The following is a 71,354-nucleotide window of genomic DNA, read 5'->3' as shown; positions in this document are numbered from 1 at the left end:
CAAATCAATTAAGATTCGGGTGTAATTAAAGGAGAGAACATCATAGCTAAGAGTCTCATCTAGTTTCACATTAAGCTAAATTAAAGTGACATGTTTTCTCACTAATACAGATTTGATTTCCAAAATGTCGGTCTTCCATCCAACTGTAATGGAGCTGAATTAAAGTACGGCTGTGGCCTCCACAACTCACAGCACTGGAAAATTACCTTTGGAAAGTGTTAGAGAGCCAAGCTGGGGGAAGGATCATGAGAATCAGCCAAGAGTGAAAGCTAATGGCTGTAAGGAATGGGCAGCACGGGTCTGTTTTTGAGTTTCTGGGAGTCAAATTCTGCCTCTCTGATGGAAGCTGGTGAAAAATGAGCCTTAGCCTTCAGAAGCCCTGACTGGACTCACGCCGGGTCGGCCGCTCTGCATTATGTTAATGCAGAAATCTCAAGGACAGACCAAAACTCAGAGAATGCAAATATGTCAGCTGTGATACTGTATGGAAAAGGGGGCATTACAGAAAACAAATACTTTTATAGATTTATTTATCAATCTCTACAGATTGATTGATAAATCTGTAGAGATTTATCCTACAGATTCTCAATCCATCACAGGATGGATTGAGAATCCACCACAAAAACATCAAAACAGCAAAACATCAGAGCTGTCTTTAAACTTTGGGTTAGCAGTAAGGAACAAGCATCATGCACCTGTCCTGATTTAAAGATATAAACAGGCCTGGAAATGGATCAAAAACGTAGATATACCCTAAACAGATTTCAACAATTACTGTTGAGAAAGACAAGAACCTCATTTTATTTTACAGTTATTTTTTCAACAAATCACAACTGTATTTTGCAAATTTGCAATTAGTGTGAAATGATTTCGCTCATATTGCGCTTTTCACAGGTGGCCCTAACAAAAAAGGCTACAATATACTGCCATAAATCTATGATTGTATTTTAAATCGAATCGAATCCAGTAAAGAATAATCAAGTTTGGTTTTTGACCAGTTAATACATTTCAAGAACAGATAATTGGACGCAGTTGAATTCAAAAAGCTTAAAATCTGATGCTAACATCAGTGTAATTAGCCAACTTTGCTCATTTTCAAATCTTTCTGATTTCTCACACATTCTGCACATTTTTGTTCTTCTGTTTGGGTTTCTGCTGCTTCTAACATCAGCCCAAGAAAATAAACGCCCACCTGGTTTTGGCATGAATTTAATATTTTTTGGTGTCTGGAAAATGAGCCATTTCAAAAGCCTTCTGAATGTAACATTACAAGTCAGCAGGCATGGTGCCTCACCTAGCAACAGACAAGGGTTTTGTCTTTTCCAGCAGCCATTGCGCTGGAAAAGACGCAATGGCCTTTCCAGCGCAATGGCTGGAAAAGCCATTGCTCTTGAAAATGGCTTTTTCCAGCGCAAAAAGCCATTTTTGCGCTGGAAAAAACTTGTTGCTTTCTTCTTGGCTGCACAGGAGGCTCCACTTCTACTTTTCGAAGATGTATGGTTGTATAGTTGAACATCTGGTTGCAGCCATTCTCATGTGGGAGTGTAAACTGAGGAGTGTGGTCACAAGCAGCTTATTTGGATTTAAAGTGACCAGAGGTCCTAAAACAACTCATTCTGAAAATAGTAAAACTGACCAAATGTTACTGTTTCAGAACAATTTAGTGCAACAAAATGTACTGAACATGTTTTGTATAGCCCAAGCAAAACATCCTAGCCTGTTCTAGGAAGCGTAATAGGTCACCTTTGATATCTTATCTTGAGGGACACGATGTTGCTATTTCAGACTGTGATAGTTTCAAAGTTTCTGCTCACACTTTGTATGTTTCTGATGTTGCACACCCCCTCTTCTCAGCTCTTGACCCCTGCTCTGCCTACATCAGCTTGAACGAACCCTGGAGGAACTCGGACTTCCACGTCAACCGGTCGTCCAGCGTGCCCCTGTGTGACAGCCACATGTCTGGGGAGTGGTACCGCTTCACTGGCATGGCCGGGGATGCAATGCCTACCTTCTGCATCTCTGAGAACCACTGCGGCACCCACGCCCCCGTCTGGCTCAACGGCACCCACCCGCAGCTCCATGAGGGGATTGTGACGCTGCCGGTCTGCGCCAGCTTCAAGGACAACTGCTGCCAGTGGAACGCCAGCATTGATGTGAAGGCCTGTCCTGGAGGATACTTTGTCTACCGCCTGCCCAGGCCTTCTGTCTGCTTCCACGTTTACTGTGGACGTAAGAGAACATCTCAGATGTTGTTCAGATTCCTTAAAGCTACAATGTAACTTTTACAAAAAAATGTTTTTTTTTTTTTTTTTTTTTTTTTTTACATATTTATTAAAACTCTCCTGACAGTGTATGAGACGAATAATCTGGATAAAATTAAGTTTCTCCACCTCCTCCCTGAGCTGCTATTGCTGTCTCAAGAAATGTGTCGCTCCTGGTTAAAAACAAGAGCTAGGAGAAGGGGTTAGCACTGTCAATCATGCTTATGTATACGATGCTCAACGTAATAATGGTGCAGAAACATCTTACAGTTACAGGAGAACTGTTTATCTGCTGTCATCATTAGCATTCATGGCAGACTAGCTATCTGAAGGAGCTGGAGCATAGCAGAGAGCAGAGGAGAAAGTATTAGCAGCGCTACACAAGCATGATTGACAGCGCTAATACCCTCATCCTGGCTCTGATTGGTTGGTTCTGTAGTTAGCACTGGGAGTACTGGGTGGGAGAAGGCAGAGGAGTTTGATTTTTTCACAAATGATTGGTCTCATACTTTCACAACAGAGTCACAGTTTTTTTTCCTGCTTGTTTAGGAGGCATTTTCATTTTGGTTGATGTTATTTTTGTGTGTTTTGTGCAGATTTCTATGATATCTGTGATGAGGTGGACTGCAAAGGTCCCAGATGTGAGTGCCGCTGTGCGCCGGGAACTGTCCTGGGACCAGACGGGCAGACGTGCTTGGGTGAGACAGGCGGGGAGGGGAGAAGAGATAAACTGTGCAGAAGGCAGAGATAAACCAGGGAACACTGAAAACAGATGAGCAGGAAATGTTTGAGGAAAAACAATAACAAGTCAATCAATCATATTGAATTCTGGTTGAGCTCCCGCTTGTTTTGACAAAAACCCTTTTATATTTTTGAACGAGCTGCTGTTTCTCTGTGTTGACTAAACTTAATGGTTATGTCAAATGGTCAATTTCTCTCTTCACTGGAAAAGTGGAGTAAATAGAATAAGATAAATGAGAAAAACAAAAACTGGATTTGAAAAAACATTGGTGAGTCTTTTTTTAATGCATCATTCCTGCAAAAAAAAAACTTGAAACTTGTACTTTTATTCATTTTTAAACTGCTGCTGAAAGATTTAAGTTTTTTTATTTCTTTATTTCACTTTCAGCCCTCAACAGAAATGTTAAGTATAAGTATTACATTCTGAACTACAGTTTCTGGTCAGATGTTCATCATACGAGTGAATGGCATATTGATTTTGAGCTTTAAATGTTTTATTAAAACTGTTTTTTCCCCCACAAAGTAACAACTTTTATGATTCTTAAAAGTAGAAAAGTTTGGGAGCACAGGGAGTTTTCTGTAACACACATGCAATCTAAGTTTAAACATGCAGGCTAATATACTTACACCCCTAATGTCCATTAGTTGGATCATAATGAGGTGTTATTGATGTGTTTTCATGCATTTTCCCTGCAAAACTTCTGCTTATTATTTAAGTAAGTAAAAGTGGGTTCACTGCTGTTCCAGATTATGATTTGCTTGAGGTCATAAAGTATAATTTTGGAATATCTTAAGCACGCTGAGATAAAACTACTAGAACAACTCAAAACAACCCTGCAAAGGTAAAACAATTTGAAACAGCTCAACTAATACTGATAAGAAAATTTGTCAAATGTTGAGCCAGAATTATGGGAGAACCTTAGCTACAAAAGAAGTGTGGTTCCTCTGCAACCAACAAACATATAACCAAATATTAGTGGGGGTGTATGTATTTATTTCACATAATATTTACTTCAAAACCAAATCAAACTTATGCACCTAAAAAAACAACACTTAAGTAAATTATATAACAATTTCATCCTGAAAAAAATACTTGTTTAAATGCATGAAGATTTTCTTTTCATGCCACTTTCATGACGTTTATTTGGACCACAAAATAATTCTGCATTTATACAGTTAGTTTCCATGCCACAAATGTTTTTATTTGCTTTTTATCCATATTAGCAGAGAGTGCTCACATCTTGACAACATTATAATACAAGGAAACATATACCTTCTATTTTCTTACATCCTGTTCCTGTTGTTTTCATTTAGCATAGTAAAAGGACAGGGAATTGACAGGTTTCTAGCTATTTTTTTTATCTGCATTGCCAGAAATGCAAATCAAAATTTTGCATTTTTAAAAGTGCTAAAACCTTGGCAGAACCCAAAATAACAATGTTTAAAAAGTATTTACGTTTTCTATTTCTCTTGGTTGTTCTCAGTGAATAACTGGGATTAAAAGCTATGCCAGTCCAGTCCGTTTACATAATAAAACCTGACAACTTTTCAGAAGCATCCATTTAAAAGTTTGACTAAGGTCAGAGTCTCTATTAAAAATGATGAATGAGCGTAATGTCCTCTGATGTCACGCAGAAGGTTTATGCATCTGTCCAATGTGTGGGAGCCCATAAACCTACAAACTGCCATTATCTCATCAGTCACTCATAAACGCAATCAGGCTTTCTGGAAATGACTTTCTCCATCCTCACTCCGTCCACTCTCCCCCTGCACTCCCACATTACTCTTCACTCTTATTCCATCCGTCATTATTTCCTCACTGGGCTCCTCTCTGCATTATAAGCTCCATTTTAAAGCCCATCTATCATCATCTATGAAAATTGAAAATGTATTGCCCGGAGGTGATAAACTCCACCCATCTGCGGCTCATCTGAGGATAGTATCTGACTATAGACTCGGTATCTTCTGTGTTCAGATGTAAATGAGTGTGATAAAGAGAACGGCGGCTGTGCCGAGGTGTGTGTGAACACCAAGGGTTCGTGGCGCTGTGAGTGTGGACGAGGACGCGTGCTGGACGAGGACGAACGCAACTGCAGAGGTATATGACACTCCAAACTGAGCTAATGAAACAGGAACCAGCTTTGCATTCTCACTACTTTCCTCGTTCCTTGTCCTCTGCAGAGATTGCGGGTTGTCACGTCAACAACGGAGGATGCAGCCACGTCTGCTCCCAGATGCAAAACTCCTATCAGTGCAGCTGTCCCCGAGGGCTGGAGCTGGGAGAAGATAAAAGCACATGCCAGGGTGGGTGCCTGTGTGTGAAGCAGGTAGATGTTTTAGATAAAGAGTAGACACATGCTTTTATTTGTCTCCAGGGGTCTAACAGATAAAAAACATTTCCAATGGCAATAACAGTTACATTCAATCTGTGATTGTTTTTATAATAGCTTGTCTTTAACAACTTTCCCATTTTAAAGAAAATATTACAACAGTCACATTAAGCTTTTTCTTTCTGGACATTTTACTTATTATCACATATGATATTACTTTCCAGAACTTACTAGGAGCTTTCCTGTGACTTACCAGATAATTTCTGGAAAAGTCCCACATTTTAAGCCACTTTATATTATTGTTCAGTATCTAAAAGTACCTAATAAGGTTGAGGAAAGTACCCAATAAGTCCTATGAATACTGTAAAGTATCGTATGTCACGCCATAATCCAGTGCAGCATGTGAAAATACCCAGTAAGTTCCAGGAAGTTAACTAGTTAGTTCTCTAAAAGGTAAAAGAATATACATTGAAAGTTTCATGTAAATTACCAAGAAAGTTCAAAGTAAGAACCATTTAAACTCTGGGAAATGAATGCTTTGAGTACATAAAAAACGTTTGATAAAGTACCTGGTGAGATCTGGGACTTCACTCAGTAGGTTTCAGGTACGTTTGAGCAAAGCTCCTGAGAAGAGTGCCTGCTACGTTTCAGGTAAGTTTCAGAAAGTTACAGAAAATTATCTCTTAGTTTTGGGAAAGTATAGTTTATATTGTGTGTATATTTGCATGATTTTATGTCATTGTGGGGAACAATGAGAGAATATGACTCCTCTCATTCTCACCCAGTGCCAGTCCGGTGTGATCCCAGCTCGATTACGGTGTCAGTTCCTAAAGACCTCGTTGGAGGTCTGGAGCTTTCGCTGTCAAACTCTTCCTGCCGAGGAGTCTCCAATGGCACCCACATCAACCTGAGCTTCAGCCTCAAAACCTGCGGCACAGTGGTGAAGGTCAGCTGCTTTGCTTTACACTCTGAGAGTAAACAGGGTCAAAAGGTGAAAGGTGAAGACTAAAAAAAACGCTTCCTCCCAGGTGACAGAAAACAAGATAGTTGGGACCAACCTGGTGACGGGCCTGCCCCAGAGCATCCCCGGCAGCAGCAGGGACTTAATAGTCCGAACCGGCAAGTTACTGCTCCCGGTGACATGCGAGTTCCCCAGGGAGTACCAGGTGTCGGACGGGTACCAGGCAACTCTGCAGGGCTCGGCCTTGGAGCTGGAGAGCCACAGCGAGGGCGTCTTTGGGTTCAACTTGGAGCTGTTCAAGAACGCAGAGTTCTCTGAGCCCTACCGCAGCCCGCCGCAGCTCCACCTGCACGACTCGCTCTTCTTTGGGGTGGAGCCGAAGGAGAGAGTGGAGGGCCTCTCGGTCCTGGTGGAGAGCTGTTTCGCTACTCCAGGACCCAAAGCCGACCAGGCCCTGAAGTATTACCTCATCAAAGATGGGTGAATATTTGATCTATTTGTTATTTATTTAGCCTGAAACAGCTAAAGACTTAAACTATGCTCTTCATCCGTATATATTTTTCTGTTGTACATGATTTTTTTCCAAAAAAAATTACTTCACAGAAAAAAAAATCTTTATATTCTATATTTATTATTTCACAAGGTTTAGTTAACAACATTATATCAAAGAAACCAAATTTATGTTATTTAACTTGAATTAGTCATACCTCAGATAGTAACTTAAATGCAGATCGAAACTAAAGTTGTTTTAATATTATTGCAAGAAAACAACAAAGGAAAAAAGAATGCATTTCAAAAATGAAACTTTGTAATCTTTCTTAATAAAAAAAAATTCATTTTGAGAGTAATTTATATTGTTTAAGCAAAATTTCAACCTACATTAATTCAGTTCACGATTTTTTTCCGATTTTATTTTCTTCAAATTATTCAAATTATTATATATTTTATTTATTCGGTTTAAAATTGTACAGAAATTAAAAAAAAAAAATCTGACATGATTATCTGAAATAAAATTTGAAAAATAATTTGAAAAAAATAAAATCTGTAAAAACAGGAAATAGAAAATCAGCTGTTTATGAAGGAGAACACTGTGAAAACAGCTGATTTGGGTTCTGATCAGATTTACATTTAGACCTGCAAGAGTCGCAGAATCGGCTGTGGCTTCACCAAAACCTCGCTGGATGCCTGACAGCTGCAGGACCAAAAACCCAAACTTCTTCAAAGCAATGTCAAATGAAAGGCACCCACCGCCACAGACTGGCGAATGTGGAGTGAAAACATGAAAGCTGGAGCTAGAAAAATTTAAAGTCCTGTCACTTTTACCTTTCAGTGTGAATTTTCCATTTGCTGCTGCGCTGGCACCAGCAGGACAACTGCATAATTCAATTAGATTTATGGTTACTTAAAATGCGAATAATTTATTCGTATGTGCAAAAAGCCTAAAAAATATATAGTTCTGTGTGTGTGTGTGTGTGTGTGTGTGTGTGTGCGTGTGTGTGTGTGTGTGTTTTTGGAGCGTCATCGTCTTACACTGGGTTTACAGTTGCAGAAATGCAGCAACGAGCATCTTGGAATTAACAAGTCTCAGTAAAAAAGCGTTTTCTGTTTTCTTAAATGTTGGTTGTTTCCTAAACTCTAATGGGAGTGTAATTGGATCTGTGTGTTTGGGTCATCTGAGAAAAAGATTGAGCTTTTCAGCAACAAACACGCCTGTGTGGGTTTGGAGGGAAGCATATATATGTGTAAAAGTACCGCATGAGGGAGGATCTGTGATTCTGGAGGCTTTTTGTTTTCTTCCAAATGCTATATCTTAAATTATTATAAAAATCTGGTGGCGTCTACCAGAAAGTTAAAATTGGGCCATAGCTGGGTTTTTCAACTGGATAATGAAACATGTCATAAATGTACAATCACAGAAGATCTTAACCAGATTCTGTTAGGATCTCGGGTTGTTTTGACTTGCAGCGGTGGGGGTTTGATTTACTATATTCCATTTATTTCAAGACAAAAAGTAGTCCAAAAAAAGATAAAATAAAATTCTAGTTTGTTATTCTGTGTTCCTTAGTGTCTTTCTTTGATCATCCTTGTGTCTGTTTTAATTTCCCTCGGTCTTTCTTAGTGATTCTAGTTTACCATGTTTAATTCTTTTGTCTAGTCATGTGGTTTTATTAGCTTCATTATGTTTAGTCATTCTTTAGTGCCAGATTTATTTTTCTAGTTCCTCTGTTGTGTACTCTCCCTCGGCCCCTGTGCCATTTTCTCTCTCTCTCTCTCTCCCCTCGCACCTGCAACCTGTTAGTAATCAGCCTGGTTCATTGTTCCAACATTCACACTCCCAGTATTTATTAATTTCTCTCTCATTCCTTTTCACTTGATCCTCTAGTTATTTTCCCCGTTCCTTTCAGGAAATTCTTTGTGTATTTTCTATCTGTAGGTTTCTCTAGATTAGTGCTAATCTAGAGAAACCTAGAGCTGATGCTGACGAACTGCCTTTAAAAACACATATGGATGAGCAGGTGCTGTTGCCAAACATCCACTGCTTTTCTGACCCTGTTTCTCTCACTCAGATGCATCTCAGATGAAACGGTGACACAGTACTCATCAAAGGACCAGCTCTCCAAGCATTACCACGTCCCCGTCTTCAAGTTCATTGGCAAGGACAGCCAAGTAAGTAAATCTAGCATGCTGGGTGCCAGCTGGTGAGTGTGTGAGTTGCTCTGTACTGCAGAAATATACTGCAATGAACCGGTATAAGATGCCGTTTGCCTCAAACAACAATATGGCTTCCTGTTTCTGCAGCAAGTGTTCCTCCACTGTCGGGTGTTGGTGTGCGGGGCAGGAGACACCCACTGCGCCCAGCGCTGCCGTGGACGTGCACGACGGGAGATTTGGATTAGAAACAATCGGCAAAAGCAAACGTTGAACACAGGACCTATTTACATCCTGCCTTAGACGAGCGTCTCTAGAACAACCAGCAGAAAAATATGCCAGCACATAAATTACTCTTGCAAATGAGGTGACCATTTCAGTTTATTTGGTAGTTAATAGCACCAAATAGATGCAGACATACAGTCCATTGCACTGTCCCTTTAAAGTCCTACATACATAAATACACATACACACAGAATACACATATTCTTCCAAGCTTCAGTGTCTCACAGCTGTATTACTGACATTATAATGATTGACAGTCCCATTACAAACCTGATGGCTGGGCCCACAGCACAGCAGATGTTTATCAGGATGTCACCGTTAGGACATTTTCTCTGGATTGATTGCAACTTCGAGACTCGGACTAGTTTAAATTTCATACCATGATTAACTTGGAAAACAACACACGGCCCTTCCGCTGATGCATTTTGACTCATTTGCTGAGCTTAATCAAAGCACTGGGAGCATGTCAGACATTACTGTGGGCCAGCAGAGATGCGCATCGGTAATAATGCACATGGCTCATCACTCTGGAAGCTAATCTATAGGTAATGTTGACATTTAAGTTCAAATTAGATGGAAAGTAATAAAATAACTTACATAAACTACGTGCTGTAGTACGCATTTGACTTGGTCTTGAAGCTCTATGAGAAATTTTAGACGGCAGCGCACACACTCCAGTTATCTTGAAATTTCAACCGGGAGGAAATTAATCCGACCAGCATATTCTTATCTTCATATCAGGTGTTTTGTTTGGAGTCATCAAGTAATTTATGGTAATGGAGTCATAGAAACCCAAATTTGACCTACAATGAGGAGGTAAATATGCATAAGCAATTAATTCAGACGCTAAAGGCCGTCTTCAGACTCACAATATCTGTTTGGACCCTGTATTAATGAATCACTGAATTCCCCATTTACATCTTTTTAATATCCTCATCTCTGAATCTTAAAGGGATAGTTCAGATTTTTCCATGATTCTGTTATAAGCAGTTAATATCTTGCCTGTTTAACTCTCCTTGCTGTGCCTGTGAAAGTCTGGACAGCATTATACTGATGGAAGCATTATTAGTTTAAATTGTTCAGCTAAGATAATAGCACCCTAGCTTGCTAGCCGTTATCATTCCATAGCTCTGAGGATTAATGACACCTTTCAAAAACAGGGAACTATTAAGAGTTTCATCAAATAGCAATAGCTTTGGAGACTGAAATTGTTTTATGAGATTAATTCTTCTGTTTTGGTCATGGCCGTTTTCAGGCTAGCTGTTAGCTTCATCTAATCTGAATTCATGCAAATGAAGACGCTTAAAGCTATTAACTACTCATAGCCTCTCAGTTAAACTCCACTTCATATATTCTGAACTACTCCTTTAAGAGGGCTCTCTTGAGAAGTGTCTTCTCTTGTTGTAATATGTGGAAATGTCCATGACTCTGTTATCTTTTAGATATACAGAGGAGGGGACCACAGTGTTCTGCGTTACAGTTCATCTTTCTCCTCTCCCTCGCAGATACACGATGCCCTCTGGCTGTTCATGTAAGGCCTGCAGCCCAGAGTCCACACTGTGTTGTAGAAGGCGTCTGCCATTGATTCACAAGCTGATGGAAGGAAAATACATGAATGATTTTTTTGTAACTCCTTCCTGGTGGTTATTTTAATAAACAAAACCAAAGGTTTTTTTTTTTTTTTTTGCAAAAATCTCACCTTGCACTTTGGACACAAACCCCAGACTCTTCTTCAGGTCAGAGCAGATGTCATGGAGGCACGAGCGAAACTTGGCATCGCAGTCGTACTTGTTCACACCACAAGTGTCGTAGCACACATCCAGCTGGTTGCAGCACCTTGTCATAGCAGGGATTCCCACGTCAAGCTGGTGTAAAAGAGTTAAATGTCAACTTGGTTCACCAGTGCACAAGGTTCTGTTGTGGTTACAAGAGGTTGTGCGAGAGTTTTTCATTGACTGATGGTGTCAAAAAAATCCTGTCATGTTTATTTTTGCCCCTCAATTTTAAAATGGTTCCATTTCATTTTCATTCTGCTTAATGTTCAATAAACTGAACAGATAATCCACGTTGTGTCATCAAAATGAAAACATTTAACTTTTTCTCCGACAAAGTTTTGAAATATGGTAACATTTCACTTATTGAAGTGATCAGAAGTCGGCAAGACTTGCTGAACGTTGCCTAATCCTGTAAGCATGGGAATAATCCCACAGCAATGCTTCAGCTGCGTCGTCAGCGTCCAGATCATAGGTGATGCTCTGACGGAAATGCTGATTGATTTTAGTGGTATCCGTGATGTTCTCTGTGTGAGAACTTGAAACCGTCTGCACCAAGTGGTCACGTAAAACAATCGTACAAGCTCAACGTACCTGCTCTTAAGTTGTTTACTTATGTGTATTAAATTTCCACCAAAAAAAACTTTGAAATTTTCTAGAAAAATTATGAAAGTTTCTGAGTTTCAAAAGTTTAAAATTTCCAACTTTTGAGACTCAGAAATGTCCATGTTTTTTCTGGAAAATGTCTGATATTAATCTAAAAAGTATTTAGCTTTTTCTCTCCAATTTTTGTCTTCACTCTTCATATTCTCACACACACACACACACACACACATATATATATATATATATATATATATATACACACACACACACACAATAGCCGTAATATGCCATCATATTGATTTAAATAAAATAAGTGACGGAAGGCCACCAGATTTTTCCGTCCCTTTTTACAAAAAAAAAAAACAATTGAAGGTGGAAAATACTCAGATAATTGTTGCTGATGGTGCTATGAGCAGGCCACCTACAGCAGCATTCACCTGGAAGCCCACCAGAGACGAGCTGCAGCCGTTGGGTTCTTGATGCTTGTAGCCGGGCCGAGGAAGTGGGAGTGCTCCTGTGGAAGAATAAGAATGAACACGGCTGTTCTGTGAAGGCCCCAGACGTTTGTTACAGATCTCTGTCAGGTGTCGTGCAACATCTGTTTGAGAACATCTGCAGCTGATCTTGTGTAGAGATGATTCTTGAAGACCTCAGAGATTTGTTAGACGACATTCATAATCAAACACCCCCCCAATCACAGAGCTACTGTAAATCTCTGCTGTCAGATGTGACGCAACTTCTGTGCACTGATTGCATAACAGAAAGGACCCACGCCCTTCAACAAATCCTTCTTAATTCAGGACAAAACATGTTTATGTATGATCAAAGTAAACCACAAGCACAGTTTTTGGGGATTCCTTAAATCTGCAGTGCTTTTGCTAAACATTTTTTGTTCCTCTGACGGCACCAAAGCTTATATGCAGTGAAAGTGCAAGATTCATCTTTACCATATCGGCAGCGATACTGACAGACACCGTTGTGTCCCCCAACCAGCTCCACCAGGGAGTCGAAGTATCCGTGCACTGTCTGGAAACTGTCCCTGATGGAGTTGAGGCTCCAGCTGCTTGCTTCTTCTTGTGCCAGGGGTTTATTGGAGGCCTTGTTTGTCTGGACTGGCCTGATCTCATTGGCCTCCTCTTCAGGTGGAGGTTGGTCCTGAGTAACGGCTTTCTTTGCAAACCCTTCCATAGCAGCAGAGGCTCCATCAGGCTTATCCTTGTCTGTTTCTGGCTCTTGGACTTGGTCTTGAGGTAGGTCTACTCCTGAGTTATCTGCTCCAAATATTTTGTCATCAAAAGCAGAATCTAAAGGGGCAGCTTGAGCGACAACAGTAGCAACTTCCCCGTCCTCTGAGGCTTCAGTCTGGAAGTACCCCAATGTGGCACACATTCCTGTAGACGCACAGAGGAGGAACAGGGCCGCAGTCCGGAGCAACATGTTCGTCAGCTGGCTGTAGTCTTCAGTCAGGTTTCAAACGAAGGAAGAGCTCAGACGGTGAGGGACATCCCAAAGCTTAGTTCTCACTGACTCTGTTAGCCTGAGTGCAGACTTTGACCTTTGATTAGGTTCTTGTCGACAGCAAGGCACTCTGTCATATCAGGGGTAAAAGTCCGAGCATATCAGCACATAGAAAGGTCGCTTAAATTCGGCTAATTCTCTCATTTTTACTCATTCTTAAACACGTCTTTGATCACTTTTACCACAGTTTTTAGTCACGAAGTTTTAAGTAGATTTTTACCATTTGAGTCACATGGAAACTGGAGAAAAATGCTCTTTGTGTTTCTTTTAATATCCCACCCACCCTGCCGTGACCTTTCTCAAGACATCACAAACCTCAAACTATCCTTACTGGTTTTGATAAAGGTCACAGTCTGACAACTCAGCACAGAATGTAAACAGAGGCAAGCATAAAATTATCATTTCCATTGGGAAAACAGGAAGTAGGTTGGTTTTATCTTTTCAAGAGCGGCTTTAAGTGTAACTAATAAAGAAACATAACAGAACTGAAATGAAGCTAGAAACTAATATACAGAACCGGAGCAAAGCCACTGAAAGTATTAGGCGACTGCTCAAATCTGTCCAGTATTGGACTTTTATCACGTTCTTCTGCTGCCCTCTTGTGTTTGTAAAGAAAATTAAACTCCTGCCACAAGGCACATCTGTCACTTGTTCACTCACACATTTCCATGCAGATTATATCGGTGAAAATGCACCAATATTCAGGTTTGTTTACTCCATGTTTTTATTGTGTAATTTGCTGATAACACTGACAAACGTGTCTGCTTCAGCTATTCAAATAACATGGAAAGTGCCAAATGTTTAATACTAAAACTTACGTGAAGAACATCAAAGTAGGACATAAAAGCAAAAACAGCTCTGCAGTCACATCCCTAGGATGTTTCCACATTTTGACATATCTTAAAATAGATTTAATGTATTTTATTCTAATTTCCCATGATGCACCAGCACCAAGAAGTGTGTAATTTTTGGTGCTGGTGCAAAAGATAGGTTTATTGTTTCGTTCTGTTACAGAACGAAAGATGCTGATGACTGAAGCTATTCGCCGTTTGTTTGGAGATCCCTTTCTATCTCTTTCCACAGCATCCTGGGGGGGAACACAAGGAAGAAGATGATCATAAAGAAAAGAAACAAACCAGAAACATGACACACGTATGGAATATGCCACATACCGTCTGACGACCTCTATTGGCTTCTCTCTGTCCAACACCAAAGTGATGTTGTTCTGTAGATCCTTAAAATAAAGGGACATGTCACAGAGTGAAGCATCCTGCTGTATCTAATAATACTTAAATTTATAGTCAGAGAAAAGTAAAATACTAAAAGCTGTCCTGCCTTGCTAAGGGTCCTCAGACGGTCATTTGAAACTATCAGATTTATTGTTTCTGCCTGGAAACACACAACATGCTCAGTTGTGCTAATCAAGAGGTTTTAGAGAAGGACACGGTGGATCTTTTTATCTTTTAGGACCTGTAGAGCTTTGAGTTTTCGTTCAGTGGCCGCAATCGCAACAGCACATGCCATCCTTTCATGGATCTCCTCCTCTAAATGTTGGATCTCCTCCAACACGTTCAGAACCTGAAGTTTCCTGACCTGGACGGTGTTGCTGTCGTCGATGGGCATCCCACTGTCCTCTTTTCTGGACAGGGATGTCTCTGCCCACACACAGAAGGGGCAACATGCGTCAATGCAAAACAGGGAATAATAACAGGTCTGTGCTTGAACACATGCACCACTACAGGTGGTCTGAATGCAGTGCTTTGTCAGTGATACTCTCTCTTTACATGTGTCAATACAATAAAATGAAGGGAAAATTTTTGGCGTGTGAGAATCTGATAAAATGCATGTTGAAAATAACCGTGTGCACTTCCTGCATGCTCTGCAGGAGACTATATAATACAGCATATTTTTACATGTGGTTTACAAATGATGATGCATGCAAATGTTGCTATCAGACTCACTCCTTCTGCTACTGCATTCATCTGGAAAGTTCTTTAGCTCATCTTGAGCTCTGAAAAAAAAAGAAGAGAGAATAGAAAGCGTTAAACTAGAAATTATTTTTCAGGTCTTCTGTTATTAAGTAAATCACTGCAGTACCGTTTATTGTCCCTGAGAGCAATTTTGGCCTCTTCTTCCAGACTGCAAACCCCTTTTTCTGCACCCTCCACTTCCTTATCACTGACTATAAAATAATCGATATCGCTGACAAATGGCTGCAGCGGCTGCAATGCAACAGACACATCGACAAATAAAGCAAGTCAAAGGACAACTGGAAGAAATACAGACCCTTCCATTCATACGCATCCAACTTGTTCAGGTCTGTCACAGGAATACTTTTGCAGGGTATTGTACTTTCATCGAGCAGTTTTTCCATCATCTTAACTTCTTTTCCCTCCATACTTCAGAAATACAAATATATTTTTCATTAACTTTGAAACTGCCTGACCAAGAAAAAAATGTGTTTTGATTTATTTATGTTGTTGTAAAAGAAACATGTGTAGCATGTAATTTTGGACATTTTCTGCGTTTATATTTACCACGTTATCTTGTGAGGAATGGGTCTCCATCATGTGATTGATGTATAAATCATATTCAGTCTGGAAGAAAAAAAACATTTTACTTAATAATCACACTTAATTTGTCCAAATATGATGATTTTGTCAGCTGTAAGCAGAAAATACCAAACAGTTAGATTTACCAAAATTTGTTAAATGCCAGAATATTTGGGAATAATGTTTTTTTTTTATTTATTTTTTTTTATTTATTTATTTTTACATTTTTCTCTAATTCCAAAGTTTGCATATATTTGATCAGTAACTGGGATAACTGCCTTTTAAACTATCTTACAAATTTTCTGGCAATCAAATCAATAAACGCTAAAGCTAAAGTTTATAGCAGAAAACCAACCACTTCTGATAAGAAGAGTCATCTAATATCTAGCTGACCAAATATTAGTGCCTGTGTTTTTATCTGAGCTTGTATTTGTATTTTGACCCTGGCTGGATCGTCGGAGAACGTTTTCATCCAGCTCTTGTCATCCATCCGTCAGCCTTGACACTAAATGAAACAATCGCTTCCATTGGAACAGCAACATTAAAATGCAGAGTTGTGCAACGCTGTCATGTGGAAAAAGAAACTTCCATGAAATGATACGTTTCCATGTGAATGAGCAGCGACTGAGCGGCTGCCCTCAGAAGTCCTGCTCCCTGACACATGAAGACCAGGTTCCGGTGGTTGCTCTACTTGCGCTCGCTACACGGGGGATTCACTCTCTCTTGGCTCGGATACATCTGACAGCACATGCTAAAAATGTGCAAGTGGGTACAGAGGAAATGGAAAAACCTTGATTTCCCTCAGGATGCGTCCAAATACTGGCAAGTCTTCACATACATCATCAAAGACGTCACTGAACACCGCAAGGCGGTCTCTGCTGGGCCAACTCAGTCCTGACAACTTCTTCAACTCCTGAGTAAGACAGGAACACATACACACAAACACACAAAGCTTTAGCAAATAAAAGTGTGTGTCTGCGCCTGGTTTCCTAATGTCATGCTTTTGGTGACTGTTTTCACCTTTCGCAGTTTCCTCTCGTACATTTTAGCATCAACTCCCACCCTGTCGGCAGTGGGAGCCGTCTCTTCCCTTGTGCCTGCATGTGACGAATAATCTCTGGCCTGATCTTGTTGTGACCTCAAGACCTCGGAGTCTACAAAAGCAGCGCCGGAGGTGTTCTCTTTTTTCCTCGCAGAGCCCAGCGACTGTGCCTCTCTTTCCTCTAGACTCTCTTCTTGGCCCGGGGAGTCAGTCAGGATATCTGCTTCCCGAGGAGCCTCAGCAGCAGGCTGCGCTCCTTGGACATCACTCCCCAAATGCTGATCTTTCTGTTCAGAGCTGTTGGACATGGCTGTGAGGGTAAACACATTGTAAAGACACAGAAGTAAAAGCATCTGATGTATAGATTTTACCTGAGGAATACTACATTTTCAGTTGCAGAGAGATTCAGTTGAAACTAACTCCAGTACTAATACTTAAGGGATTCCCAACTTTCATTTAAGAAACTAAATCAAGTTAAATAAGAAGCAACCTAATTGGCTTTTACCATGGAAGAATAAATATCTAAAAAATGTCCTGTAGCAAAAAGTATTTGCATATTTCTTCTGTTTATTTATTTATTTTTTTTGGTGATTTGTAAATATTTCAAATTATCAAACAAATGTCAATACAAAGCTATAATGTGCAGTTTTCAAATGATTATGTAACTTATTCAGGGACAAAAATAATCCAAACCATAATGACGGGGAATTATTTTTCTTCATCACTGAGGAATTTTGTTCACCTCTTCTTTGCAGAATTGCTTTAATTCAGACACATTTGTGAGCTTAAAAAAAAAACAATTATAACCTATCATATTTAAGTATAGATTTTGACAAGACATTTAAAATCTTAATATGGTGTGAAGCTACGCTTTGGATCATATTTTACCTTAAAAATCTGACATGGAAGCTCTTTCTCCCTAATCTCTTTATAATATTTAGACCATAAACATTGAGCTTAACTGAAGCAAGTGTTGTCTGCTTTGTTTTAGATTTTATCATGTGACCTTTGGGATGAGTCGACCGTAGACCCTTGGAACTATTATTTTCAACCGAAAACTCCTGGGAAAGTTCACAACTGTTCCAAGTTTTCTCCATATGTGGATAATGTCTCTCACTGTGGTTCACTGGAGTCCCAAAGCCTTGTTAGAAATTGTTTTGACATTCTTTTCAGCCCAATAGATGTGAACGACGTTGTTTTTAATCTGTATATGAATTTCATGACATAATCCTTTGCTTTTTGAAACCCTTTAGTGAAGTTCATGTTGCAGGGAGACAGGTGTGGGTTTGTCTTGAAAATTTTAATTCAGCAATCCAAAATAAATAAATAGAGTCAATTCAAGATTGGACCCGATGTGCAGCTTCTTTTCAACACAAGTATAGTTTGTTTTTAAGCTAGATAATTTAGTGACTTTTTACATTTGCTTAGATTATCTTTGCTTGATTTTTTTTTTAAATTTGAAACTTTTAAGAGGAAAAAAAGCAGAAGCACATTTTTTTTTCATAGTTATACAAATCACTAAAGAATATGTTCAATATAACACGTTTTCCAGATAAATATAACAACGTGCTTCTCAATAAAGCACAAACAATTCAGTAGAGCATCAAAAAGACTAGAAAATTTCTGAAGAAATTTAAACGGGACCTGCCAAAGTGTGCCCGTCGGTTGGAACCCAGCGTTCTGATGCTACAAATTAGCATCAATGCTAAAGTAAGCTACAATGTACTCAATAGCATGTGGAGAGTCAAAAGTATGTTGAGCAACATGGACTTATGCCATTCAGTATGTTGAAATTAGTGTACAAGTTAAAATGAGCCAAATAGATAACATTAGCCTAAATGCTGTCAGTAACATGTGGGGCATCACTAGCATGTTGCCTTACATTGACTTACTTCATTCAGTATACTAAGCGTGGCTAATAAATAAGAAAAAAATTTTTTAGGGAAAAGACATTAACTGTGACGGAAGAATAATAAATACATATATAAAGAGACATTCTATCAGGTGTAGAACAACAAAGGCAGTCGCTGCCCTTCCTTATGTAATGCTATGGCAGGCCCCAATTAATGTTTTTAAGTAAATAAAAGAACATTTCTAGTTGTACCCTCGTCCAGGAATCGACTGGAAACAAAAAAACTTCAGCTTCAACGCCAGCAGTCTGTGATTTACAACGGTTCCCTTGGCAACCAAAGTACGTCATACCCGCGTTGCGTTCACTGTCTGGATAATCGTCGTACTGGGGAGCTTTTTTAGAAGCTCCGTTTAATTAGTTTTATCCCTCTCCTGAGGATAAAACTACACCTGAAAACTGAAAGATATACTTCATCTACTGAATTTTAGGATGAAATTACATTGTCCCAGTTAAATAACATCCAAACACTCAGTCATCATTCCCAAATGAAGCGGTGTTAACATACTGCACTATGGTTAATAGTATGATTTAAGAAATGTGCAGGCCAACATTGTACACTAATTTAAATCCCAGGTGTTACAGGTTTATAAATTGCTGTGTCTGAGCGTTATTAATTTAGTCATGGGCCAGCAGTAGCGGAGCTGTCTAGACCACCAGAATACCAGATGTATTCTCTATAATCACCTAAACACAGAAGCTGTGAACTTCAACAACTGTCCTCTATTCGTCCTTATTTTTCCTGTTAAATTACATTTCCTCCAAGCAGTTAAAATTCAATATTTACCAGACAAATTGTGTAAACTTATCTTACAGGAAAAAATTTGATTAAAATCTCCCAAATGCATTAAAATACCTTCTTAATTTGGTTATTTACGATAAGTGTATTTTTGTAAGTCTTACGGGTCACATAAAGTGGGGAGAAGGGGATGGAGGAAGAGGAGGAGAAAGAAAAGAGGCCTCAGGGCCTGGAGTGACCAGAATAGGAAAGCAGATGGCAAAGGCTGAACACAAAGAGACAGAGACATGTTCTGCTCCAGTGAAAAGCATCACACAGGGGGTTAGGGTTTTCTGAATCTTTCTATCATCTAATATCTTTTAGTGTATATAAACCATTAAAAAGTAAAGTTAAGATCAAAGACATTTTGCGTTGGAACTGGAAAATCCTGATTAAAAATAACAAATCTTCCTGTAATAAACATGTCATTTCGAATTGTATTTTTGGATTTATTAATAGCTGATTTGGCCTCACAGAGTACTGACACAAAACTATGAGGTCTAATTTAAAACAAAATGTAAAAAAACAAAACAAAGCATTAGATAAACTAAAATGCTGACCTAAGAAACTTGTTGAGCCTGCAGTTGTTCAGGTTTAGCTAACCATAATTAAGACTCTCCTCCCAACCCTCTTCATAACCTTATTGAAACTCTCCACCCTAATTTCACCCCCTTATTCACTCCTCCTTCCAAAACCTCCTTATAACCCTCCCTACAATCCAGACCCTCTTTGTAATCCTCCTTTCAACCATAATTCAGACTCTCCTTGTCCTTGTAACGTGCCTTGCAACCCTAATTCCAATCCTAATTCAGACCCCTTCATACACTAACTCCAACTTTAATTTGAACCCTAATTCACTCATTCCAAGACGTTCTTAGAATCCTCATTATAACCCTCCATACAAGCCTAATTATAACCCTCATTCAGACCTTCTTTCCAACAAAAAGCAGTCCCACAGCATAATGCCACTATGACTCAGATAGGGGTTCATATCTTCCCAGATATGTTCAGTGATGACCTCCTTTTACATATTTGCAAAACTTCCAACGTGTCTTCACACAAGATTTTTTTTTTTTGTGGCTTTCCTTTCACCAGTGTCTTAAGGACCAGATTTATAGAATACAAAAATTAAGACAGTCATGTTTTTATAAGTTTGCAGTTGTGCCTCATGCTTTTCTATTTTCAGATGCTCTTTTGATTGATTAGTAAAGCCTTAAATTGTACTGAAAAAGATTACATAAAACAGAGTGTTGGACCTCTTGAAAATAACGTCAGTTCATCCAGTCACAGCAAACAGAATACAACGAACAACCAAGATTAAATAGTCTTACACATTCTCTTAATTCACTGCTCAGTTATTAAATAAACTGTGCAGTGAGAAGAACATGAAGAGAAAAAAAAAGATCTGCAACAGAGAGACGTTTTTTTTTCCAAAGATGTATTTAATAAAAGTCATTTGGGCTACGGCTCTTACATTTACAGTTGAGACATTCCTCAGTTATTCTGGGTAACAGTAACATGTCTAGACTGTTTAATTTATCTTAATGTTTACTTTGTACAAAACAAAAAAGGCAAACATTATTCTTCTTTGTATAAAAAATATAAGTTAATTTAAATTTAAATCTAATTAAGAAAATAACAATAGTCATATAATAATAATAATAATAATAATAATAATAGTAATAATAATAATAAGGATGATGATAAAGATCATAAGCTAAACATAGTGCAGACAATGGGATATAACTGGTGCTGAAAAGGAGGAGGGACAGTGCAGTGACTTTATAATGTCTGATGGAGATGGAGTGATTAAAGGAGGAAGGCGTTCACACACACACGCACGCATACACACACACACGCAAACCTAGTAAGAAAGTGCACGACTGCCGTTCCATTTAGCACCATCAGAGCTTACATCTCTTCCTAGATTGTACACACTACTCACCTATTTCGGCAAATGAAAAGTCAGTATATATAAATATATATAACTTCAGGTAAGGTGCATGCTAATTGTTGCTCTTGGTTGAAGCTTACTGGAAGCAACTCTGAAAAGTAAGACAGTAGGATGGATCACGTGGAGGAAACTGATGGTGCATACGAACCCACGCAGCGACACCCAGGATCTGCAACCAATGAGGACATTCATCAAAATGATACATTCACCACACTCAGGGGGGGAGAGGGGGGGCTGCAGAACCAGTCGGACAACAACAAAACAAACACAAAAAAAAAAAACAACAAAAAAAAAACATGAAAGATTTGAGCAGACACTTGAGTCTGAAAAATGAATGAGGACAAAACGGTTTGTCTCTTGGAAGATCTTGGAAACTTTTTTAAGAATCCAAACGTATCTTCTAGTTTGATTTAGGAAAATTAGTTATTTCTCTCTACAGCCTGTGTGTCACACAGTGGCAAAAATTCAAACAACACTCATGAGTTACAATCCCAGAGACACAATTTAACTTCGTTGAAATCATAGGAAGCCTTTAATGGTGTTTTGTGATCGTTTGGTGTTATTCCTGCATGTCCATTTAAAAGAATAGAACGGTTGTTTATGTGCTTTCTGAGGTGAAATACAGTTGTGTTCAAAATAACAGCAGTACATTATCCCTTAATGAGATCTCTCCTTGTTTCTGGTAGAAATCATATTTCTACATGGCAAATAAGGCCGTAGTGGATGTAGGAGAGCAACAACATCAACAGACATGCATTGTGTTTGATGACATGTTCAAAATAAAATGAGTGTAAAGAAGTGTGATCACTCAAGAACTTCCAAAAATTAAGAACGACACAGTTTGATGAAAAAGTCAACAGGAGAAGGGAAAACAGAAAGGCACAGAAAATGACAAGCTGTGTGGCTAAAACGTTTTCTCAACTGTTTTAAAATTGAAACCAAAACAAGAAATATGGTTGAAAAAGGGGAAACTACCAGTCCAAGGCATCAAAGAAAAGCCAAAAAAGCCACGATTCATGAGCAAGCCGACTGATCAGCTCCAGTGTGACCTAAAAGGCCGTCCGTTACCCGTGAGAACAACTACAAGATGGCTACTGAGGCCATCTTGAGGCCAGAATTGCAGTCTGCCTGTAGTTGTAGCAATGGCAGCGGAGGAACAAAGTTGTCCAGTCCGTTTTGGTCACGCTTCCAAATATTGAATTAACATTTAAAAGCCGCTTCGTTCGGATCGGCCCTTCTCTCTCGCAGGTAAGAAGATAATTTGCAGGTAATTTCTGGTAAGCTTCATTGCATAGAACCGGCAAACGTTAGCAATTGGGTAAAATTTAAAGACGGATTCCACGCCTCCAGCCAGCTTTTACCAGGCTACTAATCTGCATATTACAAACATTTCAATCTATTGCAAAGACTACATTCAAATGAATAATCTCTATTTAATTTAGTATCTCTTTGACACAAATACCAGAATTTCATTTTTTTTTTTACAATTAGTTTGCAATTTAAATAAATCCAGGAGGTAAAAAGTCAACAAGACAATAACTCCAGAAGCAGTTCTAACTGGGCAGCATTTGGATTTCTAACCAACAGTCCAAAACCCGGGAACTTCATCTGATGGAAAACTCATTGAGTGACATCAAATGTGCAAAACTGAGGAATGCGGCCTGATTGGAGTACCTGCTCACAGGTGGTAGAAGTGGGTCGGCTCCATGCAACATACGCAGATGTGAAGGAGTTTTCAGAAACATTGGAAGCGCAGCTAAGTATCAGAAAAATCTAAACCTTTAAGCGTGTTCAATCTATAAAAGGATAATAGAGAAAATACTTTGTTTTAAAGGTTCTTCTTTCCGTCCGTTTCCGTAGACTGACTCTAAATTTGGTACGTTTTTCTGCATATTTTGATTCTAAATTAAATACACCATGTTCCCAATGAATTTGTATGTATGGAGGGGGAAAAAAGCTATTAAAAGAAATTTAGAGCGTCAGTCTCCTTTTTTTTTTTTTTAAACACACTGCTTTTACTTTGAACACAAGTGTAATTTATAATGCGGTAAAGGAGAAGGGAGTACAAATTACGGATTATGCAGTCTTGGCTTAAAATAAACGAGCAGGGTTTGGATCCTGGTGATCAGAAAGATGTTGGTGCAGCTGGTTCCTAAATGCTGAGGGGTGAGGAGCTGCAGGGACCACCTCACACTTTAAACAATGTGACTCTCTCATGACTGTTCACCAACGTCAACATCACAGTTCATCCATGTTTCTAGGGGGATCTCTGCAATCTCCACATAGAACAGGCTGTGTTTATTCAAGTACTGCAAAGGATATTTGCTAAAAAAGAAAAAAAAAAAAGTAATTGCAAACACATTCTAATGTCCGCCTTCTCAATAAGGTGTCGCTACACCAGACATCTGCTCTACACATTCCTTCTGTCTCTGGGAATAACTTGCTGAAGTAGTGCGCGTGCAATAAACTCAACACAGAAGGCAAACAGTACCATCTCAAAGGAGCCTGAACTGAAAAGCAAAATTCACATATCCTAGCCTGTTGAAGGTCTAGAGTAAGGCCTCTTCAAATACAAGACCATAACAGGAACAAGTTCAAATTAAGGAAAATGACAAGAAAAAGCCAAAAATAATAATAATTAAAACAATAACAAAAACCAAAAATAAAATACAGGAAATGACTCAAAGGCCGTTCTATCAAATAGTTTCCCAAGCTGAGAAGACGCAGGGTGATGGGCTGAGATCCCTCCCCGACCGATGTCTGTCAGTCTCTGGGATCGGTGAAACCGTCAGTGTGGACACCTCCGTCACCCGATGAGGTAACTGTGTGTTTTTCAAAAGTCAAGCCGCTTTCAGCGTGTCAAACTCCTGCAGACGCAGGCCGTGGTGCCTCCCCGTCTCCTCCACCCCGTCCCCGCTCCCCCTCGTGAAATGTCTAGGACCGTGGCGGGATTCACTTCGCATGTTTCTTTGTTGGGTCAGAGACCCCTTTGGTAGTCAGTTGTCCACCCTGACGGGTCCTGATTCACTGGGCCGGCTGGGCAGAACGTCCTCCTCCTCCCCCCGAACTATCTGTTCCCAATGATTCAGGTTCTCCCTGGAAACAAAAAGGGACCAGAGCAGAGAAAACACACTTTAGTCTGCTTTAGAAAACGATTAATACCCCTCCATCCATTTTACACTGTAATTCAATGTATTTTATCTGGATTTTTATGACAGAAACTAGCATATAATTGCAAGAGGATGCAATTTTATATATATAACAAAAATATTTTGGACAATCCTGATCATCCTCTTCATGAGGCTGTCATAGATAAACGGATCAGAGGCTTCTTCAAATTTGCTGTAATACAGGCTGCTACATAAGATCCTTCCTATCCACAGTCAAAATGTATCCAATAGAATACATTAAACTTAGTGGTTGAAAATTGAAAAGTTGTGGAAAAGTTTTAAGTATATGATTATTTAACTCAAATTAATACCTGTTAACAAAGCATGATCATCCACTACCATAATGCAAAAATAATCCTAAACGTTTGCTGAACTTCTTCAAATAGCGCTAGCACCTTTAGCACCACTGTAAATCATTAATCGTGAAAACTAGCGGATCCGTAATGAAGACGACCCCTCCATTAATCCATCCTAATGGACGCGTGTAAGAAGCGTCATGGCTGTATGCTGCCATCTTCCTCGGCCAGCCGGCCTGATGCAGTCTGCACGTCTTTGGCAGATCCCAGCATGAGCTGCAGGGCTCCGTGGGGTCTAGGCCCGCTGCCCACCCAGAGCCGGGTGCTGACGTACAGCCGGGGCTTACACATTACACTGCTCACTTTGTTTGCATTCCCCGCAGATCAAGGACACATTTTAAAACAGCAGCAGAAGGGCGAGCGAATGTGCAACTCGACCCTGTTTGAAAAGCAGTAATAACAGCCGTAAATACATTCTTTACGCGCTTATTGAACTTGAAGAGGAGAGCTGCAGCAGACAAGCCAGTGCATCACGGTGGGAGGAATGACAGCTTTTTTTTCCTTATGGGTATTAAAAAAAGTTGAGGCATTACGCTGAGATAAAGCAGCTGGCATTCTTAGAGTGCTCAGAATGTGCAGTTTTATAGTGCTCATACTCCTTAACAGCTTTAATTTATTGTGATGGATCAATTATCTCTAATCTCTCTCAGAAAGACAATATTGTTTAATGAAAGGTCCTGACTGCTGCTTTTTGAAATTCTTTCATTCCTAAATATAGCTCATTCCATCAAAAGTAGCTCATAAACCCCCCCAAAAAAAACAAAAGAAAAACTTACTTGCAGGCATTTAGGAGTGGACTAGATGGAGGGAAAAGCTCTGAAAGTGTCGTGTAGCATGGAATTGCCACACTGTTGTAGAATCCCACCTTCGAAACGAAAGAGAAAAGTAAAAAGCAACTTATTTGTTGCTTTTGTACAATGAGCTTCAGGAATAGTTTGATGACTTTATGCCAAGCAACAAGTTACTCTGTCATATCTGCATTGTTGAACCTACTTATAAAGAAGAAAAGAGAAACTGAATCCATGGCTAAATCTGAAAACTTAATAAATGATTCAGCAATTAAACAAAAATGGTTTTTCCTCAGAAATATTAAAACGTCTTGTGCCCTTCTTTTGGAGGTGAGCAAAACTTACAAGGCTATTTATGTCTCGTAAAGAAGTAAATAAGATATGCTGTAATTAATTTGGGTTTTCATTTGAACAAATGCATGTGGATTTATTTTACTGAGGTACAGACAAATTCCTCTTTCTCTGAAGATGAATGTTTATTTTTTGATTGTTAATGTTTACGCCTTACTGGTTAGAAAGATTTTATTATTTGACTCTGAATTAGTTGATCATTAATGTGAATATAGCAGAAACAGTAGATCTAAACTTGCGTATTTAGTGTGCAAATGAGGAAAATTAAGCATTAAATGGGTACAATTCTGACCACTAGATGGCGACAAAGTGCTTCTGACATTATAACAAGTACGTGTCAAATATGTTTCAACAGGCATTAGGGGGAACAATAGGCCTCCATGCTTCTCTGTGGTTTTTACAATGGAGTATCAGAGCAATAGTAATAAAAAATAAAATTATGAGAATAAAGTCATAATAATATGAGAATACAGGATTACTCTCTGATTTAACTTAGGTTCAAAATTAATTGAGCAAGCCAATAGTGGAGGTTCTTCAAAAATGTATTTTTGAATATTATGGTGAATGACAGTACGCATACTGCCATCATTTGACACAAAGATTTGTAAAGAATCTGCCATTTGTGTTGTTAGTGACTACAGCTATCTGTTCTGAAACATCTCAGTCTGGGAAGTTTTGTCCAAAAATATTCAGTTTAAAAGTTTTAAAGTTCTATTTATTTTTCAAATTGTCCCTTTAATGCCAACAAAAACCCAAATTCAAATATGGTCTGCAACTATTTTCTTAAAATAGTATGTTAATCCTGTTCCGCCTCTGCCATTTGTGCTTCCCTCTCTCCGCAGTCTTATGTTTACAGACTAAGTTCCCACCAGAGCATGCATGTCTCTTCTCTGTGTGTGTGTGTGTGTGAGTGTGTGGCGTACAGCACACATATATTCTGTGCTGGTCTTACTTGGCCCTGGGGAACCTCGTCCTTCTTGTCTCTGTCCATCATAGGGATCGGCTGAATTCCGATCTTCTTCATTTCATCTCCCTGCAGAGGAACAAAACAACAAGATACCTTTTATTTTGTGCATACTGCGGTAAACCTCCTGACCACCTGACAGTTCTATTTTGGGTGATTGGGGTTGTAGGACATGCAAAGTTGCAGCACTATTTACAAGCAAGAATAGAGGCCTGACTGTTAAAACTGGAGGCATGATCGTGACACTGAAACTTTTTGAGCTCAAACAGTATCCCACTGTACCTCAGCCCAGAACTCAGCATAGATGTCGTTAGCTGTGAGTCGTGTGACTTGCCACCGCTTGGTAACAGAACACAGGTCACATGCTGTCATCATCAGACCAATCACACGGTCCCTGGAGGGGAGCAGAGCCTTGTTATATCCATGCAGACGGAAACGAAAGCGGCTTTTAAGGACACTCTTTCTGGGACTGGCATCCTGACCTGTGCGAATGGTTGTTCAGGTCCAAGCCGCCGGTGGTCAGGAGCTCCGTCAGCTGCTGGTGGTTGTTGAAGTAGAGGGCGAGGTCGGTAGCGATGATGGCCTTCCGGATGATCTCCAGCACCTGCTCATACTCGCTGGAATTCAGGTTGGAGAAAATATTGTGCCCTTCCAGCTATGAAAAACAAAGAGATCAATAAAAAAGCAAAAGCTCCACTTATGAGGCGTTCAGCTCAGCTACACTGCAACACGTTTTAATCACAGGTTCATCTAAGCCCCATCCAGTGGATCATTGAGCGCTAAGAATGAAGATCTTGGTAATGGACTTTAAATCACATTTTTATCAAATCAGCTGATCCAAAAAGAAAAAAAAGACAAGAGAAACTTGGGAGAAATGCCAAATTGATAATCAGTATGATCAAAGAGTTGCCTCAACCCTTCAAAGTGATTCAACCAAAGAAAATAAGTGAAAGGTCAAAGGTTATGGATGCAAACGTGAAATGATCTTTGCTCTTTGATCCAGTATGAGATCATCTCTTTTGTAGTACCACAACCAAACAGCAATCTCCAAGATGTGCAAAAAGTTGAAATGTCCCCGTTAGAATTTTGATGCTTATTTCTGAGCTCTTGTTTTTTTTTTTTTTGCTCTGTCTTTTCGTCTTGAGGACCTTTATATAAAAAGACACAGAAAATACTTTTTTCTCCCAGACTTTTTGGCAAGATGTGATTATGCCAATGTGACAAAAAATAATTCTGGATTTATAGCATTTCATATTAGCTTTTAGCATGGTTAGCATTACTAAAACACCTATGTCTGATGTTTGTCTATATTCTTCCCTTAAAGACCGTGGATCCTTACCTTAACTTTGTGACTCAGATTTCCAAAAAGCTGTCAACATTTTGAAATCAAACATGCTCCATAACAGACATGTTGAAAGCTCAAAAGGAAAAAAAAAAAACAAAAACATAGCAACTTTGATGTACTGTGTGGTCTGCCACTATTTTCTTTTTTTTTTTTTTTTTCTCTCACAGAATTTAACCAGGTGAAGCTACAATGGGTTTTGTCTAGAAAATATTTATAGACACAGAAGGTTTGTTTTCATCTTGGATGCAAATGTACAGTGTATATTCGTATGTACAGTTTGGACTTAATTACTGCTGTTTTGAGTCTGTATGCTCCAGTTAGTGATTAACCAATTACTAAATTAATTGAGAATTATTTTATAATCAATTCATCACGATAAATCTGATTAACTGCTTCAGCCAAAATCATTTCATATAAATTCTGATTATAATAAACTGAGAGATCTTAGTTACAGTGCACCGAGCGTATCGTAGAGGAGCTCTACCTGCAGGATGGAGACAGTCTGGGAGAAGTGGTGCTGCTCCATGGTGGAGGTGGAGTACAGAGCAGCCAGTGGATGGTCAAACTTCTGCAGGTATGTGTTGCTGTAACCTCGATGGTCCAGGTCGTGACACAGACAGGCTACCAACAAACCCTTCTTCTGCAAAAGAAGGAGGCTCATTGGCAAGAAACGAAAGCGGCTAAAATTGAGAATTAATCTTAATTGTTGGCTTTCTTATAAGCCAAGCGAGACGCAAACCTCTAGCTCTGTGAAGATCCCCGTGGATTTTTGCAGGATGGCGAACATGCAGTGCGCCACTGTGACCGCGTGCTTCCAGTTGTGGTAGGGCACACGGCGGTAGTTTTTCCGTACCGACATGGTGAATCTGCAGAGCTTCTCCAGCTCAAAGCTGAACACACATAGGAAATAAAAAAAGAAAAGATTACCCAGAGAATTAGAGACTAACAACGTCCTTCCTTCTGTGGCAGTACCTGGACTTTCCACAGGAGCTGTGAACCATGTAGATGAAGACGGCCGGCCAGATCTCCTCAAAGGGACTGATGTCAAACTGGAACCTGGAGGAAGACGTAACATGAGCAGCATGTGAACTCTCATCATTTTGTTCACAAACATCTGGCTTACACACAGAATCAGGTTTTCATCCAGTGGCTTGCAAAATATTTCGTTTTCACACTGTCACATTTCAACCACAAACTTTAATGTATGCTACTGGGGATTCATATGACAGACCGGCACAAAGTAACCAAAAATTATGAAGCGGAAGTAATAAAAATCTGAAAAGTGTAGCATGGAGTTTTCCTAAGCCCCCCTTACTCCGACGTTCCTGAAAAAAAAAAAACATACAGTGCAATGCTTTCAGAAGTCCAGCTGTTCAAACGGTTATCTGAAAATGTAAAGAGTCTGGTACAATATTTCTTTGTGTCCTACTTGGTCGTCCATCTAAACTAGGACTCTGCAACCTTCAACTCCAGAGCTGCAAGTGATCTAAACTGACATGCTGGATAAAGAAGACTATTCATCAAAGAAACACTTAACAGGCCTTCTGGAGAACCTGAAGGGAGTCGTGCTATATTGTGAAATACAGTGGTGGCAGCATCATGCTGTGAGGGTGTTTTCTTAAAGCAGAGACAGGGAAGCTTGTCAGAGATAGAAATAAATGCAGGGCAATCCTAGAAGAATAAAATGTTTAACAATCTGGCAAGACCTGAACATTTCCGTTCACATTCACTCTGGCCAAACTTGAGCTGTTTGCAAATATTTCCATTTCTTGATGTGCAAAGCTGCTAATGCATGCCACCCTCTTCAGATATTTATCTGTAAAAGTATTTGAAATCCTTTCCCTTCCATTTCACAATAACTCGCTACTTGATTTTGCATCCCATAAACTCCAAATAAAACAGCAAAAAGCGTGGCTGCAACGTGAAAACGCTCCTTAAGGTTTGAATGGCGTGAACACTTTTATTCACTCACGTTTCAATTTCTTTGTAAATGGGTTCAGGAAGGTTGAGCTGGCTGAGGGTCTTCCACTCCTCTGACGTGCAGATGCTGTGATAGGACAGCTTTTCCATCGTCACTCTGTAGATGCATTCAGAGTGCCGGATCCTGTGGTACATCTGGAGAGAGACAGCGGCGAGACCGCAGAGCGGGAATCACTCTTTAAAATGTCAACACACACGCTGAACACTCGAGAGCAGTAAATGACACAGAAACCCTGAGCATGATGTGAAACTCTTCATGCGTCACTGCTGTAATTTCACTAAAAGAGGGCTTTTTCCCCCGGCCTCCCTCAACATCTGGTTTGTGTCCCTGTCCCCCCGCGCAGACAAACGGGCAGTGGAAGCGGCCAGGTACAGGCGCCCAGGCCCCGCGTAAATCACCGCGGATCAGGAGCCGGCCAAAGTTACGTTTCCTAGAGACGTGGGGCATAAATCACAGCCAAACATAAATCCTGTCACTGGACGGATGCGAGAGAGCGGTCGTCTTAAAATATTAACATCCCGCATCAATTTTAAAACCAGCTTTGTGACGCCGCTCCCTGCGTAAGCATGTCGCACGGAGCCGACAGCGACCCAGGTCCCGCGGTGAGCTGACGCTTTGACAGACAGACCACACAATGCAGTGGCTGGGAGTTTAGCGTTGTTCAGAGAGATAATCGTCACTTTTTATCCATATTTCGAGGTAATGGACACTACAAATAGAAACTGCAGTCTGGATTGTGGAGGGAAATTACAATTGCACAGTAGCACGTAAGCTGCAACAAACATGAAGAGTGGAGAACGCTGAGGGTCAGCTGACAATCACCACCGATCTGGACTGTCACAGATTATTGTACCGCTTGTCATTTATTGTGAAAAATTTCTCATCATGATACGAATTCTCTTTTATCATCGTCACGATAAATTTTAATTAATGATGTTAAAGAAAAAACTAAACTAGCAGTATTATCAGAAATGTTTTTACTATTTTCCCCACTATTGTTAAACAAATAGTGGGCAATCAGTAAATTTAAAATTATTATTAAATAAAGTTGCTGTGTCCAGTTTAGTTATATAAATCTCACTTTTTAAATATGTGGCATCCTGAAAAATGGGAATATTTTTCGAGAACGATATTTGTGTTTGCTGTGCCATGCATTTACAGTCATACAGTTACCTACAAAATGAAGTATTAAATAGTTTGGGGGTTTTTTTTACCTTAATTTTTATCGTTATCACAATAGTACCACAAAATATTGCCATAAAATTTTAAGTCCATATCTCCCACCCCTTTAAGAGATTTTTAGGTATTTCATCAAAAACATTTAAGCTTGTGTGGGATACTCACATTTGCACAGTGTAAGGCCAGAGCACAAAAGACGGCAAACATCTTAAAGTTGTTCTCATCGGTTTTAGTGAAGGCACTTCCGCTTAGCTTGTTCACCATCTGCACCACGCCGATAACAGTCCCCCTGCTCACAATGGGCATGCACAGGATGTTCCGCGTGGTGTAGCCAGTTTTGAGGTCTACCTCTCTACCGGAGAGCAAATGCACAGAGAGAAGGCATCAGTTTGACCTTTAACTCCATGTTGCTTACAGGTTTTAGACAAGTGGGTTTTCTTTGTGACTCTAACACATTCCAACTAGTTAGAATACAATAACTTAATGATATTTAAACAATGAGACAATAAAGAGAGCAGTGATTTACCGGTTGAACCGTGGGTCTGCATAGGCATCTGGGATATTTAAGACTTCCCCTGTCCGAGCTACTTGGCCAGCTATTCCTTTGTCTATGGAAAACCTGCAGAGGCACGAGATGGGAGAGAGGAAGCATTTATTGGATAAACATTATGTTAAAGAGCTATATATGAACAAATGTGATGATATTCTACAGTAAAGTCAGGTATTATCTGAATGCAGTATTGATATATTCAATATATTTTACAGAGATTTTATGTGACAATTATTTTTGTTAAATCCAATATGGCCGACAGACAGAAAAGCATGCCAACCGACCCGGTCCCTCCTTCTACTGTAGACATCAGACATCAGATAACCCCTAAAGAACAATACTACTGATGTCTTTTTCAAATAATTACTTTGTATTTGGAGAACATTACAGTTGATCACCTAAAAATATATATATATTTTTATTTTTTGCAAATTTTTTTTCCTACCTTTTTTTATGCCTTAAGAAAATAAAAAAAGGAAATAAATCCTGACACAAAGGATCTTAATTCATGCATGAAAGGGTTAAGGTTGGATTTAATATTTTAATTTTGACCAGACCATTAATCACACCAAAAGGACATTAAAGTTTGTGGTTGTGGTGTTAATATTTTTACAATACTGCAAAAACACAAAACCTTGTCTGGTGTTTTTGGCCTAGTTTCTAGTTTAAATATCTTACTGCACTTTAAATAACTCAACACTAACATGTAAGTTACTTTCAACAAGGTGTGGGAGTTGTTTTAAGTCAATAATTAATTTATCAATACTTCCTGATGGAAAAAAAAAATACTAGTTTTAAGTGAAATAATCTGCCAGTGGAACAAGTGGAACATTTTATAACTTATGAGAAAAATGCTTAGTAAGATTTTGTGTTTTTGCAGTGTGTTGGTCAAAAACACAATCACCCCACAAACACATTAATCTTTGTGGTTGTAATGTTAATATTTATGAAGTGACTTTTGCTTTTACCACAAAACATTAGTGATTTAAGTGCAGGAATCTGTCTTTCAACATATCTAAAACATAAAAATACAAATCTGAAAACCACTTCAGAGTTAAGAGTATAGAATGAAAAGGTTATAAACCTTATTTCTTTTGTTTTCCTAAACACAGGTTTGCCTTCCTTCTCCTCCCCGATGTCGAACAGGTCAGAGTACAGTTCTTTGTTGCTGTGATCTACCTGGAAGAGCGCACATCTGTCTGCATTCACCAGGTTTTTTGCATATATCTGTAAAGCAAAAGAAGGGGCGCATCATTTTACAGATGGTTAAACCAACAAGGAATCATCAGTTTAGTTTTAGTGACTAACACACTACTGGTTTAATCTTTGTTGGCAGAAATTAAACAAACTGTTTATTCAAAGTTGATCATTTTACAGTTTCAATCTGATGACACCCAAGCAACAATTTCAGCCAGATGAGGCGTTAGAGGAAGAACTCCCCTCAAAATAATCATATTTTATTGGTTATAAATATTTTTACAGAGTCAATTTCCCTAATATAGATGTAAAGAAAAACTGATAAAGCATAAGTCAGACTCACCATAATATGTTCAAGTAGAGAATCTATTGCCACAATGTTATCAAAGTATGTTCTGTGCAAAAAGGAAACAACACATTGAGATGTTTTAACAATCAGAAAGCTCTGCTGACTTTCACATTAAAATTGTAAACGCTACAATCCAGCCTTAAGCTAATCCACATTTTGTTGTGTTGTAGCCACACATTTCAGAGCTTTTTATTAGGATTTTACGTGACACACCAACATAAGGTTGGTGTATTAGTGCAACAAATAAATGCACACCACTTAGATTTTTTTATTTAAATTTGCAAAGACAAAATTATTTTTTACCGCCATGATTGACTTTGTGTTGGCCTGTCACATAAAAATCCACCAAACATACACAAGTTATACAAGTTTGTGGTTGTAATGTAACAAAATGTGGAAAAGCTTCAGGAGTATTAATATGTTTGCAGTGCACTATGAGCTTGTTAAAATATAATTATTACTCCTACTGCGAGAACACAATGTTTATTTAGGACTTGTGTTGTCGTGAATGCAGTTAAATCGCTGCCACACATGAAAGCATTTCCAAATTTTAGGATCATGGTGTAAAAACAAACTTCACAGGTTTTCACCAGCTTTCATTGAGAGTTACAGAAGCAGATCTCAGTGCAGCTCTTACTTTGACACATCTAGTAGGAAGTCATTAAGCTCAGTCTGTTTGGCAAGGCCTCTGCACATCTAATAAAGAAAAATAGGTCAGGATCAGACACACAGATGTATGAAGAACTTTTTCTTTTCTTTTCTCAACACATCCAGCACGTTCTGTAAGCGAAGTGGTTCACTGTCTACAAACAGGCTCGCGGGCCGTCTTCTCGTGTCTGTAACAACGGCGCGTGTCGGCAGCAAGCAGCGCTTCGGCGCTAACCGAGGCTCAGAGGTCCACTGTGGCCAGAGCTGCAGTGGGACGCTGCTCCTCTGGGGTACTATGTTATCTTTTTCATAAAACATAATGACGTCTCAGGGGAGATGTTTGTTGAACGCATGGTCTTGTTGATTGGACTGGGCACACTGACAACCCGGTTCCTGTACACAGTGGATTTCCCCAGTGCAGAACCAGAACAAACAATGTCATCCAGAAGCATAATAAACGGTAGGTTACACCTTGTTGCCAGAGGCTCAGGAGGAGAACTGCAGCACATCTGTTAGAGGGGGCAAGCTCAAATTCAGATCAGGTCTGTATGCAGGCATGCCTACCTGTACTTGATGAATGGCAACAGATGCCCAAGCTAAATTTGCTGTTGCAACCTGCAAAAAAAAAAGAAAAAAAAAAAAGAAAAAAAAGAAGGTAAACTTAGTTTTAAAGTTCTGGAGACAGAAAATCAATAAATTCAAGCCACCTATACACATTTTGACAGTTTTTTAAAAGAGTCACAGTCAAGCTAGTTCTCTCACAAATTCAGTGCAGCTCTACATACTCAGCTAAAATCCTACAAAAAAGCGTCACATCCTTGCTGTTCTGGTTTCTGCTTACAGAGCTTTAATGTTTCGCAGATTTATTTGGAAAAACAAACAAACTGCATGCAACCTGTGCAGCTGCAAAGGTAGTGGAAAAAGGTACTCCCATCAGGATGTGGTGTAAATGAGTCTCTGCTTCATTGTGAGAGCTATAAAACCAACAGGATGAAGTGGCAAGAAGTCAAATCGAACTCAAACATGTTAATCTAGCCTGCATGGGTATAAGATTTGTGTCCATTTTCAACATATATGATTCTTTTTTATTACCTTTTATTACATTAAAAACATTTTAACTTTCTAAAAATCTTAAAACTTTCAGCAACAGCTTGGATATTAAAAGTTACAGCTGTGAAACACAATAAAGCATTCTAATCATCCCAAAGTTATAAATATTTGCAATAGATGTCTAGTGAAAGCTGTCAGTATTTAAAATAGCGCAGCGTTTTTATGTTGCTCTTGGCTTCAGCCCTTTTCTACTAGGATCTTGGGCACATTTCAAGTCATCCTGCTTCAGCCTTATTTAAAAAGTTGCAGGTGTGCTTGTTCTGATTTGGGCTGACCTCCTGGTGTCTTAGGTTGAAAGGCTCCCTGCCCCAGTGCCGATGCAGCTCCAGGATGGCGATGAGGTCCCCAATGGCAGTGAGGACGGGGAGACACAGGACAGAGTGAACATGGATCCCTGAGTCCTGCCCTGTGCCGTCTGGAAATCGCTCGTCCTGCAAACGCAGAGAGACCCGTCCAAACGTCTACCCAACTAGACTGCATGTGTGTTATAACAGTGCATCATAGGAAAGCCTACAGCCATGCACAAAAATGTGACTTGCATTGTGCATTCAACTGTTTGGGTTGTTTGATTGACTTGTTTGCTGAGATTTGTTTAGACTGGTGGATTTTCCATCACAGAAGATCTCTGTTGATATTTTCTTCCGGAATCTGTTTTAGAAATTTTCCTGTTCAGACTGACTTCAAGCTGAAAAAGTCCCTGGTTTGTCAAATTCTGTTCTCTAATCACAACAGGCAAATTAGCCAGGAAGTCGCAATGAAAGGAAATATAGACATCATGTTTTCTGCCTATGGTGCAAAAATATTCATAACCTCTGAAACGTTTTTACAAATTTTGTCACTTTGCAATCACAAACTTGATTATTTATTATTAGGATCTGATGTGATGGACCATCACAAAGAAGTGGATAATTGTGAAGAAGAAGAAAGAAAATTCATAGTTAGTTTTCAAAGAAGAAAATGCATTTGTATTCAGCCCCTCAGCAGCTTGGAAATGGAAAAAAAATTGCCCCTTCGTCTTCGAAAAAACTAGCCAAAGCTCAGTCAGGCTGCATGAAGAACGTTTACAAAGCACTATTTTTAAATCTTGTCACTGATTCTCAGATGGATTTGGGACTGAATTTGATCTAAACCATGTTTAGTAGCCTCAAACGGGTGTTCTTCCAGGATTTCCCTGTTTTTTAGTCACATCCAACTTCCTCTCTACTCTGACCAGTTTCTCTGCACCTGCTAAAGGAAAGCAACCCCCACCATGATGCTGCCACTACTGTGTTTCATAGTGGAGACTGTATTTTCAGGGTGATGTGTATTGTTGGTTTTATCAAATGGTTAAAATTTTGATGTCATCTGATGCGCACAACTACACGGTTTGTCGCAAACTGTAAACGGGACTTTGGTGGCTTTCTTTCAACAACAAACATCTTCTTGCCACTCAGATTTGTAGAGTGGTTGTTATGGTTATCACATTCAAAGATTCCTCTTATTGATCTATTAATGTCTGCAGCTTCTTGGTTTCTCCTCTGATTAAATCTCTTGAAGAAGTTTGAAACCCTTGGTGCTCACCTTGCTGCTCTACGGCAAACAGTTCAGCGACTAAACTATCAATATTGTCAAATTCTGATTAGTGTGACCTCATTCTGGTTTAAAGAGAGCTGTCCTACCCCCATGATGTCCTCCACTAGCAGTGTTTTGCGAGTCTTGGCAACGTAAGCGGCAATGGTTGTCCCGTATGAGATGGGGCCAGACGGGACGAGGCTTGGACGGCCATCCTTGGCCCCCCTTGGAGTGTATAAACATAAACTCTGTTAAGAAAAAAAAAGGAAAAGTAACAGTAGATAATGAGAAACATACAGAGAAAGAAAAGGTAACTTTAATGAGTAAATTCGATCAACTCACATTGTTGCATTCTCCCAAGAAATAAAGTGCAAAACTATCAGCTTTTGTTGCTGCAGAGAGAAGACATACATGTGCTTAGATGCAGCTTACTTCAGCAGTTTGCATTCTCAGACATTTTCTCCAACGATTAAGGACCAGGCGCAGACAAAAAGCATAACAAGGAGGCAGCTGCAATCGAATCGTCTAACAATGGCTAACATAGCAACAAGTGTACTCTGACCGAGGCTTTCACTGCCTTCCAGTTCATCTCACTCCCAGTCCTCCTCTCCAGTCCCATTTCACACTCAGATATAGGTCATGTTATCATACAATGTGACATCAGAGAGGCGGCTGCAGCACATAATACTCAGATCATCAGGAAGTTAGTGAGTGATTTGCTTTGGGTGAACTGGCATATTTAGTTCACTTGGAAATATTTAATCACTGTTGTATGTGTGTTTCTCTCTGTTAGGGATAAAGTGGTTTACCCTGCACATATCTCAGCCACTGACCAAGCTATTTTTGTCGTTTTCCACACCACATATACTTTAGGTTTTTAGTCATCTAGTTAATACCACAGTTATGATCTGGCACAGCAAACAGAACTGTCAATGTTTTCTTTAGACAGACGTGTGACTCTTGTTTACCTCACGTAATAGATGTTATCTGAAGTCTTCACTGAGTGTGACTTTAATCTTAAAAAGCATATTTCATTATATTTTAGACATGACCTGCATTTTTGCCTTTGAGTAAGAATGCAGGTCATCTCTGCAGCAGAAACTACCCGAATGCTTCTTGAATTTTTGTTTTTTATCTGAACTTTTGTCAGAAGTGGTCATAGAAGGTGTTTAAATCTCTGTTGAGGGTACTGGACAGCTAGGTCTCATTGCTACTGCTCCCAGATATCATTTCTCTCTCCTCCGTCTCACTGGACAAGTCGACGTATAAATCTTCGCCTTATTAGCTTACTTTCCAGCTGGAACTTGGCGATCACTACTGTCATCTTGGGTGGCCATCATGTTTATGCACTGATGCCCAGACTTCATGTTCCATACATAATGCTGGTTTCTTTCCTTAAAGCTAAATATTTATTGACTCTGGAGGAGGAAATAAATGTAAGTATCATGTTTTACAAGTCTGAACACAACTAAAAAGGAAAAGACGTTAAAAATAATATGAAATATGGACTTTAATGGCTTCTTCAGAGTTATTTTTAATCATAAAAATCCCCTCTAGTATTCTGAGTGTTTGACCCCAAGTTCATTGAGAAATGTTTATCCAGGAATTTGTCATAAACACGCAGATTTTTTTCCATCAGAAAAAAAAAATCTAGCTGTTCTCTGTGACATTTTGTTGTAGCATTTGTGTAATAAGGTTTAGTATGTATTTATATGCTTTTACCTGTTTTGATTATGTTGGACAACTCATAGAGCAGGAGTTTGTTGTCTCCTCCAGTGTCCAGCCGCTGCTCCATGAAGCTGTTCAGTTCATACACCACACCCTGCATGTTTGTGTCCTGGTACTGCTGGACACAACACAAAACATTAAAAAAATGGAAACAACTTGCACTTGCACTATACACTTCATAGAAAAGGAAGATACTTTGTTTTTAAACTGAGAGAAAGAACATTTATCTTTTTGCCATTGACCAAAATATTCTCCTCCACGACTCGATGACATTCCCTCTCACTGCTGCGTTTTAGCTTAGAGATCCCCAGTGGCTCCAGAGAAGGTCATAACACCCACAGTTCTGACTGGAGTCCTGACAAGCCTTGCTGCAGAGCCTCAGCTTTAAAACCGTCACCGTGCAAAAAGACAAACCTCCGGCCCTTTTTACGAGGCCAAAGAGATGTCTATTTCTGCGCCTGCAGAGAGGGTGAGGACAGGACAGCAGGGAGAGTGGTGCACTAGAAAGCATCCCCAACGGGACGCTTTCTGCCCTCCCACATCCTGTTTGCGCAGACGTATGGATGACGCACTGAGGGGTTGAGGGGACCTCATTTATTTTCCTGTGTCATAAGTTTATTCTACAGAGGTGGACAGCTCAGATCCCTGGATATGACCGGGAAAAGGTGCGAGTTTAGGTGGGACACGGGGGAGAGTTTTTTTTTTTTTTCCCAATTTCTTTATGGCTAATTAGTTATAATAAAATGCACATTGGAGTCTTCGGCGTTAGAAATGCTTGTTAATAGTTAGCATCATACAGTAAATCAGTGCCATCCTGTACATAATAGAAGAAAGCACTGGACCGACAACGATCCGTTTGTTTGAAAATGTTTCAATTAAATTAACTATGGCATGTTAAACAATATAAAATCTGAAAAGTGTGGTCTGCATTAGTCTTTAGACTCTTTTACTCTTCTACCTCTAAATAAAACATAGCAAATCACATAAAAATCTGTCTGTTCTTTAAAGGTCTCAGCCGTTTGTTAGAAAACATTAGCAAACAGCGTTGCGATAGGTTAGCAAAGACCTGACAGGCCAGAGAGACGCTAATTAATAAACATTAGAATCAGCTTTATTGACCATGATTGTGTGCACAAACAAGGAATTTGATGTTGAAGTGCTCACTGCATACAGACACCAAGTATAAATAGATAATATTTAGAGGAATAAAATAAAGGATAAAAAAGAACAGTATGTAAAGTTTTTTGTTTTATATAGATAAAGAAAAGAAAAAGTGGAATATGCTCATTTTGTTTCACAGCAGAGTAGCTGACTGCTCAGGCTATAAGGTGTTCATTGTGTTCATCAGAGAGGCAGCCTGGGGGAACAAACTGTCTCTGTGGGGTCTGGTTTTTGCAAATAGCACTCTGTAGCGCCAACCTGAAGATAAAAGTTTAACAGTTTGTGTCCAGGATGTGTGGGGTCTACAGAGAGGTTAGCTGCCCCTTTTTCTGAATATAAACCCACACAAGTCCTGGATGTAATAATTTAATTTAATAAGTAAGTTAGGTTTAGGTATAATACAAAAACTTACCCTGCTGACTTCTTTAGTTGATGTGTCATCTATAAAGACAAAAAAAATGTTAACAAGCTGAGTGTTTAAATATGTTACTTAATCATGTGATTTATTAATCTTTTATCTGTTTAACTGGTGTAATCTATGTAGAAATCAACCAAAATAAAATGTACCAACAGTTATTTGACTATAATTTGCTGTCTCAGATACATTTTCTGCAAATTTTCAAACAATTGGCAATGTTTCCGAAAAATAGCAGCAACCAAAAAACAATCTACAAATATTGACAATTTAGCTAAAAAAATCTTTTGAGCATTCTGTGAGGCCCAGGCTTCTTAACCTCTTCGAATTGGGAGAGACAACAGACAATTCCATTTCTGGAGGGCAAATGTGTTGACACGTGGTAAATGGCTACAAACGTTTCGGCCTTTTTGCACATTTTTGCCAGCAGTGCCCATAAACATGCCGGGTGGTGTAAAGGTGAATTTATGTCATTTAAACTAAGACAAACTCAAATTTCAAAGATGTTTGAACCAAAACTTCAAAACAGCTCACACCATTTTGCAAGATGTAGTCATTTAAATCGCTAATATTAGCCACCTGTTGTTGCTAAACACAATAATCACCTTAAACTACCAGGACATTTTGTTTTAGATGTTAGAGATTTGCTCTTGATTAGAAGTTCCTCCGAGCAGCTGTTAGCTTGACTACTCTATAAAATAGTTTTCTCTTATTTTCCAGGCAGGGTTTGCTCCTACTGTTGCACTTCATGTAAAACCCATTACGGCTCAATGCTCAAAACAAGCATCCTTCAACAGAATTATTAACCTATGTCATTCAGGTCTTTTCTCATCTACAGTTGTTTATTATAGCTGCCAGTTTCTTATAGTTTCATCTAATAATCCTAATAAATGTTTATCCTAATCAAAATTCTAACAGTTCAAGCTGTTTTTTGAATTAAAAATCTCTGAAGCTGAACATTCATGTGTCTTGACTATTTGAAATCTGGGTGTGTGCTTTTCTGCAAATTAGCACAATGATAGATTGCAGTGAGCTGACAGCACAGGCTGTAAATAAGCAAAAGCCCATATGTGGTCCTCCCAACAGTAGTTGAACTGAAACATTTTGAACAAAACCAAAAAGTGTGGAGTTGCAGTACGACAAAAAATATACCCAACCAGATTTTGTCACAAATTTCACGAACTGCAATACACAAACTGCGTATTGCACAAGTCAAGATTGTCATCTTGTGTCTGTCGACGGAGATAAAACTCTGACTTCATCAGTTTAATTCACTGTATTGAAGGTGATTTTGTAATCAGCTGATCAGGCACTTTTAACTCTTTCTTTAAACAATTAAACCACAATTAGTTTTGGTGTCAATTTCTAATTTTTTAAAAAATTTTCATATATGCTACAGGAAAAAAAATAAACAAAATGAACAAAAATAAGAAGTTATTTATTCTTGTTTTTCTTAAAGTAAATACTTTTATTGTTAAAACTGACATATTGGGGGTTAAAAGTTTGGTAAAGTCGTGATCTGAAATTATAAATGCCATCTATAATGCACATTTTGAAAAAAATTTAAATAAAAAAGCAAAAATTTATTTCTAAAGTCTTTAAAAGTCCTATGAGTTATTTTTTTTGCATTGAAGGGAAAAAAGGGAACATTATATGGTTAATGTATGAAATTGAAAGAAACTAATAAAAAAATTATTATATTATCTGAATCATTTACAATCTACGTAAATCTGTAAATCCCACAGATTCAAAAACATTTTAAGAAGAAAAAATAATAAGCAAACATGTTCTGTTAAATAATTCACCTGAAATATATACAATATGCCTTGGCTCATATACTCAGGAGATATTCAATAAACTCAAATCTTAGTCTCCTAGAATATGTATTTAAAAGGTGTTAGCCAGCTCATTATCTCTCAGTTTAGATATGACTAATTGATAATTCAGCTCCTTTTTTGTTGTTTTTCACAATTCAAGCTAATCATGTGCGAAGAAACCTTACAGAAACTAGTTTTTCTCATGCTTCAGAAATTAGGTGCTTTACTTTAAAGCCATTTCTTGATGACTGCTATTTCATGTTCGCCCACACAGCTTTCGGTCTGAAGTAGAGATGAACTTTGGCTGACAGGGTGACACCTCACAGGCAACAAGCTGCAGTGGCCATTACAGTCTTTCCTTCACAGCTTTTCCACTATGAGCATTAGTGTGAAAGGTGACAAATACTGTGGTCGTCAGGGGAAACCCAGATGTTTTTAGGTCACATTGAAATCACACTCCATGTAGATGTTAAAACTATGTCATATTGTTTATATTTTCCATCAAAGCTAACATGGTCAAATCGCCCAAACTGAACCGAGTATGCAATTTCACTTCATTTTCAGCTCTAAAACACTTTCTGAATAACTTATGAAGAAATAAATCTGAAGTGAGAAAAAATATGAACAGTTAAAACTTTCTGACTTCGAGTGAAATGTATTCTTGTGACTTTCAGCTGTTGAAACTGGATGAAAATACTTTCAGTGACAATAACAAAAGTTTCAGTCAGTCCTAAAAGTTTCTGACATGGAGTCTTGGGATGAAAATCAAACATACAGCTCCAGAGGCTCTTCATCAAACCAGGGTCAACAGCACACCAGAACAGCAACTATTGAGACCCCTTTGATCGTATTGCATTTGAAAAATACCATGCACAAAGGTTTACACGTTTTAGAAATACAAGCTAAAGTTCTGACCAGAGTTGGTGAAACAAATCCCCATGAAGATGTGAAGAGGGCTTTTACAGCCAGCCACATTGTTTGTTGTTTTAAACATTCCTCCAGTATGCTATGAGTTTCCTAACTTAGCCATGAGACTTATTTTAGAGTGAACCCCTGGCCAGGCGTGACGTCAATCAGAGGACTGAAAGCTGCACTTGAAAAAGACTTCAAATCCCTTTATAAAGGGGAGCGTTTCTTTTAGACACAACCTTTTCTGACTTCTAGAAGTCTAGATATTTCACACACAGACGCCTTTGAAGACTAAATCTGACCAAACTAGTGACTGGAGAGAGACTGGAAGCTGTTAAACATCAGTAATTACAGCAGAAACTAAACTGTGTTAATAAACTGATGCATGCTGTGTATATAATAAACACATTCAAATATTGAAATTATTTAATGATATATATAAGTGTTATCAACGGCAGCTGAAAACAGTATTTGTTCTTCTTGCATGAATGTCATCCTCACTCTTTACAACTAAAGGTACAATTTAGACAACCGATCTAAAACAAAAATATCAAGAGGATTGTAAGCATAATGTTGCCCTGTGTTAGAGAAAATGTATCATCAATTGAAACTTTTGTACTCAAATCTTGTTTCTGTTAGTTTGTGTGTTCCAACATCATTCCATGCTGGAAAATAAATATTGAAATGCATCATTAACAGATCCAGAGTAGTTTGATATTTATGATGATGATCCCTTGTGAATTTCTAGAAGATCCTGAATTAAAACGTGTTTCAGGAGCAACATTTTAAAAGCTAAGTGGTTCTTGCTCAGTATACATTTTCTCAACGGTAATATACAAATCCCTCTTGTCCCTTGAAACCTCAGAGCTATAAAACCTGATGGCCTTTAAATCTGAACTGTTACGCAGAAGCAGGTGCCTGGTTGGACAACTTCCAAAAGTTTCCTTAAGGTTTGCATACACAGCCATGCACATCTTGCGGCGGCTACAGGCCCAGCATGCTTTTCCAACGAATGTTTTTTTCTAGAAACCAGTAAGGCTTCAGTGTGTTCAGTTGGTTTTGTTTGGTGTGGGTCAAAAAGTCTACATACCTTATCCCACTTACATAAAAGTGGAAGAAAATGACAATTTGCTCAACTTATTCAGCAAGAAAAACATCTCTGTTTCATCAGATATGTTGGTGAATTAATCCCAACAGGGCCGCTAGTCCTCAGGGAGTGTGCCTCAGGTGAATGTGCAGGTCATCATTTGAAGCACTCAGCTATGCAACAGTCGCTTAATACCTTCCCATATTTGCATGGAGCCGTTATGCTTTCAGTAAATACAAAAAGAAAGCACTGACACTTTCTTAGAAAATATCCTGGCAGCAGAGTCGGCAGTGAACACCAAACACGACGGTGTAGAACTTCTCCAGACCTGTGGGATGTGCACTTCTTCTAACTTTATGGCACTGTTGAAACTTCTCGTGAACTCGTATTACTTTTGTTAAAAGATTTATGTGTGTTGTGCCACACTGGTTTAAAATTTATTACACAGCACTCAGAGTGGAGGTCGCCTCTGACATTTAACAATCAAAACTGTTCAACTCATAGAACTTATTCAATAATTCCTTTAAAACTGCCATTTTATACTATTATAGCACAACTAAGTAACTATGCAACCTTCAATTGTTATAAAATGTTGTAGAGCATATTGCAAACATAACTTTATATGACACTTTGAAATTGAAATCTGTCTCTTTAAGAAACTCTTGCTATTTCTGACGCTTCAGCACGTCATCACAACAATTCTTCTCATTTGGTCGTTAACAAAATGAGTTTTGTCGTTAACGACCATCGCCAATGGTCGTTAACGACGTGTATTACTTCTCATTGGCATGAGAAGTAGCACATGTTGACTTCAGTAGACTCACAGTTACACCAGACGTTTGCTAACTGGTGATGCACCTAGTCTGGAGGAGATTCAAGGATTTCTCAAAAATGCATTAAATAATCAAAGCAACACTCCAGGTATGTTTTAGACGAGGGAATAACATTATCACATAACATAAAGCTCAAAACAGTCAAATCTACACAACACTGCCGCCCCTTTAGAAAAATAAAAAATCTCCACAAAATATGTTGTACAAAATATTTTCTTTTTCTGTTTATGGGGCAATTTTCTCACACTGATGTCACATGTCAGCTGAAGGATAAAAGCACACATCTGATGCATCAGCTCAGAGTTAATGATCAATAATGAGACGTTGCAACACATGACACCTATAGACGCATGCAGAGGATATGAACGGCTCCATGCATGTCTTTAATGTTTCACAGGAAAACGAGCCTCTCAGTCAGCTGGGTCTAATGTGCACAGCGCTTAATGGGAGCTTTATTGATCCGCCGCCACAGATCCACAGCGTCCCACAGGACGGTTAACCAGGAGTGACTCAGCGGTCAGCACCTCGTGGTTGACCTGGTGGTTGCTATGCTGCCGTAGCCAAAGCTGGTGCCTTTGTTTTATGTAACGTTAAATACCAATATGGCAATTATACTATTATTACTGCTTTCAATTATGGTACAGAGCTAAAAGCCTGAAAGAAACAAACAAAATTAATTGGGACAGTGTTTAATTGACATTATTACATGGCTTCTGTTAAACATCTTGCTACGGCTGTACAGCCGGTGAATAATTAAAGGATGTTTAGAGCAAACAAGCAGAAAATAATTGGCTAGGTCACTAAATTTCCACAGAGAGCAAGTGATTTGAGCTCTTGAAGCTGCATCCTCCTGATGGAAAGCCCTGCAGGTGAGCCAGGTCTGTTATCACAGCCCTGAGATGTGAGCTTCTGGTACACAAAACCAGCTTTGTGTGCTTCTGATCAGCTTCTAAATACAACTCAGGAAACAGCATCAGCTGCTAAAAAGCTCAGCCAGGCTATTCCCCTCTGGTATTGAAACAAACAAACAAAAAAAAAAGGCCAAGCCCAGTGATTCACTTATCCTCAGAGTTTTCCATTACCCATCCTTAACAGCCAATTAACCATTTGTTGCTTTAGAAAATGATAACAAAAATCAAAACATAAAATCAATTTAATTATGTTTAGCTGAAGCTCTAATAAAAGTAACCAGTATTTATGCTTTATATAAACAAGGAAATAGTTTAAAAACAAAAATAAATGGTACTTTATAAATGTTTTAGGGACTCTGCTGCAACAAACTATTGCAATTTCAAGCGTAAGCTTTCCGTAGTTCACAATTAGAATCCAAAAACAATAAAAATCAATTTGTATGTATCTGGGCATATTTCTAAGTGAGCTGTTTGTTTCTTACATTCTTATTAAAAATTTTATACTACTTTTACTTAAGTTTTTTTGCGACGTCTCGCTATTTACCTAAATAAACTTGAAATTAACTTCACTGTTGCTGCCAAAATTAAACAACTATAATTCGTTTCTGACACTTTATTAGCTCGTTTTGGGGTTTTTTCTAGTTCAATCTTATTATATTTGAAATTCACTGTGTATTTCAGCTTTTTATTTTAAATACTGAAACAAAAACATAATTGTATTTTTGACTCCCTTAAAAATTAGATGCTACATCTCAAGAGGTTATCCCGGAAATAAATAAATTAAAATTAAATAAACATAATGGAATTACTAATTTATACTTGCAGGCTTTTTTTTTTTTACTTAAAAGTGTTTCAACTTGCAATAAATATCAAATTCAGGTATTTAAAATAAATAAACACAACTGATGCTTATTATTTTTTGAGCAACATAAGTGGTTTTAATTATTTAAATTAACTGAAATATTAGACAATATATTGATAAAGAAAAAAAAAATTATACCATTAGTGCCATAAACTTAACTCAGTGTAAATTTATCACAATTTATTTATTCTATTGCTAACCCATAAATAAATAAAAGTTTTTACCATGTGAATATATCTTTTGTGAATCAGCGGTGTGATTTGAACAGGTTTAAACTGCGTTCATAAAACCTGGCGGCAGCGAGAGTTACTAACATGATCGTCTCCGTTTGGTATCAGTCAAACCAAACACGCACTCACGCAGCATACAGGAAACTATTAAAAACACATTCCCAGACTCTAAACACCAGGCTCCCTACATGGCGGCAACAAACATGGAATACCTCATGTAGAAGGCAGCTCCGAAATGTGACAAATCTGTCCTATGCCAGTTTCCTCCTCCAGCAGGGCCCACGCCCCGAGCCAGCACAGCCTCCTCACCACCGCCGCCGTCCCCGCCCCTCCTCTGGGCCTCCTTCAGTAGGCTGCATGTCTCTGGAGGTCGCCTCTGACGTCAGCAGCTCAACTGGGCAGAGTGCCAGCCCTGTGGGCCCTTGATGGATGTGGTCGGTCTGAGAAACAGTCTGCTGTGTGTGGAGCGTGCAGCACAAACTCAATTCGGCCCGCTCAAACACATCTAATGACCCGTAAAGACCCGACAGGCCCCGCTCACTCTCCCCGTCTTCTGCGTGTCACAAACTCCCACAATTAAAAAAAAAAAAAAAAAAAAAAAAAAAAGACGCATGTGAAGCTGAGGTGTTTGAGCTGCAGAAGATCAGGATATTAAAAAGGACCTGCCTCCACCTTTGGGTCTACTGAAAGCTACCTGAATGATCCCATGTGCCGCTGACTGGGAGTCAAAAAGAGCAAACCTCCAACCAAGCAAAATTTTACAGAAATTACAACTGTGCGTCAGTGAAGTCGAGTGAAATCTGCTGATCCAATCAGAATGTCACAGTGATCCCGAGAGCTGCAGCCAGCGTCTCTGCATGCGTCGGTCTGTGTGTGGGACGGCTGTACCTGCAGGCCTGCTGCTGGTCTTCCTCTTCAGCCATCTGTCCAACGTCTCAGCACTCACGCTCTCCAACACAAATTCGTCCAGCATCTGCGGGTGCAGCGAGAGGTAGGCCTTCACTTTCTCATCTGTCAAGCCTGAAAAAAAAACAAAAAAACAAAAAAAAAAAACACCATACACATAAACATCTGCTGGTTCTTGAATTGTTACCAGTTTACTCCTGACCAACAGATTGTTCGGGCGTGTTGCATAAAAATTACGGAAGTGCATGGGAAGCGCAGATAAGAGACACAACAGCATTCATAGCTTTTCGACTTTCTCACAAACACTAATGGCAAACTAACACAACGTGTTGCATAACTAGGAAGTGAAGGGAAAATGATGCAATGTTTTCAGAGAAGAAATCTGCTAAGTGTTTCTGACATTTGTGTCTTAGCCTCTTTATCCTGATAATTATAGCAAGATGAAACTAAACGTTTTGCACATTGTTCTTTACAAAATAGTTCCTAGTGAGCAACTGAATGAATTTGTGACAGATTTAAGCCTAACTCTTTTTTTCCTCTAAACAGCTTCTTGATTTCAGAAAAAATTATAATCAATGCAATAAATATTAGAATCAACATTGTATTTTTAAAGCAATAGAGTATGGAAAACCAACAAATCTGTTACACTTGGAAAAATATATATATTTATATTTTAAAACATTTATATTTCCCTCCAACACCTTCTTGTTAAACATTCACTCAAAATATCCAAGAAATTATTCATGCAAATGTGGAATACTATATCAAATTACATGACAACTAAACTCTTCATCAATACTTAAAATTATTTGGGGGAAAAAAAAACCCTATTCAAACTAAATTGCAAAATATATCACAAACATAAATAAATAAAATAATTGTGCGACAAATTTGACATTTTAGTAAGATATCAAATATATTGATTAAATTCCTTCCCTTTCTGTGCCATTTTTCATATGATCCTTCCAAGTTTAAATTTCAGACGGTTGAACAGATTTGTTGTATGTTTTTAATCCATGCTTGTGTGTTAAAATCGAGAGTGTTCCCACACAGAAAAAGGCGTCTCGACATTTTTGTTTACTAAGCACAGCTGGTCATTTCATCCTTCCCTCATTTCATACTGTTGCAGTTTTGATTGTTTCATGCCCGACTGGCGCCGTCTACTGCGGGTTGTTTTGAACTGAACATGCATGCGTCAGTTCACACTCGCCAAGGTGACGCTTGGCCACTGCTCCTCTGCTCTTTATTGCTTTTTTGCAAATGCTGACGTTTCAAAGCAAGACCACACATCACATGTGGGTTGAGCCATCCTCAGGGGTGGAAGTGTGAATCAGTAGGGAGACGATACAGAGAGCTTTTTTTGTTGTTGTTGTAAAAACCAAATATACCAAAATGTTAACTAAAAATTTAAAAATTATTTTGATTCCTTACATCAGCTTGATTCTATTGTTGTCTTGCTGAATATTTAGGGTTATTATCCTGCTGGAAGGTAAAACTTTTATCTTTTGCAACCTCTAACAAGTCTATATTTATCTCCATCCATCTTCCTATCAACTCTTTCCTCCTTTCAGGATTGTGGCAAACTACGAGTGGAATTCCTTTAACATTGATTTTCTTCTTACCACTTTTCCATTAATGAGCTTCCTTGGACCTCTTGGCTACTTCTCTAATAAATGCTCTCCTTGCCTGGCCTTTTATTGTACTTATTTTGGTCTATCACATAAAATTTAACCCAAAGGCACACTGAAGATTGTGTCTGAAGCTTTGCAAAAGGTATGAATAATTTTACAACAAAACTGGATTCCAGAGTGTCCTTAAACAAGTCATCAGAAAACTTTTGTGTTGCAGACACCAGGTTTCGTTTAAAACCTCAGATGGGCCGGCTAGCTCTCAAGTGTTTCCTGCAAAGCCTCAAAACACAGGCATGACGATAAAGGATGACTTGCATGTGCTGAATAACCAATTAGGTTCTTGAGAGCTCACTAAGTGCTGCTGTTAACTGACGTTGTCAGAAAAAAAGCCATTTGTCAGATCACTGATGAGAGAAAGTTGTTCTAATGAAAGGTTTGCCTGAGAAGAATTCACACTCAGAAACCAAAACCATTTGGGTCATCCGTGCAAATGTACTGCAGAGTCAAGCAGAACCGTGGCTCCATCTTTAAGTTTTACCATGTTACTGAGACAAGAGTGAAAACAACCACCTGGTCCATTCATTGTCATTTACTCAGCTGTAACTTAGCCAAAACACTAACGCAGACTGTGAGTTAGTGAGACGTCAAAACTTCACTAGAACCAAAAGTCAATCTGTAACACAAATTTGTGTCAACGCAACAATAACCTCAGGGAAGCAACTGTTGCTGCTGCCAACATGAAGGAAGAGTTTATAAGGCCATTTGCAAACGATTTGAAGTACTACATTTTATAGCGAGAAAGAATGTTTATAAGTGGAAAATACTGAACCCAAATGCCAATTTCCCCAGGGCTGAATGTTTCGGGATGTTCACCTCAAGTCAAACCCAGCTATGTGTGCTTGCGTGTGTGTGTGTGTGCGTGTGCATGTGTGTGTGTAGGCCATGAATTCCAGTTCTCAATTTTCCACCAGTCTTTGGTGGGTTTACTGGTATTTTTGGGAGGTATTGTCCAGTTCTGCTTCAATTTTAATATTTTTACAGATGTTCTCACATGTTTCTCCAGCAGCTGTCATATCATCTGTCAGATATGACAGATGATGGATTCTGCCTATGATGATGAGCCGACAAGGTTCTGCTTCAGCAAAGCATCCCCAAAGCATGACACTTCCACCTCCATGCTTCAACACTGCTATATGATTCAATCTGTTGTCTAAATAATCCAGTTGTAGATTCATCTGTCCAAAGAAAAAAAAATTACAGAAATCATGCTATCTTTCTACATTCTCACATGCAACCTTCAGTCTGGCCTTTGTGTTTTTCTTAGGGAGCAAAGGTTTCATTCTTGCACATTTTTCATGGAATTCAAAATTGTGCAATCTCTTTCTAATTGTACAAGAATGAACTTTCACATACTTTCAAAGACTTTGAATGTCTTGACAGAACATCACAGCAGCAACTGCTAATTCGACTGATTAATTCAGGCGAGGTTTATCTTTTGATTCAAGGTTGAATATATTTACTATTTGAATTTACAATAAAACTTTACAGAGTGGTCCCGACAAGTTACATGTCACAACTAAATAACTATTAACGGTATTTTTTTGTTGGGCAGAAAATATATGATTTTACTGATTAAAATTGAAACACTTCAGCATCTTTTTTAACCATGGCAATGTCTCTGTTTATGTTGTTTAATATTGTTCGTGGTGGTTAGTAATAATGTAAATACATCAGAAAATTTAAAGGATATAAAATATCTCTTGTTTTATAAACCCTTTTTTTTACTGTATTGTTCTATTGTTCACTTTGCAACTTTAATATATTTTCGAGACTACTTACTACCTATCCCTAAATTAGTCACCATGAGTTCCTCTGTAGAGAAAAGTAAGGCTAATGTAGCACCATATGTCTCACAGCTGGAAGTGGATCATGAAACACCACAATCATTGCAGAGTTACTTGCAAATTTACAAAAACATTAGTCAAAATCCAACTTTCTGACTGGTTGAAATAGAACAGCGGAGCCAAAAAATCTGAAGGAATAATCCGAAAACAATCAATAAAAGTGTTGTTTCTGACTAATAATATATGAAGTGTCAAATTTTTGAAAAAAGTAGTATAAAAAAGTAAAAATTGCTCAATGAACAAAAAACAAGTCAGATGGGAGAGCTAAAAGCGTTTTAATTTAAGGTGCACTCCTATTGTATGTGCTGTCAGATAACATAAACATACTGACTGGTGTGTTCAGACGGCCCTGATTGTTGTTATGACGCTTTCTCACGGAAAGCCTGGTTATCAGCTGTATCAGTGCAGACTCAACCTTTGCTATGATTCACAGCAGAACAAGCAGCTGGAAGCCATGTGTCCGGACAGCAAACACACACATGTAATGTGAAGCACTGCAGATGTAAAGCTACGGGCGCTGGCGTAAAGCAGAACTGCACGAGGGACACAGACAGAACAGAAGTTTTAATTATCAGATCAGACTTTTAAGACTATTGCACTTCAATCGGGGGCAATGACCTCTTCAGACTAAAAACAGATTTGTCACATAAAAAAACTAATAAGGGATGCTTTTAGTCATCTGAAGAAACGAAGTTTGATCATTTCACTCAGTCCGTTACAAATATGCTATCACACGCTTATTATTGCACTAATTGAAAGAGATCATAGATCTACAGCTAAAACTACTACATTTAATTGCAGCAATGATGGACTAGAAAGCAAGCTCATACCACACTATTTTGAAGCATCTTCGAACAGAGGTTAAAATGATACATAGGTTTAGTTTAGCTTAATTTAACTTAACAGCCATAAAGACTCTTTCAAAAATAAATTTAAAAAGAGATTTTCTTAGCATGGTTTTTATTCACACTTGTTTAATTGAGGATGTTTTAGCTCTAAATGTCACCAAAACTACTGAGTTGTGCTCTACAGGCAAGGGTAAATTATCAGATAGTTTTCTTAAGCCTTTGATCACCCAAAGCCAGGCAGTGGAGCAGGTTAAGTCCTTTAAATACCTTGCCATAGAAATGGTCAATTGCCTCTCTTTTCCCAGCATGTGGGCTGTGTTTACAAAAAAAGCTACACCTGCTGAGGAAAATCAATGCATTCCATGTTAATGAAAATGTTCTGGAATTGGTTTACAGATCATTGATTGAATTCATATTGAATATCTCCACCTGGTACAATTTCATCGCAATGAAGAGAAAAAAACCCAAACCATCTTGCCATTGTTAACCAGTCTAGTAAGATTACCGGTTCGGTTCTAAGCCCTCTGAGTTGTACAACGTCTTTGTGGTCAGGAAACCAGTCACATTCCCTTCCAGCTTCAGAAAGTTCCCCTGGCCAGGAAATGCATTTATAAAAAAATCATTTGTCCCTAATGCAATCACCCTATTTAAGATGCATTACCCATTTTAGGACTGTTTTAATCTGGTTGATTTGTGTGATTGTGGGCTTTATTAGTACTTATTGTGTCTTTGTCTATTTTCTCTTAACTTGAATGTATGTGTTTTTAACGTGGAGCCCAGTTAAAGAAGAATTTCTGTCACCTTTGGGAAAAATATGAAAACCTTTTTATTACTATTGCACAATTTTGCACTGCTCACATAAAATCCAGAGAAAATTTATCGATCTTTGTGGATGCAACATCATAAAATCCAAAGATGTTCAGGATCTTTCCAAGCAAAAATGATTTATTTCCTCAGAAATATTTTGATCTGCAAAAGACAACTCAAACTGCACTGAATGTGTGTGAGGGCGTATGTGACTCTAGCGATCTTGTGGCTGCAGACGAATGAGGCGAATAGAGTAGGGGGTAGGACAGGAGTCAGGAGTTGGAGGAGGGCGATACAGTCTGACACTGTCCAGACACAAGGCACCGCTCTTTAAGTGTGCAATGCCTCACGAGACTCCTGGCTGGCTCTGACGCACATCGGGAGAATTAAGCTTAATAAATCAGAAAAAAAGTTCACGGGGAATGGGGTGAAGGTAGCTGCAGGGGACGGAGAGGAAGACTTAGAGAAATAGAAAGGGAGCCGTGTATCACTGTCCTATTTTCAAATGTTCGAGAAAAAAATTTCGCAAGGTTGTAACATGCATTTATGATTATAACGTTTGTACATTTAAAGTAAGTATTTATCAGTACACAGGCCTTTTTAATGTGAACTTCGACTAATGAGATGACATGCTGAGGTACAAGCAGATCTGTTTCCTTGGTTCAAATTGGTTAATGTTTGAAATCACATTATTGTAATTCCTAATAGCAAAGCTATGACCTGTTCTGGAAAGAACACCTTAACTGTTTTAATCATTGATTTTTTATTTTTTTTTTAAATATGAAGAGGGTTTTGCATGTTCCGATCTTCCGATGGGCTTTTATGAAGATGTTTATGGTGGGATAATCATGAGTACAAATGCCACTTTTACAGAATTACATTATTTATGCTTTAAAAAAAATGTTTTTGTCATTTCACTACAATGGGAGAGAATAGCTGACATAAGCTAGTTAGCCAGCTGGGCTAACTGCTCAGCTAGCCAACATGCAGTCAGCTGCTTAAAAACAGACATTTAGCTCATAGCTTTCCAATGCTAACCAGATGTTAAAAACTGTGGTAATCTCATAAACATAAGTCAGTTTCCACACCATGGCTCTTTTATTTTTTTCCAAATGTGAGCACAAAAGTGGAGCAACCCTCTTTCAGTCAGTGTATAACAGGCAGTGGGGTAGGGGCAGCTAAGCTACGCATAAAAAAAACCTGATGAAACTTGCTAAAGCCTTTTTGGACACTAACTTTTAGTTTGTTTTATTTTTTGTTTTTAATTCAATGTATTTGTCCCTTTCCAACATACAAGAAGAAAATGTTCATTCCACTTATGCAGCTGGCATCATCCAATGAAATTAGGATTTTACATCCAACAGGTCAAAAGAAACACATATTAACACCAGTCTTTACCTATGTTGTTTTGCAGAAACTGTTAGTCCAACATCTGCCAACATCTTTCCCCTCATTCATCAGAGTCTTCCAAGCCACGGCTCAAGCTAATGTGACCACAATGACACTACGAGCTGAGGAGTAAATGTCAGTGTGCTTGGGCCAGCAACTGTGGCGGCTAATCAAAAGGTGCAGCCAGATCCGTCTCGCATGCTGTGTTCCTGAGTGGTTGACCCCACTGGGAACCACATGTACTCACTCAATCACAGGAGAGACTCCTGTGGTAGGTGCCATGACTTGGTCACTGGTTTGAGCTGGGATTTTCCTTTTATTTTCTCAGACCTCAGTCAAATTTTCCTTCCCACTTGGGCAGTGCTGCAGAAGGGAAAGGCGTCATCATGATAAGCAGAAAAAAAATGTTTCTGACTTGAATTAAGGAAAAAATGCTGAGATGTTGACCAAGCAAGCGGAGTACAACAGTAAAAAAAACAAACAAACAAAAAAAACAAAAAAAACAAGAGGGGGGGGGGGCAAACTTGTAAATCTAAAACGTTCTTTAAATTTTTTTTTGTCACATTTTCAAATTTTCTAAACTCAAAAGCCAAGCATCCCAAGAACTTTCTGCCAGATCTGTTCAGCTTTTCATGTTTACACAAGCATAAAATTGTCTGTATGATTTGGACTGTGCGAAGTACACAGCAGGACATAATAGTCATTCCCCCTTAAATGTTTATGATAAAGTTAAACAATGGTGGAAAAGATTAAGCGCACTATCTTCAAGTATAAGATGTACTGCTTTGTTGTGAACGTATTTAAAAATTTAAGGAAAAGCTGAATTAAAAAATAAACTTCATGAGGAAACAAAATCACAACAAGCTTAAAATAAGTGTAAAAATAGTCTTGAACGTTAGAAGTGTGGAGCTGTGTATTTCTATTTAGAAATTATGTTAGACTTAATTATTGTTTGCCACTTTTGTCACTGAGAGCTTTTGGAAGGAGGTTTGAGGATTCTGACCAGCTTCGTTTGGGGAGGTCAGGGAAAATAAAAATACAGTAAACATTTAAACAGTTTCTGCTCTGCTCTGCTTCATGTCTGCATGCCACATCAAGGCAACACAAACACTTCTAATTTCTCATTGGAACCATCTAATGGGTTTGTGTGGTTGCATGGTTGTTTTTGTTTTAGGACTCTGGTTTAAATCCAGCCACTTTTCTCTGGGCACTACAGCTTTTTCTCGGCACAGTCCATAATAATGCACTTGTTAATGTTAATTAGTGACTCGAAATTCAATTTCTCAATTAGTGTGAGCAGGTGTGCACGGTTGTTTATTTGGTGTGTACCTGGGTTGGGCCTGGGATCAGTTTGCAACAAGAATCGGCCAGTTTTCATCTGAAATGGTCATGATGGGTTAAAGGCCTGTCAAAAACTCAAAAATCCTGTCTTTTTCCAATCAGCATGATTTCTTAGCGCATCCAAGTCTTGTGAATAACACTTTTCAGTGAGGAAGTTGTTAAGGAAGGAAATCTCAATCGTGGCATTTTCATGGTTAAAAATGAAGTTAGGGGAAGCACAAAAGGTGTGAAATACTATTTGTTGTATGTTTTGGTTTCTTCATATCTGACTTTTTTAGGTACAAAAAGGAAACTTCTGCCACATGACCCTAGTTTGACCACCTTCAGTACTTGTATGAAGCCATTGACCTGGACTGAACTCCAGTAGATACAAAAAGGCTTTAGGCTACAGCAATCTGAGACTTCAAACCTTACTCTGCTATGAAGCATTGTGGATTTGGAAATGTTGACACCTTTCTGGGAATAAGGTCGATCAAGAATTCACCCGACATATATTGTTTAGAATTACTAATGCTAGCTGTGCTAACTATGCTAATTGCTAATTAGCAGAATTAGATAATTTCTGAGCTACAATAAAATGTGCCATGCAACAAATGTTGTTCATCAGCATTGCTGTAGCACAGAAAAACAATCTTACTTAATTTCAAAATTAAGTAAGATCAAGGTGAATTCAACCAAGCTGAACTGATGAAGTCCTAAAAACTATTTTATTTAGGAACACAGGCAGCAAAAGAAGAGCAAACGTAACATTCATCTTTAAATATGGATAACATGTCTCGGATGTAGTTGTTTAAATATAACTCTGATTTCATCCAAAAGCCATATCACTGATCACCAACACTCATTTAGACAAGTGTTTGTGAATAAACCTGAACAGGATAAAATAGGTACAGGAAAGGGTGACCATATATGTAATGTGTTTTGATTTATATTTAGAAGATGGACTTTCCCAATTCTAACTTAGAAAATTAGAAAGAACAGCAGAAAAAGTCTGAATTCCAACTTGGAAACGTTAAAGGTCACAAGCCATCCAACATGGCTGCCACATGTACAAAACACATCAAAGTTGGAAGAGTAGAGGTTTGTTTTTTTCAATAAGCTAGAGGAAAACATAGTACTATAAAATCTCAACACGTGAACATGTTGCTTTCGTGTTTAAATGCATAAAACAGAAAAAAAAAACATATCACCTAGCAGTTAGCCACAACTATTAACAAATCCCACTGCTTTTCCCACTTGCAACTACAACTTGCTCAACTTAGTTGTGACATTGAAAACAGTAAATGTGATCAGCCAGGAAAACCACAAACTTAATACTGAAGTTGAATAAGGAAAAATGTAAATAAAGAAAGTTTTAGAGCGAATTTGATCATACATGAAGAAATCAGTGTGTTGAGCATGTTTAGAAGTGCCTGCAGCCCAGTTGGCAGATGTTTCTATGGCTGACTCAGACTTGGGCTTCCTGAATAAAGGTCTGAGTTCATGCAGTGAGCTGTTGTTGCATAACACTTATCTTGACACCACACCCTGGGACTGGGAAGGAAAGGCCAAACCAGTAACAGTCCGTCTGGGTATCTGCTCTTCACATCCAAGGTTCTTAATGAACCTGCTCTTAGTTGGACAAAAATACATTTGTAAACAGCGTAGTTGGTATTTTTTATACTGCCAGCACCATCTTGTAGTGTGAATGTGGACTTTCAGGAGCGAAAACACATTAAGACTGTTCCAGAATGGTAAAGTCAGTGTACTCAGAATTTAAATTTATGAGCATTTTCATTCAGGAAATCAATTTAGAATAGTTTCATTTTATGTGGAAAACTTAGAGGTTTGTAGAGAAGCTGTGAACAGAAATTTACAATAAAATCGTACCATAGTAACTTTTAAAAGACTTTTTTGTTGAATGAGATCTTAGTGGTTTTTTTGTTGTCTAATTCTAGAATGGCCAACAAAGCATTACAGACATTTTGTGTTTTCGCAATTAGGGTAAAAACTTGATAAATCTCTAAAATGTTTATATGGGGCAAAATTACCCAGTTAAGATTTTATTGACCAAATATTTTAGAAATGGAACCCAATGTTAGCTACTTTAGCAGCATCTCAGTATTCCTACACTGCATAAAAAAAAGATTAATTAATTTTTCTGGCCAAGAGATTTCACACTTAGCAAAATATTCAAAGGCAAAACTCCTGGAAATACTTCAAGGGAACCTTCCACTGTAGCTGATATCAGTGTAGTAACTACAACTACTTAATTATTATTTATAGAAATAATTATGGATGCCACCATCTATGGATTGATTTTTAAATTGATGAGCAGCGGGAGCCGACAGTATTGTGACAAAATCAAACAAGACAAAGGGAGCTAAAAAAAGAACAGCTAACAGCAACAGCCTTTAATGAAGCAGTGACTGCAATCTTTGTAGAGAAGTCTGTTTGGATGTGTAGTCAACGCCAGGAAAGGTGGGATTGTAATGTGATGTGTGTCACTATCGGCACTGTTTGCTTCAGCTGTTGTTTACATCTCGATTTACTGCGTTTGGCTTCTTCTGGTGCAGAAGTATGACGCATGTTTCACGCCTGTGACGTAAAAGTCGGATGAAATGCAACACCATTGTTCAAACTGCAGATGTTTTGAAAACCATAGGCTACATAGTCGATTTAGTACCACATATGGAAGTGTTTGGGGTCAGAATTGGGGTATTCACAGTGCCATTAAAAAGTTGGATATGGGACACATATGTAAGGGGAAAATCAAATTTGGGTCACATTCGCCTGCTTTGTGAACGCAGCACTATTTTTTATTAATGCAGCACACATTTCTAGTTCTAATTTTACAATGGATCTGTGTCTTAAATCCACAGATTATCAAAATGCTTCCACACAAATGATATCAAAGTTATGGAGGCTTCTTTGGCAACCAAGCTTTGTCAGTCAGTCCAATGTGGAGCATCTCCCACCCAGCCACCCCAGCCTTTACTTACACTGTCACAGCTGCAACTTGCAGCATGTGTGCGTCTTAGACATTGCTGCCTTAAACGTACACAAAAGGGAAAATGTAAGTGTCTCTGACGTTCGTCACATATTATCACCTCAGTGCAGTGAGGTCTGGGTGTTACAGCATGACACTGCATCTTGTGGGTTGGGTTTAGTTGAATGTGGCACATAATCTGCTTCAGAACACACACATTATCAACGCAGCATGTATGCAGTGTTAATATGTCAACTTGGACATATGAGCGAAATCCTTTTGGTGTGGCTGAGGAGAAAAACGTGGGCATTTATGAATTTTAATTGTGTAACAAGTTTCTTCCTTTGCTTGAACCTACTGAGCTAATTTTATAAAGTGTGACATAAATGGATTAGCTGGTGAGGTCTTTTAACTCTAAACACTACAAAATAAAAACATCTTTAACATTTTTAACTATAAAGGCAAATTTCATCTGCAAACTTTAAAATATTCTAATAAACTTATGACACCCATAAAGGAAAAATAAGCATCGATTAGGACAACCTGAGAGCTAGCTAAAGCTGTATAATATTTAAGAGATTTTCTTCATCTCATCTAATCAAGATTATAAAAATAAAATTACATTTATACAAAGAAGTACATGTACATGCTAAACATTTACAGCGCAGCAGCTGTGGTTTGCTGAAAAGCAGCTCATGGTTTGAGAAGTTGTTCCGCCATAATGTTGTCTTCGCTAAAAGACACAAGAGTCATTTCAGGTCTCTGTGTGAGGCAACCAACGTGCAGCACAGAGGTCTGACGCTCCAGAATATGTGTGCACTTATAACACATGACAAGGCTACTTTTCAAAAAGTGTCACCTGAGGACAGAACACAAAACACAAGCAGGAGCTGAAACATCAGAAATGCTTTAGAATGACTCTTTTCTGAATTACCGACACACTCTCACCTCCTAAAGGACTGGAGAGGGGAGTTGAAGGTTAGAGATACATCCAGAAATGTTCTGATGACGGATGAGGAACCACACCACCATGCCATAACAAATAAATAAAATCAATTTATCCACTTGACAAAGGTTTTTTTTTTCTGTATGATTTAAACATCTTTATGGTAAAAAATATCTCCAAATGTATGCATCAATTGTTCAAATGGAGGGAAGGTGTGAGGTGAGGCAGTGAGATGTTGTGCCTCACCACTGGTGGCGCTGTGCCACACACACGCAATGAAGCAGACAGTTGGCGAGTGACCATTGTTGTTTCTTTATATTGCCATACGTCTGATTTCACATGCATGTTCTTACATATTCAATGAATGTAAAAAACATATTTACTATTTCTGTTCATCCACAAATGGTGTGAAAATGTGAAGTGAGGCAGGAAGTACCATGCCGCACTGACAGAGGGGAGTGCTAAATCCCATGAGGACAATATTAGATGCTTGTCTTACTGAAAAAACTGAAAACAATCGGAAAAATACAGAAATTACACTGTGGATGGAACAAGTCTAGGAAGATTTATCTCCTTGGCAATTACCTGCACTGAAATAGCCAGCAGACTTTTATAAATGAAGGCAAACAAGGGCAGTTTTTATAAAAATGTATGACCGGAGAGGGACATGGACATTTTATGTGATCAAATGTAAGATCAGTGACATTTCTAGGGTCTTGATCCCTTCTTCCTCCTGTTCCTTCTATGAAAATTCCTCTTTCAAATCTGTATTTATGCATATTTCAGACTATTGTTATATCTTGTTTGTTTGATCAAATTTGAATTATATATGTAAGATATATCATTACACGCAGTCACAACAATTTTCTGTCTGAAAGCCATGTACTGCTTATGAACTTTTTCAAATCAGCGAAGCACACTCTCGGTATGTGCTTCTTATACAAAACAAGAAATGATCTGAAATTGTCACCTCAGCTGTTTTGTGGAAGAATAATATAATTTATTTGTTTAATTCAAATTTTCTTATCTACTATTTTTTATTGTGATGTATGTGACTCACAACAGCACTCATCAGATTTGTCTGCTGCCCTCAACTCTCCCACAGTTTTCATAGGAACTTTCAATAGGTACATAATTAAAATTAAGTTGAAAATATTTAAAAATGAGCTGTTTTACTGACTTCCAGTTGCTGAAGCCAGTAGAAACTAAAGCATCTTTATTAAAGCCTGCATAAATGCTTGCAAACAGTGAGAATAATATAATAACAGAAGCAGAAGGCAGAATTTTGGCTAACTGAATATTAGCCAGTTAAACATTTCATACCAACTCCTCTGAAAGGTAACTCTGCAAACTCTTCTGACAAGAAAATCAATTTGTGGCCTCAACTCAGATCACCTGACAACTTTCTCACCTGCTTCCTGACTTTCTTTCCTCTCACTTGTACTGGCCTTCTCGCTTCCATCGTGTTCTATTGGTTAAAAAACAAAAAATGTCAAAAATAAATAAATAAAGTAGATGTATACATAAATAAATATATCTATGCATAACATCAATATACAGGATTATTATTGGTAAACATTTTGATGAATAAATGAAAATTGCATTAATAAAACTGAGCTGTGGGACAGGTTCCATAAATTACAGTTAATTTAGAATCACTGACCTGTTATAAAATGTCTACAGAATATGAAAATATACATAAAAACTATTACAAGTAGTAAATGTTCTACTGTCACTTTTAAATTAAATAAAAATCAGACTTCTGTAGCGCTTTTCTGGACACTCAAAGACGCTTTTCAATGACATCAGTCATTCCCATTCATACAAACATTCATGTTGATGAAAAGCTACTAGATCGTAGCCACAGCTGCCTGACAGAATCGAGGCAGCCATGTTGCGCCATCGGCTCTTCTTGCCCAGCGACCCACCGATTACAAGACGAACTCCTGCCACCGTGACTGCCACAGTCCATTTTTAAGTCTTTACAGTGGGGCATGAATTTCTGACATAAAACGTTAGCATATTTAATGATATTTAAAATGATCATAAACTGTACATTTCTGTGCGAAAAACACACAGATATTCACACAATTGTGCTCAAATTTGACCGACTGCTCACAAAGATAAAACCACTCCGTTTCTCACCGTAGGATTCTGAAAACTTTGTGCCGCTTAGAAGCAAACTGTAGAAAAACCGTAAGGCGTATCAACATACCATCTTCATCTCTGAACAAAGCACAGATGTATCTCCAAACTGAACGTTGAATAGTGTTTCTAGGTGAAGCCATTGCGACACAGCAAATCGTCAAATATGGTCAATTTTTGGATTTTTTTTTTCACGACCCGTCTCCATTGACTTACATTGAGTTTTTGGGACGTCTTTTGCCACGAATTACGTCGCCATGGTAACTCCGCCCCGGTGTTACGTCGATTCGCGTTTCCCCATCAGTTACTTGTTAAGGGCACTTTAGACAACTACGGACACCGTGAAACCTCAAACGACGTGTTTTCAGCGAAGTTGTTCTCATAATATATATAAAAGACAAAAGGCGTTGTGACTTGACAAAAATTCAGACTTCTTCCAACAAGTGGCGCCACACATCTACGTGGTAGCATGTTGCGCTAACAGCTGGAGGAGATTTCATCATAATCAGCTTTATCCTTTGTCAGGAGAACAACAGAGACTAAGGTTGCACAAGGGTGTCAAACTGTTTCTGGGTATGGAAAAAAAAAAAAACTTTCTTTACACAATCTTTAAGAACCAAAATTTTAACAACTTAAAGTAGTATAAAGATGTTCTTGCAATATAGTCAGGTTATTGTTTTAAAAAAACACAAAAGAAGCTTTAGAAACAGTTTTGTAAGAATTTTCATTTTTCGAGTTTCAACCCCCTCAAAAAACTAAACAAGAAGTACACCAGATACAAAATACAGAAAACATGCTTGTGAAAGCAGTGGCAGAAATAACACAATCTGAAATGTCAAGTTCAAAATTATTTATGACATTTGTAAATTAAATATCAACTCTTTTCTTGCAGAGTACTTGCTTGTTCCTACGACTCAAGCTTAAGTCTCTTTAGAATGAGTGACAAATTTATCCCCACCTTTCAACATGACTAAATGTGCATTTAGTCATCTCCCTCCAACATTTTTATCCTGTTTTTATTAGCTGAACAAATATCAGACATTTTAACTGTTATAGTCATTTTGGGTGGGTTTCTATTTAGTGTTTTCTAGTTTTCAGTGGATTAAAAAGGCTGATAATGAGAAATATAAGAAAAAATTCTTTGCCAATGAAAATTAACACTGTTGCCAAGGGCTCCTCGCTTCCTCCGAACGTAGGAGGAAGACAGTTTTTAAACTCCGCAAGCACAGAAGCATGTAGTGTGAATAAAACCCATCTCAGCCTTCTCTATTTTCTCCTTTTTGAGAGAGCTGTACAAAGTTTCTTCCATAACTTCACTGTTTTCCTCACGATAAATCCATGTTTAGATTAGTGTTAACGTCTGTCCAGCTTTGGAGACCTCTGCTCTAGAGAATACACACTGAAAGAGCTAAATTGTGGAATCCCAAATACATTTGCCTTTATTAAAAATATTAGGACAGATTGGAAATCATTCAAAAATATATAATTGTTGCATCTTTACTTCAGATGAATGAATCAATTGCTGAGGCTACGTTAGCCCTTAAATAGTGTGAATGGGTTCATCATCACTGCAAAAAAACAATTGCACGTTTTTACCATTCTGCTAGATCTAGTCAAAAATTTAATGTTAAGAAAAGCTTTTATTTTGCTGCGTGAGACTGCAAATTCCCCTTCATTTGCTTTATTTTCTCATGACACAACAAACTGACACATGCAAACAAAAGGATTATTTGCTGCACATCTAAAAACAAGTTCTACTCTTCCTACATCAGTAATCCCTCTCCCCATGCTGAAGTATTTAGCCAGGCGACAGCGCTGAACAGAGATGAACATGGTGCTTTCAGGAGCCCCGTCACACAATATCTAGGGCAGAAAAAGATCCCAACAGTGGCGACATTTAGCGTTCGAGATGTTCCTCCTTTGCAACACATAGATGAAAAGTGCACATGAGAAGAAAAGGGGAAAAGACCACTTCTTCTGCAGCGCACTCCTTCTGGCGGCAAGTCAAGGGCAAGCTGCCAAGGCACTACTTTTCACTTTCCTGACATGAGGCTGAGGCAGGAGCGGGGAGGGCTGGGGGAGCTAAGGGGACTGCTGTTGGGTGCGTGCGTCAGCAGGTCCGCCTGGGACTCCCTTGCCAGGAGGTGGGAAGAGCATGTGTTTCTTATCTTATCGATGGCAGGGCTGGATCGCAGCGTCCAAAACCGACATTCAGAGAGCAGCCGCTTAAAATTATGGCCCCTCACCTCCCGCCACTCACTTCATTCACTTGCTCGCTGAGGCTGTGCAGGTGCACATGTGTGCGTGAATGTTTGAGTGATCATCATTCACCCGACGCTCTCCACATTCCAAAGCCAAGCCATTACACGAGTCAGTGGGAATGTGTTAAATTAGAAAAATGCTGTTTCACTGAGGTCCTGTCATTTTTCTAGACATGCAGATTCTTCTGCACAAACAAGCAAGCTCACACGTCACACTCGAGAAAGGGAGATTTCCACGGCACTTCGATTTGCATTATTTCCATCTGCACGGTTCAGGTAATTAGGTACAAAGGGAAGGAGCAAAAGAACGGTTGACTGAAAAGTAGATAATACTTGTTCTTTAAATTAAACCACAGCCGAACAACAGAAATCAGAAATCAGCTGCTTTCTGGAATAGGACAATTTTCAGCTTGAGTGGAAGTGACGGGTTAAGGCCAAGCTGGAAACGGAAAAATCCCATCTTTTTCTGATCAGAGAATACACCATATCTAGGCACTTCCAGGCTTGTTTGTTAGAGAGTAAAAAAGATCCAAAGTTAGCTATACGTTCAATAACAGTGCCCTGTTTAAAAAAGAAAAAAAAAAGATGTAGCACAGATATACAAAGCCATTTCAAAAAGGAAACAATCCACCGAGACATATCTATGATTCATTAAGGCTCAGGAGAGATTAAGATTTAAAGCAGCTAACAGAAAGGCTAAAGAGAGTACCGCAAAGATCCTTTATACTTATAAGTTATCGATCTGTTATGGAACATTAGATCTAAAACTAACATTTCAGGAATCCTAATGGCATTACTGAAACATCTGATCCTACAATAAATATTTCTGCTCGTAGCTCCTTATAATAAACACTGGCTGTCAAAAGTTAGGGTGCCAGATTTGGGTAGTAACTTTGTTTAATTATTTCAAAACATTCTCCACCGATCATTTGCAAAATATCCTGTACAATTCAAGTAAGATTCAAAGGACATTTTCAAAAAGAAAAATTTATAAAACACAAGTGGGCTAACTCTGAAATTAATGCTAAATAACTTGAAATTAAGTTGACCAGTCCTAGTAGGGTTTTCCACACTTTTCCCAAGTTCGCCTCTTTTAGCTGCAGCTATAATGACCACAGAGATTTGAAAGAATAAAGAACACTTCACTGCACGAAAGTATCAGCCAGAAGAGTACAAAAAACTCCACAGCATTATGTAACTAGGACACAGAGAACGAAGTTGCCAGTAATAGATTACAAAATTGGATTTTCCCAAAAAGTAATTAAAAGACAAAACTGAAACTTGTCAATGCCAAAAGAGTTGAAGGAACTTCCATTATGTAATTGTTTTGTTCTAAATATCACAATGATCTCCTGTGTTCTCCATATTCCTCAACGAAGAAGCAATGTCTAAAGAAAACATCAAGGCATTAGTTTTAGTTTATTTCTTCCTAACAGATTTGCCCTTTTTCAGATTAACTGTGCATTATATTTTACTTAATCAGTGGAAGTTATCTACCATGATTTTGCATTTTGACAGGGGTTTGTGTAGATGTGGGTGGCATCTTTAGTGAAGAGTGATAGAAGAAGGAATAGAAATAAAAAGAAGTTGAAAGTGTGATCTGCGGTAGATATTTTTTTAAAACAGTATTTCGATGCAGCGCTGCAGCAGGCCCCCCATCCCCAAACATTATCCAATACCACATCAGTAATCTGGGGTCATGTTCCCCACTCCACATCTGGTCTGATGCTGAACTGAAGCGGGGCCTGTGGGGACACAATAATGAGAACCACAGATCTGTGCTCCTTCTGCAGAGCCGTTTTCTTTTATGAGACTTGTCACAAGGACAAGCTGCACAGAAATCACTGTGCAAGGGGCCTCTTTCCCATCCTCTCTGATACCAACCCATGACGAGCTGATGAAGGGGTCAATGGACGCCTTGAGGAGAAATCTCATCTGTTTTGCTGCTCAGAGTGTGCCCCGTGCCCCGGCCCGCTCTCATTATAATGTATAAAAAGACTTCAAACTGCAGACACAAGCTAATTTTTCTTTCTTTGAATAGGGTTCAAATCAACACTCAAGTCAAATGACAGTAAGAACATGTTTGGTATGCTTTCCTGGAGTCGAACCTCAATCAGCCTTTTAATTTCTATATCAAGCACTTCACAGATTTATATACATTTCGTCAGTTGTGCTGGGAGAAGTTCTCAGTGTGTGAGAGATGGCAGGAAACGTCTAGCGTGAGCACTTCCTGTCTGACAATGCAGCCCTCTTCTCCGAGTTAAGCAATTCGTCGACAACCAACTGCACTTAAAAAGGCCTGACAGATTGCATTAGGGCTGACCCTGACTGACCTATCCACACACGCACGTACGGATAGCTGCATTTTGTCCTCAAGAGAAACTTGCAGTTACAATATGTCAAAATTGACTCATTGCAAATCAGAAGCGAACACAGTTAGTGCTTAGCTTGTGCTTCTTCACCGTAGACTGAGTTTGAGGGACATTTCAACAGCTTGTACTATTTCACAAATGACAAATGAAGGAGGGTAAACTTGCAAAATACCACTATTTTACATTGCATGAAGACCTATACAAAAAAGACAAAAAAAAAAAAAAAGTAAAGCAGATATTTACACCAGGTCGTATTAATCCGGCATTAAACCCAGATTAACTCAGAGCTGTAAAGCAATTTCAAAAGGCTGTTTCTAAACGCCGACATAAACATCTACAGCAGATGTGGAACTGGACACAGGATGATGAACATCTGCTCACTTCCTTTAATGAATGACTCATTCATTAAAAGGGTACACAATACACGTAATTCTTACTCATCTCACTGAAGTTATTACACCCTGATTTCCAAACCGCTGTTTTACATATTTGATAAGATTGGGAGCTTGAACGAGCTTTGAAAAGCATTCCTGTCCTTTTTTTGAAAAAAAAAAAAAAAATAAATAAATAAATAAAAGGGGGGGTAGCCAGACAGTATCATACTGGATTAATGCAGTTCGCTACAATCTGTATTCCTTTGCATCAACAACTCATGTCCCAAACTACACTGTAAAATGAATTTTGAGGGTATTAAATGTAAGCCATTTAAATTGTTTGCATATAATTAAAGATATTAATTTGTTAGTTTAATGTTAAAGTCAAACGTAGTGGGAAATTTTTTTTGACATATGTTGTGGCAAATACATTTTTCACAACATTTTATTTCAAACGAACTGAAAATGTTGCTTCACTTAGCTATTTCTCATATTTCAGTGGAGGATGAAAGGAATAGCTTAAGATGTATGTTTAGTAAAGATTGAAAATTGCTAAACATTTCTTAATTATTTTGGTACAACAGTTTTGCAGCTTTCATTGATTTGTCAACAAATTCAAACTAGCTCGCAAGCTAGCTGATGAAAATTAAAATTTGCAACCAATAAGGCTTGTAGCAGGAAGAGTGTTTTGTTGGACTGAGAATTTAAGTTGTATCCTCTCTTTAACTTGCTTAGCAAAAGTGCTAATGCTAAATTTAAACTAGTTAGCAAGCTAAAGTAAAAGTTGCATGCAAGCTGAGCTTAGTTGAGTTAAATAAAGAGCTGCTATAACACCTTTAGTTGAGAGTTTTGGTGTTGGATTGAAAAGCTAGTTTTGTATGTGTGCATATTTTTCTCAGAGCTAATGCTAAAGTCAAACTTGCTAGCAAGCTAAGATTTGTAAAGCCTGAGGTATTAATGCCAATAAAGAGCACATTTTGATGTGATTATGTCTACCTTGCTTGAATAGATTTAAAAACTTTATTACTATTTCAGTAGCATCTTACCATCAACCATTTCTTCATATTTGCTTTTTGTTTTTGTTTTTTTGGTTTTTTTTACATAAGGGATGAAACAGAGGAGCAAAATGATCCTATTATTTCAGAACTGAACACATTTAGTTGAGTCAAAAGTGTTTGCAGTTACACTTAAACAATTCCTAATCAGATATAATAAATAGATCAAATTTACTCAAATAAAATTAATGCATATTTTTACGCTAGCTTTTTTTGTTTCAAGTTAGAGGCTTTTCCTGGCCAATGCCGGTTTCCAGCTTTTTTTGATCAGCCTATTGCAATTTTGATTGATTCTTAATAGACAATAGTAATAATAATACAAAATAAAAATGCAGCATGTTCTTTGAAAAGGGTAGAAGTTTTGAATTAAACACAAAATGAGCAAATTATGACCTTTATCTATCCAACTAAGCTGCAATTGATCTTTGTTTAATTAAACTACAAAACTGCATATTAATAAACATGTTAATACATTCAATGAATAAAATGGGTGGGTTTTAGCTTTTGCACATTTAATAAACACACATTTTTCAATATTTGACCTGCCCAACTCTGTTCAGAGCGAGAGATGTACGAACAATTTCACTCTAGACCTATAACTGCCTCTCCAGTTAAAATCAGTAATTCACTGATTCAGCAGCTACTATATTAAATGTCCCCAAAATACACAAGTAAGATGTAACAAAATGCAGTTAATCTCTAACCAGAAGTTCAAAGGAGTGATATAGACTCTTAACAGCAACATATATTGTTAAAAACTCAAAAATCCTGGCAAATTTAAATAAAAAGTATTTCCATTTAGCCAAGAATAATATTATATTGGATAGAAATGGTGCAGAAATACCTTTCAAAAGTAATAAAACTACGCAAAAAGAGTATGAATTTTAAATTAAGAGGCAAACTATACTCTTGATAATCAGTCATACAGCCTGACCCTTCTTATAATTACTCATCAGCCTTTTGTATGTTTCCTCTAGTATTTTGATTACTTTTTTTTTTTTTTGATAATTGATGAGTTTGAGGTAGGAAGGCCACCTTGCCATCATCCTAATCTTTACCTCCCTCCACAGATTCGCAATCAGATTCAAGTCGGGACTCTGACTGGGCCACTCAAAATCCTCAGCAGTACTTCCAGCATGTTTTTGGAAGTACTGCTTCCAGTACTTCCAGCATCTTTCTGGAAGTACTGCTGGTAAAATTCAAAGACTACTAATACACCTCAACCTGCCAGGGTGTGAATAATTTTGGGGTTAAGATTATATGGTACACCATTGTACCGTGATTGTGTGGTGATTTATTTTAAATATGAACAGAGTCATGTATAGATACAAAGTGTGATGTAATGCAAGAGTGGAGGCTGGGGATTAAAAAAGTTAGGAAGTTGTGTTTGAATAGATATGGGATATAAGTACAGGTTTAATGTTTGTTTTTAATGTTTTTTTATTGACAGGCAAATTTATGATAAGGATAAATAAAACAACTATTTAGTTTCAAAAGCTTTAAAAATTTAAAGACACTTGCCCTCCGATGTTTTTAGCACTCTGAATAAAAACAAAATCTTTAAAAAAAAGTTGTTAGAGAAAAGTTATCATTTAGATAAATCATATTTCTTAAATTTATAATATGGCTATTGTGGTAACATATATGTTTCTCATAAAGACTATATTTTGCCTTGATATTAAGACACAGCTCACATTTTTAATGGTGCATTTAAGGTCTATTTTCCCAGGAGATTTACCCCTTTAAATGTTTTTATAAGCACTCTGCCCGGCTCATGCTGCAGACCTGGCTTCGCTTTCTTCTTGCGGAACTGCTGACTGTCCCCCACCATGATGCACCAACTTCAAAGCCTAGATCAGACCCGTCACCATGCTCTACATGCTGTTTAAAATCCCGAGAATATTATCCGACGTCCCCTTCCCCGCCTGTCCCCCACTCGTCTAGTTCAGCTCTCGGTCTGTCATTCATAAAGTTGAAGGGAAATACGGTCTGCCTGCAGGACCAAACATCCCAGCTGAGCCCCGTGTGTCTGCGCCCCGTGCCGAGACTCACAGCGGTACATTTTCTTCGCATGTGAACCTTTGGTATTCTTTTTCACGCCTTGTTAAGTGACTGTCGGTCAGAAATACCTACTTGCACCCAGGAAACAGTCCGTTAACCTTCTGAAACAGCTTGTTGAAGACGGACCATCTTCCATGTCGGATTTATGAGCGCAGAAAGGAGGAGAAGAGCCTCGGAGAAAAGTGCGCCTCTGCAGCTGCAACTTTGTGCGTCTTCTTAGAGCACAAAAATTAAAAAAAAAAAGAAAAAGAAAAGAAAAAGGAAAAAGAAATAGAAAACAGCAAAAAAAAAAAAAAAAAAAAAAACTATTCCAGGACGCGATGATGTCCTGAATCCTTGAAGCTGTGCACGGTTTCAGGAGGGGGAAAGAAGAGAAGTGTGCTGCCGCTCCCCTCCCTCCTCCTCCTCCTCCTGCAGCAGCAGCAGCGCTTTGACCCAGCACCGCTGGCCGAGCTCAGCTACGATCAGTCCGCCTCAGCGGCGTGGTGGCTCCGCGGTGGATGTGCAGCGGCAGACTGAGCAGAGCGCAGCCGTCAACGCAGAGCCACAGAGGGAACGGAGTGAACACACGGAGAGGAGGGCGCACCGGCGGGGGATGACCCACATCGATCCGCTATAATTTTCAAAATAAAAGCTCCATTTAAGACTTACAACACTAGATGAAGCATGTTGAAATGAGTCAAGCTTAAATTATCTTTATCGTATACCCCCATTTACTCTTTTAATTATGACTGAAGCGCAAAAATCACGCAAAAAAGAAACTGATTGTTACCTAAACAGGCGGCTGATTGAAAAACCATTTGGTCCTGTTTCCGGTGTTTCTGCGCACTTCACGGAGTCTGGCAAAACTCGCAGTTTGACGTTACTAGTCGCTGTTCCTGTTCCTGAATTTGTCTGCGTAAAAAGGGGAGCCGAGCCAGCCACAGACCGGGCGCTCTCCGGGGGACGCGCTGCTGTTTCCTCATCCGCGATCAAGTGGGAGATGGTGACCACCTCCACATTTACAGCGGAGCAGGAACACAGCTATCGGGCACTTTTAATTCAGTTAGAATGTCATTTCAGATCACTTATTTCACTTATTCAATTCAAAAAAGTTGAACTCATGCACACGCTGACACATTTCAACTGTTTTTTTTGTTTGTTTGTTTTGCTTTTTTAGATGATTGTGGTTTGAGACCTATGGAAAACAAACAATACATGTCCATGATATGGCCTTCGCAAGCCTGGTAAAAACTGCTGAGTTGACAGTTGTCCAGAATACAATAACAGATTCAAAAAGACAGAAGTTCACTGCTAAAAGAAGCTGTCTGTTCATAAGGTGCTACACCAGCTGATTTCTGCTGTTTGTCCTCCTGCCAGAAGGTACAGGTTGAAGTACAGTTAATAAAGTTAAAACATCAGCAACAATAATAAAAAAAAGACAAAATACAAAACATGAAAATAGGGAAAAAAAAAAGAAAACTTCAGGCAAGCTGTCAAGTTCAATGTATAAACTT

At 38.5% G+C, this 71,354-nt stretch overlaps 4 protein-coding genes across 7 annotated transcripts in view; 1 reads left to right on the top strand and 3 right to left on the bottom strand.

Annotated features, from left to right (window-relative positions):
* The window catches only part of oit3 (oncoprotein induced transcript 3), a 13,806-nt gene extending 3,974 nt beyond the window's left edge, over positions 1–9,832 (top strand). Inside the window, exons 2-9 of the mRNA XM_015010263.2 lie at positions 1,855–2,229; positions 2,858–2,959; positions 4,978–5,100; positions 5,184–5,306; positions 6,118–6,278; positions 6,361–6,773; positions 8,861–8,960; positions 9,093–9,832. Of these exons, the coding sequence (XP_014865749.2) occupies positions 1,855–2,229; positions 2,858–2,959; positions 4,978–5,100; positions 5,184–5,306; positions 6,118–6,278; positions 6,361–6,773; positions 8,861–8,960; positions 9,093–9,245 (1,550 nt within the window). The 3' untranslated portion in view covers positions 9,246–9,832. The remainder of the gene's footprint in view (positions 1–1,854; positions 2,230–2,857; positions 2,960–4,977; positions 5,101–5,183; positions 5,307–6,117; positions 6,279–6,360; positions 6,774–8,860; positions 8,961–9,092) is intronic.
* Positions 9,306–13,141, bottom strand: pla2g12b (phospholipase A2, group XIIB). The gene is made up of 4 exons (XM_015010291.2): positions 12,553–13,141; positions 12,043–12,119; positions 10,927–11,092; positions 9,306–10,820 (listed from the first exon to the last, which is right to left on the bottom strand). Exons 1-4 carry the CDS (start codon positions 13,040–13,042, stop codon positions 10,702–10,704), a joined length of 852 nt encoding a protein of 283 aa, XP_014865777.1. The 5' UTR covers positions 13,043–13,141; the 3' UTR covers positions 9,306–10,701.
* A 726-nt stretch (positions 13,142–13,867) lies between these two features.
* On the bottom strand, positions 13,868–17,119 carry LOC106931893 (uncharacterized protein C6orf118). Its single transcript, XM_088013506.1, has 7 exons — positions 16,696–17,119; positions 16,466–16,588; positions 15,661–15,720; positions 15,221–15,345; positions 15,085–15,134; positions 14,594–14,778; positions 13,868–14,210 (listed from the first exon to the last, which is right to left on the bottom strand). The coding sequence occupies exons 1-7, from the start codon at positions 17,068–17,070 to the stop codon at positions 13,938–13,940; spliced, it is 1,191 nt and encodes a 396-aa protein (XP_087869632.1). The 5' UTR covers positions 17,071–17,119; the 3' UTR covers positions 13,868–13,937.
* Positions 17,120–20,825: 3,706 nt separating this feature from the next.
* On the bottom strand, positions 20,826–71,116 carry pde10a (phosphodiesterase 10A). Of its 4 annotated transcripts, XM_088013505.1 has the most exons (23): positions 69,931–71,116; positions 61,002–61,058; positions 47,739–47,870; positions 40,199–40,227; positions 38,620–38,740; positions 37,240–37,289; positions 37,005–37,145; positions 35,622–35,777; positions 34,801–34,851; positions 34,226–34,284; positions 33,583–33,634; positions 33,127–33,269; positions 32,019–32,111; positions 31,658–31,844; positions 30,305–30,447; positions 29,305–29,388; positions 29,072–29,222; positions 28,817–28,972; positions 27,470–27,642; positions 27,270–27,381; positions 26,976–27,056; positions 25,661–25,749; positions 20,826–24,454 (listed from the first exon to the last, which is right to left on the bottom strand). In XM_088013505.1, the coding sequence occupies exons 1-23, from the start codon at positions 69,992–69,994 to the stop codon at positions 24,355–24,357; spliced, it is 2,424 nt and encodes an 807-aa protein (XP_087869631.1). In that variant the 5' UTR covers positions 69,995–71,116; the 3' UTR covers positions 20,826–24,354. The 4 variants fall into 4 exon arrangements, with proteins under 4 accessions (XP_087869631.1, XP_014865707.1, XP_014865714.1 ...); XM_015010221.2 differs by lacking the exon at positions 61,002–61,058; XM_015010228.2 differs by lacking the exons at positions 61,002–61,058; positions 69,931–71,116 and having other exon boundaries at positions 47,063–54,441.
* Between the last annotated feature and the right edge of the window lie 238 nt (positions 71,117–71,354).

This window comes from Poecilia mexicana, unplaced genomic scaffold (assembly GCF_051168715.1).
Source record: "Poecilia mexicana isolate PSO_F unplaced genomic scaffold, ASM5116871v1 scaffold_15, whole genome shotgun sequence".
Classification (NCBI taxonomy): Eukaryota; Metazoa; Chordata; class Actinopteri; order Cyprinodontiformes; family Poeciliidae; genus Poecilia; species Poecilia mexicana.
This window is presented reverse-complemented; position numbering and strand designations above follow the sequence as displayed.

What these genes read in the sequence shown, in the direction of transcription:
- pde10a (XM_088013504.1), bottom strand. Translation starts at nt 48,033, where the DNA reads ATGCTGTTGTGTCTCTTATCTGCGCTTCCCATGCACTTCCGTAATTTT. An exon ending in CTCTACTTGAACATATTATG is followed by an intron (nt 33,270 to 33,582) that starts GTGAGTCTGACT and finishes TTTGCTTTACAG; the next exon opens with ATATATGCAAAAAACCTGGT. An exon ending in TGGCCTTACACTGTGCAAAT is followed by an intron (nt 30,448 to 31,657) that starts GTGAGTATCCCA and finishes GTCTCTCTCCAG; the next exon opens with ATGTACCACAGGATCCGGCA.
- pla2g12b (XM_015010291.2), bottom strand. Translation starts at nt 13,042, where the DNA reads ATGTTGCTCCGGACTGCGGCCCTGTTCCTCCTCTGTGCGTCTACAGGA. An exon ending in CGTCTCTGGTGGGCTTCCAG is followed by an intron (nt 11,093 to 12,042) that starts GTGAATGCTGCT and finishes CTTTTACACCAG; the next exon opens with CTTGACGTGGGAATCCCTGC. An exon ending in GTTTGTGTCCAAAGTGCAAG is followed by an intron (nt 10,821 to 10,926) that starts GTGAGATTTTTG and finishes TCCTTCCATCAG; the next exon opens with CTTGTGAATCAATGGCAGAC.
- LOC106931893 (XM_088013506.1), bottom strand. Translation starts at nt 17,070, where the DNA reads ATGCTTTTACTTCTGTGTCTTTACAATGTGTTTACCCTCACAGCCATG. An exon ending in ATTCCTCACAAGATAACGTG is followed by an intron (nt 15,346 to 15,660) that starts GTAAATATAAAC and finishes GTTGCATTGCAG; the next exon opens with CCGCTGCAGCCATTTGTCAG. An exon ending in TGAATGCAGTAGCAGAAGGA is followed by an intron (nt 14,779 to 15,084) that starts GTGAGTCTGATA and finishes GTGTGTGGGCAG; the next exon opens with AGACATCCCTGTCCAGAAAA.